Source organism: Bos mutus, chromosome 6 (genome assembly GCF_027580195.1).
Source record: "Bos mutus isolate GX-2022 chromosome 6, NWIPB_WYAK_1.1, whole genome shotgun sequence".
Lineage (NCBI taxonomy): Eukaryota > Metazoa > Chordata > Mammalia > Artiodactyla > Bovidae > Bos > Bos mutus.
In genome coordinates, this window is record NC_091622.1 from 4,698,761 (window position 1) to 4,770,849 (window position 72,089).

Consider the following 72,089-nt stretch of genomic DNA (forward strand, 5'->3'; position numbering starts at 1 on the left):
GTCATACTCCCCATCCACAGTATTCTCCAGACAAGAATACTGGAGTGAGTTGCCATTCCCTCCTTCAAGGAATCTTACCAACCCAGTGATTGAACCTGCATCTCATATGTCTCCTGCATTGGCAAATGGGTTCTTTACCACTAGCACTACCTGGGAAGCCCAGTCTCTTGTTAGTAATTTTTAAATTGGGAATGCTAAATGAGTGATATTGAAGAAATTAGATGTACTTTGGGGGAAAACTGATTTATATTTTATTTCATATAATTTTCAAAATGAATTCCAGGTAGGTAGGTTCGATGCACAATACTGGATGCTTGAGGCTGGTACACTGGGACTACTAAGAGGGATGGTACAGGGAGGGAGGAGGGAGGAGGGTTCAGGATGGGGAACACGTGTATACCTGTGGCAGATTCATGTTGATATATGGCAAAACCAATCCAATATTGTAAAGTTAAAAAAAAAAAAAAAAAAAGAAACAAAAAATAAATAAAATAAATAGTAGTCCATGCAGAACACTACTTTTTAATATAATTTTAGATTGGAAGAATGTTTCTAAACAATTCTCAGCAGTCACAAGAAAAAGTTGAATGATTCTATTGTATACAAGTTTAAAACTTTTTTGATAAATGGTATAGTAAAATTAAAATATAAACAACAAAGTTGGGAAAATATTTTCAACATATAGTTTGCATGACAGATAAATGATAGATTTTCATAACATATGAAGAGCTCTTACAAATCCAAAGAAAATGAACAGTTTCCAAAGAATTATAAAAAATGCAAATTAAGTATAAACCTAAAAATACACAAGAAAAAAAATGTAACATTTTAAAACCAAACTTTTGGGGTTTTAAAGTGCAATTTTTTAATACACCAAAATTCATTTTGGAATTATTTTAATACACTCATAGCCTATGGATGAAATTAAAAGAAAGCAACATGTAGTATCTTTCAATATTGAGAATATGCATAAATTTTGGCCTAACTATTCAACTTCTAGGAAGGTATTTTAAACAAAGTATAACCCATGCACACAGAACTGCAAGCTTATGTCTGGCATTTACTCTTGGAAACACACTGGTATGTGAGCAGTCCCAGTGGCCTGTGACAGTAAGAATCACCAGACCCCAATCTGGTTCTTCCCTGAAGGTACGGATTCATTTTGCTCCAAATCAAAACTTTATTTATATCATTATAGAGGATGTCATCACAACAAAAGAAGGACTCCCAGCCATGACAATGTTTGGAATTTGAAGGATAAATTTGGTTAAGATTATGAAATGTCTTAGTTTTAAAGTAAAACTCAGTCAGTTCAGTTCAGTTCAGTCACTCAGTCATGTCTGACTCTTTGCGACCCCATGAATCTCAGCACGCCAGGCCTCCCTGTCCATCACCAACTCCCGGGGCTCACTCAGATTCATGTCCATCGAGTCAGTAATGCCATCCAGCTGTCTCATCCTCTGTCGTCTCCTCCTCCTCCTGCCCCCAATCCCTCCCAGCATCAGAGTCTTTTCCAATGAGTTAACTCTTCGCAGGAGGTGGCCAAAGTACTGGAGTTTCAGCTTTAGCATCATTCCTTCCAAAGAAATACCAGGGCTGATCTCCTTCAGAATGGACTGGTTGGATCTCCTTGCAGTCCAAGGGACTGTCAAGAGTCTTCTCCAACACCACAGTTCAAAAGCATCAATTCTTTGGTGCTCAGCCTTCTTCACAGTCCAACTCTCACATCCATACATGACTATAGGAAAAACCATGGCCTTGACTAGACGGACCTTTGTTGGCAAAGTAATGTCTCTGCTTTTCAATATGCTATCTAGGTTGGTCATAACTTTCCTTCCAAGGAGTAAGCGTCTTTTAATTTCATGGCTGCAGTCACCATCTGCAGTGATTTTGGAGTCCAGAAAAATAAAGTCTGAAACTGTTTCCACTGTTTCCCCATCTGTTTCCCATGAAGTGATGGGACTGGATGTCATGATCTTCGTTTTCTGAATGTTGAGCTTTAAGCCAACTTTTTCACTCTCCACTTTCACTTTAATGATAACAAATTAATTGTATAAACTATTGCCGGGGTATTTATCAGTGGGTTGGAGATGAGGAAAACTGCAAATTCTACTGTAAATGTCCTACTAACATATACTAATAATGCAAATTGGAGAAGTGGCTTAATTTATTCATATGTAATGAAATAACACCTGTTTTATATATCAGAAAATTAGATATCAGAAAGTTCTAGATGCTCTTAAAGTTTCAAAAACCTTAACAAAACAAGAAATTAAAAATACCCAATTTTGTTACCACGAAATAAAATATTGTTTTTTAGACTGTTTTATCAAATTGCCTTATAATTATTGATCATTGAAATATTTGCCATTGGTTATTTAAGTCATAACCATTTTATCTTATTCAACCATTAAGTTCCAATGAGAAAAAAATATTCATTTTCTCAATATATAAATATGGAAACAAATGCCTGAAGAAGAAAGTGCTTATCCAGTTATTATCCTTCAAAACTCCAATACACTGACTTTAGAAAAATAGCCTGATTCAGTAGCTAAGGTTCAAAATTCTGACTCTACCTGCCATCAATGTGAATATATGTTGTCTGAAGTTTACCTAACCTCTTTCAAAACTAATTTTTTTAAAAATGTGAGTTAATTGCTGTGCATGCTGTTGGCCTTTGTAAAATAATCATGATTTCTTTCCAGTACATGTGGCAACAGATTTTGGGAAAATTAGGCTTAAGTCATAGTTTATGAAACATTTTTTTTTTGATCACTCATAGATGCAATAATTTAGAAATTTTATTTGATTTAACAATCATAAAATAATTTAAATTGACACAAATCTGACACAAAGTTATTGAATTTGAATTATAAGGGATGACTTTCAAAACTCTGTACAAACATCTTCCCAGGTAATTCTGATCATCAGCAACCGAGGAGCAATACTATCAGACATTTCAACAAATGCAAAGAGGCAAGTTTAAAATAATCATTAAATAAAATTCAACAAAATTCAAATGGCAAGGATAAACTATGAGAAATAGTGCACTTTTATTTGGATCATCTAAAGTCACCTCACTTTAGCCATATGTCTATATCTTATTTTTTTAAATAGAATATATTTATATCCATATGTTGAGTAAATAAATGTTATTCTTGGCAATTATTGACAACATCTTATTCAGACAGTAGATCTAGTATCATTATTACAAACTCCTAAAGAGCTAATATCATTTGTATTTGGTCAAAAATATTCCTTGCTGAATAAATCTATATTTTTCATTACAAGTTGCCTTGCTGTTTGCTTCATTTTGCTCAGAACTCCGTATATCATTCATGATATATCACAAACACACACACACAGAACCATACAATGTGCTCCATTAATTTTAGTTGTTTCCTCAGTGAAAACTCCAATCACTGTATCCAAATATCCTTTTTCTAAAACAAGACCATGAAATGATGAATGGAGTCTGATGTTACTAGAATTTATTCCTAGCTGTGTCTTCTCCTTATCTCAGGTTGCTGTGTAACCTAAGAATCAGAGTTCTATAAAGGTTCTCTTGAGGTGTTTTTGTTCATGCTTCTTACTCCAGGTTAAATTGTGTATCCAAATACCAAGTAAAGTGCATAATTGACCATCTATATGTGGGGAGGGCTTCCCAGGAGACATAAGAGATGTGGACTTGATACCTGGGTTGGGAAGATCCCCTGGAGGAGGGAATGGCAACCCACTCCAGTATTTCTGCCTGGAAAATCCTGTGTAAAAAACAGCCTGATGGGCTACAATCCATAAGGTTGTAAAGAGTCAGACATGACTAAAGTAAATTAGCACAGCACACCACGTATGTGAGGAAGTGGATTTGTACATTTGTGAATGTGACTCTGAAATGGAATCTGAACAAAAGGTACTAATTGTTTTTAAATCAACTTTAACACATTAAAGAGACTTTTAATTGTATAGATGAATTGCTACTGGACTTACTGACTTGGTAGATATAAAGTAAATTTGATGCAGTCGTTTGAAATCATCAGATACATTAGTCCACTCTATCACCAGGGCACCTAGAGCAGAAAGTGGCTTAAATGATATGATTTTAAGGGTACCAACATCTTTTGTGCCTCATAGCATCTCCCCCATCTAAACAGTTGTTTAGGGTCAATCTCCTCCCCTTATTAACAGGTTAAATTCAAAGAAGGTTCTAACTTTCTATATTCAATTCCTGTCTCCACACCTCTTCCTAGTAGAGTTACCAATAGCAAGTTATGTAACCTCCCCATGTCTCTCAACTATCTGTAATTTTCTAACAATAATAAAATGAAACACCTTCTAGGACTGTTGTGATAAGGTGAGATCATATATATATATATATATATATATATATATATATATATACATAAAATACATAGAATCAATGCCTGACCCATTTTAAATACTCTGTGTTGTCTAATTAATATTATTAGAAATCACTATGAAAATGTGTGTTCAAGATGACAGTAGAAAGACCCTGGACTCATTTCCTCCCACAGACCCACCAAAGTTACAACTGTTTATAGGGTAACTACTGATTAGAATGACATAAAGACCAGCATAAAAGATCTTCTACTACTAAATAAAGTAAGAAAGTTGAACACAAAGTCTAATCAAGACCCATGCCCCAGTTGGGTGACCTACAACAGAGATTCTCCCCAAGAAGTAGTGTCCAAATACTACATCAGGATCTGCCAATCAATGAACTCTGCATCTAGAATATGAATCCTGACAATGTTTGATTTTGAAGGTCAGTGAGACTTGAATATGGGAGAGCTAGAGAGCCTCATGCAGAGACTCTGCTCTTATATATGCCTGGTGGCTCAGAGGTTAAAGCATCTGCCTGCAATGTGGGAGACCTGGGTTCGATCCCTGGGTCGGCAAGATTCCCTGGAGAAGGAAATGGCAACCCACTCCAGTATTCTTGCCTGGAGAATCCAATGGATGGAGGAGCCTGGTGGGCTACAGTCCATGGGGTCGCAAAGAGTCAGACACAACTGAGTGACTTCACTTCAGAGAGCTTGATGCAAAGACTCTGCTCTTAAAGGGTGCACCAAAAAATCCCAAACCCCAATAGCAAGAACAGAAGCATTAATTTAAAAGGAACCTGACATACACCCATCTCTTCTAGGGCTTCCAAAAGTGAAACAGACACAAACTTTGGAGAATAGGTGTTAAAATTTCTGGAGGAGGAGAACAAGATGGCGGAGGAGCCGGTGGATGTGGAGTACACCTCTCTCCATGGATACATCAGGAATACTTCAGACACAGAAGTGCATGCAGAATACCAGCTGAGAGTGGACTAGAGTACCTGACCAGTGGAAAATAATATATAGAACCACATAAAACTTGGCAGGATGAAGGAACTAGGGGGAAACAGGAGTATTAGTAGGCCTGGACCTGCCCTCAGTGGGTGGGGAAACTGAAGCAGAGGTCCAGTCCCCACATTGGGGCAATTGTCTGACTCAGAGGAGAAACATTTAAGGCTGAAACAGCTGATGTGTGACAGCCTAAATGGAAAGAGAATCAGACAGTTCTTGCCACAGCCATACATACCCCAGATAGGGATGCACATACCCTAGAAGGTGCTGTGGCTGGGAGCTGGAGTTTAGACATTGTGGAGCAATCCCAGGGAGACGACTGCTGTTGACTGAAGAGAGATTGATCAAGGGGATGTGAGGGAGGAGATTGGGGTGGGAAATGCCTGTGGCAGAAAGCCAGGCAGCCATGGAAGCAAGGCAATACTGCTGAGTCACACATAGGAGGTGGAGCCATCATCATAACCTCTCTCTCCCCACACACCAGAATTGGCAGCTGAACAATAGAGAGGCTGGCCCATCAAACTATAGAGCAGGATCCCATCTAGGATGCCCCTTTAAGTGCCTGACTCGCCAATCTACAGAATAGGACCTCAGCCAAGGGGGATCCTCTATGTGTCTGACTGAACAACAGAGAAGGACCCCAAGCAGGGAGCCCTTTAAGTGCCTAAATGGATCAAAGAGGGATTCTGATCTCCAGCTACAAAAAGGTCAATAAAAGACTCTGATAGGGCTTTAACTTCTGCAGTGGAGGCGGTCTGTGTCCCTGCACACTTGGTGCCACCAGGGTCCCCACAAGCCAGGCAGCTGTGACACCTTCATGCTCAACCCTCACTGGGGCAGAGCTGCCAGGCCAGGCCAAAAAAAAAAAAAAAGACTCACGTCTATACATGTGGGGTTGCTTCGGTCGTGTCCAGCTCTTTGTGACCCTATAGACTGTGGCCTACCGGGCTTCTTTGTCCAGGCAAGAATACTGGAAGTGTATTGGCCAATACTGGTTGCAATACCCTTCTAGAGCACTATATTTCCTACTGCCCTACCACCTACTTGTTGATGCCTGAACCCCTTTGTCTGAAGCTGTTGCACCACCTACACACTTGGCCCTCACTAGGGCAGACCCAAGTCTTTCAGGGCAGCCTCAGGAGCAAACCCCAGTGAATGACCCACATGCAGAGGTGGAAATAAAACCACAATTGAAACCTGGGGACAATGAGTCTAAGGAAGAAGATCCAAAACCTTCCCACAAGCTGTACAAGCTGCAAATTAAATCCACACGGTCAACTAAGCACTCTGTGTCTATGGACTATATAAAAGGTCATTGAGAGCTCCCACAAAAGAAAACACACTAGATCTGATAGCTGAGGACATTGGAGGCAATAACACACCAGAGTAGGGCCAGGTTAGAATCTGAGCTGCCCCTATAGCAGGTCCAGAGACCAGCACAGTGTTGGAGAGCATCCTAGGGAGGTTAGGTGGACTGTGACTCCAAGCAAAGGAAAGGACTCTGACAGCAGTTACTCAAGAAAAACTATTATTATTATGATTGGACTTGTGCTGTAGATTCCTTTTTTTGTGTGTTTTCCACCCTCTGTTGTAGTTGCCAATTTTATTGGCAATATGAAATCTAATTAAGTTTTTGAGTTTTGTTTTTTTTTTTTTTTTTCTTTCTCAGTCACATTTTTTATTGTTGTTCTAAGCCTCTACTTCTACATTGGCTTTTGCAGTTCTGTGGAGTTTTCTTTCTTTTTCTTTTTATTTTTTTCTTCTTCCTTTTCTATTTTTTAAAAATTTTAATTCTTAAACCTATTATTATTTTTTACATTTTTTTAAATTTGTTTGCTTTTTTTCTACTGCTCTTTTCCCATTGTATTTAATCTTTAATGTATATAAATATTCTTTATCTATCTCTATTTAACTATTCATATCTATGCTTTCTTTCTTTTCTTTCCTCTCAACATATTCGTTAGTTTTGCTTTCACTGCTTTATTCCCCAATTGGCACCTTGCTTTAGTTTTGTTTTCCAGTTTGTGCTTTAGTTTGTGCTTTAGTTAGTTTTGTTCTTCACTAGTAGATAAAATTTTTGGTTTCCTTTGTTCACTAGGGCAATCTATTATACTTTATTTTTGTTGGGCTGTTTTTTGCTTATGGGTGTATATGTGTATGTATATATTCCATTATTTTAGTTATTATTTGCTTGATTTTGTAACTGCCATTTGTCTGGGGTTCATCTTTGGTTTCTCATTTTTGGTTATTTGTTATAATCTCACTTAATGCCATAACAAACCACTTGTGGAATCTTCATTCCTGACCAGAGATCAAGCTCGGACACTTTGGAGTGGGAGCACTGACTCCAAGACCCTAGACTACCAGAGAACTAACCCTAAGAAATATCAAATAATGAGAACTCACACAAATAAAACCACTTGAATACAAGATCTGCCGTCATCCAACTACCAGTAGCACCTTGTGTGGAACTTCCCATCAAAGCAACAACAACAACAAAATACAAACACAATCATCAGCAGACAGGATTACCACCTCACTCAGCCTTTCCTATCAGAGGAAAAACAAACAAAGAAAGGAAAACTCAGGACAAATCTCACCCTATATGAAGCTTGCACAAACCACTGAATCAAGCTTAGGAGGGCAGAAACTAAAAGGAAGAAAGAATTCAACCTTGAAGCCTGGAAAATGGAGACCTCAAACAGAATAAGTTAAAAAAAAAAAAAAATGAAAAGGCAGAGAAATACTACACAGATGAAGGAACAAACTAGAAACACAGAAGTTCACATAAATGATGGGAAATAGTAAACTACCTGAAAAAGAATTCAGAAAAATGATAGTAAAGATGATTAAAAAAAAAAAAAAAAAAAAAAAACTTGAAAACAGAACAGAGAAAATGCAAAAATCAACTAACAAAGACCTAGAAAAATTAAAAATTAAACATATAGAGACAACTCAATTGCTGAAGTTAAAAATACTCTAGAAGGAATCAATAGCAGAATATCTGAAGCAGAATAACAAATCAGGGAGCTGGAAGATAAAATGGTGAAAATAACTTCTGAAGAGCAGAGTAAAATAAAAAGGATGAAAAGAACAGAGGATAGCCTCAGAGACCTCTTGAACAATATCAAACACAGCAACACTCTAATTACAAGGGCCCAAAAGGTATAAGAAAATTTTTGAAGAGATTATAATTGGAAATTTCCCCAACATGGAAAAGGAAATAGTCAATCAAGTCCCAGAGGTGCAGAGTCCCATACAGGATAATCCCAAGGAGAAACACACTAAGACACATACTAATCAAACTAACAAAGACTAAACACAAAGAAAAAACATTAAAAGCAGCAAGTAACATACAAGGGAAACCCCATATTCTTAACAGCTGATCTTTCAGCAGAAACTCTGCAGGCCAGAACGGAACATATTTAAAGTACTGAAAGATATTTAAATATATTTAAAGAATATATTTAAAGTACTGAAAGGGAAAAATCTACAACAAAGATTACTCTACCAGGCAAGGATCTCATTAAAAAATGGTGGTAAAATCAAAAGGTATTCAGACAAGCAAAAGTTAAGAAAATTCACTACCACCAAATCAACTTTACAGCAAATGCTAAAGAGACTTCTATAGTCAAGAAATGCAAGAGAAGAAAAAGATCTACCAAGTCAAACCCCAAAGAAGAAAATGATGATAGCAACATATATATCAGTAATTACTTCACATGTAAGCTGATTAAATGCTCCAATCAAAAGAATCAGACTGGCTGAATGGATACAAAAGCAAGACACATATATATGCTGTCTACAAAAAATGCACTTCAGACCTAAAGACACATATAGACTGAAAGTGAAAGGATGGAAAAATACATTCCATGCAAATGGGAAGCAAAAGAAAGCTAGGATAGCAGTCCTCGTATCAGAGAAAATAGACCTTAAAATAAAGAAGATTACAAGAGATAAGGAAGGACACTACATAATGATCAAGGGATTAATCCAAGAGGAAGACATGACAATTGTAAATATCTATGCATCCAACTTAGAAACATGTCAAAATATAAGATGAACACTAACAGACATAAAAGGAGAAAATGACAGCAACACAATAATAGTAGGAGACTAACAGTTCACTGACACCAATGGACAGACCATCAAAATGGAAAATTAATGAGAATCACAAGTCTTAAATGATACATTAGATGAGATGGATCTCATTGATATCTTCAGAACATTCCATCCAAAGGCAGAAGAATACATCTTCTTCTCAAGTAGCATATGTAGCATTCTCCAGGATAGAGCACATCTTGTGTCACAAATCAAACTTCAGTAAATTTAAGACAATTGAAATCATATCAAGCATCTTCTTTGATCACAACTCTATGAGACTAGATATCAATTACAAAAAAGAAAGAAAGAACTGTAAAAAAAATACAAGCACATGGAGATTAAACAATATGTTTCTAAATAACCAATAAGTTACTGAAGAAATCAAAAGGTAAATTAAAAAAATCTAGAAACAAATGACAATTAAAATACGACAATTAAAATACAACATTTCAAAACCAATGAGATGCAGCAAAAGCAGTTCTAAGAAGGAAATGTATAGCAATACAATCTTACCTCAAGAAACAAGAAAAACATTGAATCACAAACTAACTTTACACCTAAAACAACTGGAAAAAGATGAACAAAAAACAAACAAACAAACCAAAAAGTAGCAGAAGGAAGAATAATCATAAAGATCAGAACAGAAATAAATGAAAAAAAAAAAAAACTATAGTAAAGATTAATAAAACTAAAAGCTAGTTGTTTGAGAAGATAAACAAAACTGTGAAACTATTAGCCAGACTCATCAACAAAAAAGAGAGAGGAATCAAATCAACAAAATTAGAAATGAAAAAGGAGAGGTGGCATCAGACAATGCAGAAATACAAAGGATTATAAGAGACTATTATGAATAACTATACGGCAATAAAATGGATAACCTAGAAGAAATGGTCAGATTCTTAGAAAAGTTCAATCTTCCAAGGCTGAACCAGGAAGAAATAGAAATTATGAACAACCCAATCACAAGCACTGAAATTGAAGCTGTGATTAAAAAAAAAAAAAAAAAAAAAAAAAAATCTCCCCCAAAACAAAATCCCAGGACCAGAAGTCTTCACAGGAGAATTCTATCAAACATTTAGAGAAGAGGTAATGCCTATCCTTTTAAAACTCTTTCAAAAAATTGCAGAGGAAGGAACACTTCCAAACTCATTCAACAAGGCCACCATCACCCTGATACCAAAACCAGACAAAGACAACATACAAAAAGAAAACTACAGGCCAATATCACTGATGAATATAGATGCAAAATTCCTCCACAAAATTTGAGCAATCAGAATTCAGCAATTCATCAAAAAGCTCATACACCATGATCAAGTTTGGTTTATTCCAGGGGTGCATGGATTCTTCAATATATGCAAATCAATGAATGTGATTGATACACCATATTAACAAATTGAAAGATAAAAACCATATAATCATTTCAATAGATGCAGAAACAGCCTTTGACAAAATTCAGCACCCATTTATGATTAAAACTTTTCCAAAAATGGGCATAGAAGGAACCTACCTCAACATAGTAAAGGCCATATATGATAAGCCTGCAGCAAACATTCTCAATGGTGAAAAACTGAAAGCATTCCCCCTAAAATCAGGAACAAGATAAGGATGTCCACTTTCACCACTATTATTCAATATAGTTCTGGAAGTCCTAGCTACAGTAATCAGAGAAGAAAAAGAAATAAAAGGAATCCAGATTGGAGAAGAAGAAATAAAGCTCTCACTGTTTGCAGATGACATGATACTGTACATAGAAAATCCTAAAGATAGTATTAGAAAATTACTAGAGCTAATCAGTGAATTTAGCAAAGTTGCAGGATACAAACTCAATACACAGAAATTACACTTGCATTTCTATATACTAAGAATGAAAAATCAGAAAGAGAAATTAAAGAATCAATCTCATTCACCATTGAAACAAAAAGAATAAAATATATGGGAATAAACTTATGGAGGAGCCTGGTGGGCTACAGTCCATGGGGTCGCAAAGAGTTGGACATGACTGAGCAACTTCACTGTCACTTTAACTTTCACTTTCAAGGAGAAAAAAGAACTATACACAGAAAATTATAAGACACTAATGAAAGAAATCAAAGATTACATAAACAGATGGAGAGATATTCCATGTTCCTGGGTAGGAAGAATCAATATTATGAAAATGACTACACTACCAAATGCAATCTACAGATTCAATGAGATCCCTATCAAATTACCAATAGCGTTTTTCACAGACCTAGAACAAAAATTTCACAATTCATATGGAAACACAAAAGATCCTGAAGAGCCAAAGCAGTCTTTAGAAAAGAATGGAGCTGGAGGAATCAGTCTTCCTGACTTCAGACTATACTACAAAACTATAGTCATCAAGACAGTATGATACTGGCACAAAAACAGTAATATAGACCACTGGAACAAGATAGAAAGCCAAGAAATTAACCCATGCACCTATGGGTACCTTGTTTTTGACAAAGGAAATGCAAATATACAAATGGGGCAAAGACAGCCTCTTTAATAAATGGTTTTAGGAAAATTGGACAGCTACATGTAAAAGAATGAAATTAGAACACTTTCTAACATCATACACAAAGATAAACTCAAAATGGATTAAAAACCTCAATGTAATACCAGAAAATATAAAACTTGGAGGAAAACATAGGAAGAAAACTTGGTGACATAAAGCAAAGCAAAATCCCCTATAAGCCACCTTCTAGAATAATGGAAGTATAAACAAAAGTAAACAAGTGGGACCTGATTAAACTAAAAGGCTTTTGCACAGGCAATGAAAGTACTAGTTCAGTTCAGTTCAGTCACTCAGTAGTGTCGACTCTTTACTACCATGGACTGCAACACACCAGGCCTCCCCATGCATCATCAACTCCTGGAGTTTACTCATGCCCACTGAGTCACTGATGCCATCCAACCATCTCATCCTCTGTTGTCCCCTTCTCCTCCTGCCTTCATTCTTTCCCAGCATCAGGGTCTTTTCCAATGAGTTGATTCTTTGCATCAGGTGGCCAAAATATTGGAGTTTCAGCATCAGTCTTTCCAATGAATGTTCAGGACTGATTTCCTTTAGAATATATAACTTGGGTCTCCTTGCAGTCCAAGGGACTCTCAAGAGTCTTCTCCAACATCGCAGTTGAAAAGCATCAATTCTTCCATGCTTAGCTTTCTTTATAGTCCAACTCTCACATCCATACATGACTACTGGAAAAACCATTACTTTGACTTGATGGCAAAGTAATGTTTCTGCCTTTTAATATGTTATCTAGGTTGGTCATAGCTTTTCTTCCAAGGAACAAGCATCTTTTAATTTCATGGCTGCAGTCACCATCTGCAGTCATTTTGGAAAGTATAAGCAACAATGAAAATATAAGCAAGGTGAAAAGACAACCCTCAGAATGGGAGAAAATAATAGCAAGTGTAACAACTGACAAAGGATTAATTTCAAAAATATGCAAGCAGCTCATACAACTCAATACAAGAAAAACAAACAACCCAATCAAAAAGTGAGAAAAGCGAAGACATAATAATGGCTAACAAACACATGAAAAGCAAGTCAATACAAGAAAAACAAACAACCCAATCAAAAAGTGGGAAAAGCGAAGACATAATAATGGCTAACAAACACATGAAAAGATTCTCAGCATTGCTCCTTATTAGAGAAATGCAAATCAAAACTACAGTGAGATATCAGCTCATACCAGTGAGAATGGCCATCATCAAAAAGTCTACAAACAACAAATGCTGGAGAGGGTGTGGAGAAAAGGGAATGCTTTTGCACTGTTGGTGGGAATATAAATTGATACAGCCATTATGGAAGACAGTATGGAGCTTCCTTTAAAAACTAGGAATAAAGCCTCCATATGTCCCATTAATCCCACTCCTAGGCATATATTTTAAGGAAATCAAAATTGAAAAAGACACATGTTCTCTAATGTTCATTGCAGCACTATTTACAATAGCTAGAACATGGAAGCAGCCTAGATATCCATCAAAAGATGAATGGATATGGAAGTTTTGGTACATATATTCAATGGAATATTACTCAGCCATAAAAAGGAATCCACCTGAGTTTGTTTTAATGAAGTGGATGGACTTAGAACCTATTATAAAGAGTGACGTTAGTCTGAAAGAGAGAGATAAATATCATATTCTAAGCATATATAAAGAATCTAGAAACATCGTACTGAAGAATTTACTTACAGGGCAACAGTGGAGAAACAGACATAGAAAATAGACTTACGGACATGGGGAGAGCAGAGGAGAGGGTGAGATGTATTGAAAGAGTAACATGGAAACTTACATTACCATATATAAAATAATTAGCCAACAGGAATTTTCTGTATGGCTCAGGAAACACAAACAGGGGCCCTGAATCAACCTAGAGGAGTGGGATGGGGAGGAAGATGGGAGGGAGCTTCAAAAAGGAGGGGACATATGTACACCTATGGCTGATTCATGTTGGGGTTTGACAGAAAACAACAAAATTTTGAAAATCAATTATCCTTCAATTTAAAATAATTAAATTGAAAAAATAAATAAAAGGAACCTGAGTCAGCCCTTTTTACTGATCCTGGAGAGCCTTCAGGAAGTCAAGAGGCAAATGGGATTCTCCTTAGAGAATACATGCTGGCAGTCACCATTTTGGGGAATTCATTCTATCACAAAGACTCTGGTGTCAGCAAGCGCTAATTTGAATTCTTCTTGTCATGCTATTAGTACATGGACCTACTTGCCCATCAGGTAGCTGGTACCAGCTCCAGGGACCACAGGTCAATCATTTAGCTATACAATGACACTACCCACCAGCAGGCCAGCACCAACCTGGACTTATTTGTCCCTAGAGACAACCATGGAGAGATGGTTCCATTTAAAACTGGGACATCATCAGGCCCTGGACCCTCAGGCTACATAGACAGCCATACCAGGACCCCATTCCTCTCACCAAGAGGATGAAAACATCCTCCAGGTCCCCTGGGCTGTGCATGCCAGTGCATACCAGTGTACTAAGAGTAGTTGGCCCTGTTGCAACAGAAAAGTGCACACAGCCTACATAAGCAGCACCTGAAGAGTATTTTGCCTCTGATGACAAAAGGAGAGTGTGCTGCTGGGTAATATGTGATGTCTCCTACAAAAGATCATTTTGGCAAGATTAAGAAATGCAGCTGACTTATGTAATATTAAGAAATAAACACAAAGAACTAAGCAGAGTAAGATGATTGGAGAATGTGGTCTGAACAATGAAATAAGACAAATCTCAGAATAAGAACAAAATGAACTGGAGATAACTAATCTAAATAAAAAGTTCAAGGTAATGATCATAAACATTCTCAACAAACCCAAGAAAATTGCATGAACAGAGTGAGAATTTCAGTGCAAAGTTAGAAAATATAAAGAACAAAACAGAGCCAAATAATTGAATAATCTAAATGATGGATACACTATAAAGGATTAACAATAGATTAGATTATCCAGAAGAATGGATGAGCAAACTAAAAGGCAGAGTAGTGGAAATCACCCAAGCTGAATAGAAAAAATAATAAAAAAAAAAAAAAGTCATTTAAGAAACTTTTGAGACAACGTCAAGAAAAATAAAATTTTATTTTAAGTATCACAAAGGGAAAATAGAGAGAGAAAGCTTCAGATAACTTATCTGACAATAATATTTAAAAACTTCCATAACTAGAAAAAGGAAATAGACATCGAAGTCTAGCAAGCAAAGAGTCCCAAACAAAAGGAACCCAAAGAATTAAAGTGGCATAAATTAAATACAAATACAGTAAGAACAGAATGTGAAAAACAACTGTTTATATACTGGGGAACTCCCATAAGATTATGAGAAGATTTTTCAGCAGAAACTTTGCTGATCAAAGGGGAGTGGTATAATACACTCAAAGTGATGAAAAGAAAACACCTTTAATCAAGACTACTCAACAGTCAAGACTTTCATTCAGATTTGAAGGAGAGACAAGAAGTTTTATAGAGAAGCAAAAGCTAAAAGAGTTCATTACCACTAAAATAACTTTTCAAGAAATGTTAAAAGGAATTCTCTAAGCGGAAAACAACTAGAAATGTAGAAATTACAAAAAGAAAATAATAACTCTGGTAAAGGCATATATAAACAAGAGAAGATCAACCACTTGTAGAAAGCTAGAAGAAAGGTTAAAAGACAAAAACAGTAGAAGTGTCTCTGTCCACAATAAGTTGCCATGTTGCACAAAACAAAAAAGATTAATTATTAAGTCAAAACATTTAACATGGTAAAATACACTATATCAACAAATCTAGAATAGAATTTATGTAATCATCTCAGAAAATGTCACATCCATTTATGATAAAAACTCTCAACAAAACTATAGAGAGAACATAACATAATATATATAATAAAAGCCATAATATAATATATATATTATATATAATATATATAATAAAAACCATTAATTACAAATCCATAATCATATCATAATCATATGCAGTGATGAAGATAAAATATTTCTTCTAAGATCAGAAACAAGATATGAATGGCTACTTTTACTCTCTTATTCAACAAAGAATTGGCAATCATGAGCACAACAATCTGATAAGAAAAAAATAAATAAATAAGAGGAATCTAAATTGGGAAGGAGGAAATTAAACTGTGATTGTTTTCAGATGACATTATACTATTTAGAAAGAATCCTAAAGACATGACCGATTTTTTTATTAATCAATAAAATCAATAAAGTTATAGGATAGAAAATCAATACATATAAATTTCTTGCATTTCTATACACTAACAACTATTGAAAGATAAATTAAGAAAGTAATTCAATTTACAATTACATTAAATAAAAAATAGAAATAAATATATGCAAAGCCATGAAAGATCTGTACTTGAAAAATTATGACTTTGATGAAAGAAACTGAATATGACACAAGCAAATGGAAAGATACACCATGCTCATGGATTGAAATAACAAATATTGCTAAGATAGTCATTCTACCCAAGGCAATCTATAGATTTAATGAAATGTCTAAGGGGTTTTTCACATAACTAGAGTAAATAATTATAAATTTGTATGAAATATGAAAGATCCCCAATAGCCAAAAAAGAATCTTGAGAAGGAACACAAAATGGAAGTATCACATTCCCTGGCTTGAGACTGTACTCCAGAGCCACAGTTGAGAAAACATTATAGTATTGGCACAAAAATAGACACAAATTAATGGAAGAAAACAGAGAACCCAGAAATTAACCAACACTTATTTATTTGTCAATTAATCTGTTACAGAGGGGCAAGAATATAAAGTAGGGAAAAGTTAGCTGTGTCGATAAATCGTGTTGGGAAAACTGAAAAGCCCCTGTAGAAGAATCCAATTGTTCAGTTTCTCAGGCATATACACAAATAAACTCAAGATGAATTAAAGACAAATGTTAAGACATGAAATCATAAAACCTCTATACTCTTTGGTCTTTGCAATATTTTTTGAATATTTTTATTCAGGTAAAAATACATGTATCAGAATATATTAAACTAAAAAAAGGAAAGAAACAAAGGAAAATAATTACTTTTGCATAGTGAAAAAACCTATCAAATATGTGAAAAAGCAGCCTACTGAATGGGAGAATATACTTGCAAATGGTATATCTGATAATAAGTTAATATTCAAAATATACAAACAACACATACCACTCAAAATCAAACAAGCAACCTGATTAAAATGTGAGCATAGGACCCCAATACACATTTTTCTAAGAAGATATACAGAAGACAATAGACAACTGAAAAGATGCTCAATATCACTAATAATCAAGGAAATGAAAATTAAAGTTATGAACAGGTGTCCCCTCAGACCTTTCAAAATGGCTTTATCGGAAAGACAACAAATAACAAGTGTTATCAAGAACTTTTTGTGGGAACATAAATCGGTGCAGTCACTGTGGAAAACAAGATGGAGCTTCCTCCAAAAATTAAAAATAGAACCACTATATGCTCTAGCAATTCCACTTCTGGGCATTTTTCTGAAGAATACAAAAGCACTGATTCTAAAAGATATATACACCCCTATCTATGGTCATTTTATCAATATTTATAACAGCCAAGTTATGGAAACAACCTTAGTCCCATCAAAGCATAAATAAGTAAAGAAGATGTGATATACATAACTAGTGGAACATTACTAGGCATAAGAAAGAGTGAAATCTTTAATTGCAATAACATAGATGGACTTAGTGAAATAAGTCAGAGGAAGAAAAACATCATATAATTTCACCTTCATGTGGATACTTGCTTTTTAACAAAACAGATGAACAAAACAACACAACTGTAACATGCTCATAGAGTCAGTGACCAAAGAAGCAGTTCTCAGAAGAGAGGAAGGCTGAGGGTAAGTAGGAAGGATTAAGAGGCACAAACTCCCAATTATAAAATAAAGGTATCAGAACATAGCTTAGAGACAGATATTCATGAGACTTATTATGGTGATCATTTTTTAATATATAAAACTAATGAATTACTACATTCTATATCTAAAACTAATATAATGTAAGTGAGCTTTATTTCAAATAATAAAGAAAATAAAATGAAAAAAATTAAAAAGATAAACAGCTTACTGTGAAAATGCTTAACTGCAATGAGTCTCTAAAATTTTCTACCATTAGTACCATACTGATAGTAGGTGCTAATCTTTTTTTCCTGGAACCATTATTGGGTGTGACGCAGAAGAGACAACATTCACTGCAGCATCATGGAAACAAACATCATACTCCACACATTCTATTATTTTCACATATATCATTTAGAGTCTTGGGTTTGTGGAAAAGGAATAAACTTTCCTCTACCCTTCTTGCTGTTCTAAGAACTGAATTGACATGTGACAGATTAATAGGAGAAAATCAGATCTAACTGTTGCATGTATGGGATTCCATAGAATATGGGGCCCAAGATAAAAATAGACAAAGTGTACATGCCATCTGAGAGATGCAGAAGGCAAGTAGGGTTTGGGTCTTCAAAGGAATGAATGTTACTTTGCTGAAAAACAAAAAGAGCAAATATTTGGTAAATAAATGTTTGCTAAACCATTTAGGGACAGTGAGACATGGAGGGGACTCTAATCATATAGGCTTTTCTCCACACTTAATTCATATTACACTGTAGTTATCAGGGACTACATTTCTTCCTCCTAGAAAAGGCCTTTTATCTAAATTATCTTTAGGCCATTAAAGGAGGTAATAAAAGATTCTTCCTGAACTTTTTGTTTCTGAAAAATAACCAGCTCCAAATAATTCTCAAGCCAAAGAGACACATTTTGTGGTGACATGTTTTGTTCTGCTACAATTTAAGTTCCTTTGATTCAAATACTAACTTTCTGTCAAACCAAGTCAAAATGATGACCTTTTTCATAGCACCTCACCTGAGTGTTACAACCCAAGATTATCCCTCCTTCAGAAAACAATGTGTGTGTGTGTGTGTGTGTGTGTAAGCAGTTTCAGGTGTGTCCAACTCTGTGCAACTCTGTGGACTGTAACCTGCCAGGCTCCTCTGTCCACAGCATTCTCCAGGCAAGAATACTGGAGTGGGTTGCCATTTCCTCCTCCAGGGGATCTTCTCGACCCAAGGATTGAACCTGCCTCTCTTATGTTTCCTGCATTGGCAGGCTGGTTTTTTACCTCTAACACCAGCTGGTAAGCCAATAACGGTGAAAGCAATAACAGTGGCTAATACATCATTCTGTGGCATCAGGGACTCTTCTATGTATTTTAGATGTGTTAATTTATTTACTCCTCACAACATCCTGGGCTTCCTTGGTAGCTCAGCTGGTAAAGAATCAGCCTGAAATGCAGGAGATCCTGGTTCGATTCCTGGGTTGGGAAGTTCCCCTGGAGAAAGAATAGGCTACTCACTCCAGTGTTTTGGGGCTTCCCTGGTAGCTCAGTTGGTAAAGAATCCACCTGCAATGTAAGAGACCTGGGTTTGATCCCTGGGTTGAGAAGATCCTCTGGAGGAAGGCATGACAACCAGTTCCTGTATTCTGGCCTGGGGAAGCCTCATGGATAGAGAAGCCTGGCAGGCTATAGTTCATGGGATCCCAAAGAGTGGGACATGACTGAGTGACTAAGCACAGCGCAGCACAGTACAACATTCTGTTATTTCCATTTTCCATGGACAGGAAAACTGAAACCTGGGGTCACATAGCACATGATGGAACCAGGATTGAAACCAAGATCTAGAGCTCCAGACTCTGGTTATTAACTTCTGTTCTCCTTCTGATCCTTCTGGGACTTACTGACTTTGGGAATTTATTTTTGTGATGCTACTTTAATTTTCCCACAGAATCCCTCCTATGACTAGTAAAGAGCCCTGCACTGTCTGTCCTCCACCTGGTCAGTGGAGGAAAGGCCTCATTATTTCCCTGATCCCAAGGCCTCCCACAGTATCTTGGCTCCTGCCTCTAATGTGGGAAAAGCCTCCATGTCACTGGCTGCTTCCATTCCGACCTTCCCTATACATTGTGGAGCTCTGTCAAGACAGTAGTATTAGTAGCAGATATTCCTGCCCTTGTGTGGAAGAACAAATACATTTCCTTCTACTTTTCTAGGTTCCTTGCTAAAACCCCCATGTAATAAAAGACAAGATTGAAAGGGAAAAAAATACAAACAAATAAACAAAAGTTTAATGACTTGTATATCTCTTGTTTATATGAGAGACCCAGGAAAAATGAGTAGTCCCTAGAAATGACTCAAGTCATTAACTTAAGTCACCTTAAAAATATCTCATGCTAAAGGCAAAATATGTTGGGAGAGGGTAGAGTTATGAGAAATGACCTTTGGAAAAGAACAGTGAACAAGAGTAAGGTTGTTATGCAGATTTAAGTCCCTGACTTCTGCACTGATAGGTTTCTAGAGATTTGGTCATCCTCCTCTTTCTGGTACAAAGAGGAAGATACCTTTACCAATGGAGATTTTTCTTACACATATAAATGTTTATTTATAATAATATAATGTTGATTAAGACAATCAACAATATAAATGTTGATTAAGAACAGAAACTTCTACTCAGCCTGCAGTTTTTGAGGTGACAGATTATACTCTTCACCATCACTGCAGCCCCTCTTCTTCCTCCCACCCCAAGAGTTCAAATTCAGGGACTGAAGGAAAGTACCTGTGAGTCATGCCACACTGTGCTACCTTGGCCCTAACATTGAACTGCCCCAAATCTGGGCAAAGCCTCATCTGTTCAAGGCCATAGAGGACCAATCTGGGAAGCAGACAGCCCTCCTCATCCCATGGCATTCAGTCTGCCCGTGTTATTGAGTTCAAGCTCAATCTGCTCACCTCACAACAGGCTGATAGTCTGGAGACAAGGTGCGGAGGCAAGGTATATGACTTTATTCAGAAAGACAGATGACTGAGAACATAGAAGATTAATGTCTCAAAATAACCATTTTGTTGGGGTCTGGATGCCAGGATTTTTGTTTATTTGTTTGGTTTTTAATAGAACAGAGAGAGGGAGGAGTTGAGAAAGTAAAGTAAAAAGGCCATTATCATGCAAATCACTCCTAGAATGGCCAACCTTGAGAAGGGGTGTGTTAATCTCTTCTTTCCTTCAGTCATTCACATGTGGGTAGAGTCATTATTTCCCTGTTAGCTGGACAAAGACATTTTAGTGTAACAATCAAGAAAAGGAATAGGTTTTCCTGAGAGAGGCCACGATGTATTACTGTAACAAGAAAAGCAACAAAAAACAAAGTTTAAAGTAAAAAAGCATATCCAACATAGTCAGAATTCCCTGCAACACTCTCAGGTGTCCAGGCTTATGGCCCCGTAGCCTATCTATGTCACTGCCCACAGGGTTCCACCTTGTCCACCACATGCTTCCTCCTGCTTGCTGAGATGCCCTGTGTGATGTTATACCTGCTTCCCATCAAGTTTGGTTTGGGGTCTCCTTCCCTCCCATGTGCTCATGCCTCAGGGCATTGGGGGAAGTCAAATTTTGAATGTGATTTTTAAAGAACGGTAAATAAAAACCCATTTTTATTAAAAAAAAAAAGTGCTTATGTTGATATATGGCAAAACCAATACAATACTGTAAAGTTAAAAAATAAAATAAAAAATAATAAATAAATAAGACAAAACTTAAAAAAAAAAAGAAAAAATTGTGCTCCCCTGATAGCTTATGGTGAATGAAGTCAGATTTATGACCTCCAAAGAAGATTTAGCTTCAGGACCAGGGACTAGGTTTGATCACTCAAGAGATTTTGTGAAGCAGAGCTTTATTAAAGTATAAAAAGGGACAGAGAAAACTTCTGACATAGCCATCAGAAGAGGGGCAGAGAGAGTTCTGACCCCTTATAGTCTTAGGAAGGCCTTATATACTTTTAATGGACCCATTCCCACAACATAGATCTTAAGTTAAAAAGTTTAGAACTAACAGTAGAAAGGTCTTACCAGACTGACTCCCACACATATATATTAAAATAGCAAGATTAGTCAGAAAGTTCTTGTTAAGAAGGAGAAACTTGTCCTTGAGCAAGATACATTGTTGTTATATAATCTTGTTATATATATATATATATATATATATATATATATGTACAGAGTTTAAGATGAGTTGCTTTGTTGTGTAATCATTAGGTCTGGCCTTAAAGAAAATAAAGACTTGTTTGACTTACATGACTAAGACTAAGGAATGTAAGCAAAACAATGTCTGTCATTTTCTCCTCGTTGAGAACCCCGGACCCCTTTCTCCTTAAGGGCCCTAGACTCCTTCCTCATTGAGGGCCCTGGGCTCCTTATGAACCCTCCACAGAATTAACTCTCTGACTCCCACCCCCTCCCCCAAAAAAAGGCGTTAGTAAATATTTTATTGCTAATTAATTTCCTTATAAGTTTATGTATTTACTCTACAATTAGATTATAAGATCATTGAAGGAAAGCACCACACTTTATAATTTTTACATTTTCTAGTGTGATAGTTCCAAAATTTTTCTACAGGAAGGAATTAGCAATATCTTCTGTTGAGAGGGAAGTTGGGGTGAACTGCCAGATTTCTCTTGAAAATTCATTCTCAAAGCAAACATTTTCATGTAGATTGCATGTTTATTTGGGGGCACTTTTAGTGGTAGAGAGGCTGATAGTATTTTGAGTTGATAAAGACTCTCAATTACCCTCTGGCCCCAGTACTGTACAATAGTACTATGAAAATGGGAGGCACTTAATGAATATTTGATATATAATTGTATTAATATGAAACGACTCAAATGACAAGAAATGCCCGGTATCTTCATAGGTATTAAAGAGGACAATATCCTCCTGAAAAAAATGGACAGCCTGTCTCCACCTCAAACTTGATAACAATTGCCTCTCCTGCTCCAGTTCCTATCAAGAAAGTTCCACTATACAAGTCCAGTGATCTATGGCCATGCAGAACCAGTCCCAGACAGGTGGAAATCTTAAAAAGGAAGTCTATTCTTAGGAATTAGAATCAAAATTTTATAACACAATGAAGTCTAAGACCATATCTTTTTCCTCCATAAAACTTGCAAAAAGGAGTCAGAATTTAATTAAAATGTCATTATTCATGAATTCTATTTGTCTACTTTTTTTCCCCCAAATTCTAAATTATCTTTTAGTTTTCAGTTTGAAAGTAATCTCAGATGGCCTTGGCATGCAGCAGCTTAAAGCAGGATCTCAGCTACCCCACCAGGGGCTAGTGACAAAGCAATGGCTTGTTTGCTTTGGAGAAATACATTTCAACAAATAAATAGAAAATAAAGAAAAAAGTAAAGTGTTTATTAGGAGGAAATAAGTACCTGTGAATAGATATATATGGGTGGGCTCAGGGAAAGAGTTACACCTTTGTGGTAGTTTAAATCACTTATATAGATCACTTCTAGTGGTCACTCATGTTGCTTTGCCTGGCTCTGAATTCATATTTATTTTAATTCAGGGTCCTCCCTTGTGTGCACACACATTTCTTAGACAAGATGGATTCCAGTGCAGAGACCTATGGGAAGGTTGACACAATATATTATGAGGTGATGTCCCTTCCTTTTTTGAGCCCTAAAGAAGCTTTCTGTGCTTGTGTAGTTGAGAGGTCTCTTTAACCTCAATAATGTGGTCTCTTTATCTTTTATCTATTCATAAAAATGCAGTGTGAGGGAGAGGAAGAAAAGAAGAAGAGGAGGTGAAGAAGGAGGCAGCTAAGGAGGAGAAGGAAGGGGAGGAAGAGGAGAAGATGGAAAGAATTAGAGGGAAAGACATTGTTCAAAAAAAATTTTGTAATTACTTAAACTATCCCTGAGGGAGGAAAAATAGTTCTTCCTTTACCCTTCTGGGTTTTTGGTTGAGATACCCTTGTAATAAAAAAATTGGTCAATAGAGAAAAGCAAACTTGCTTAACATGTTATTGATGGTGTTGTTCAGTGATCAGTCATGTCCGACTCTTTGTGAACCCGTGGACTATAGCACACCCAGCTTCCCTGTCCTTCACTGTCTCATGGAGTTTGCTCAAACTCATGTCTATTAAGTCAATGCTGCCATCCAACCCTCTCATCCTCTGTCACCCACTTCTCTTGCCCTCAGTCTTTCCCAGAATCAGGGTCTTTTCCAATGAGGAAAAGCTCTTCCCATCAAGTGGCCAAAGTACTGGCGCATCAGCTGCAGGATCAGTCCTTCCAATATATATTCAAGACTGATTTCCTTTAGGATTGGATGGTTTGATCTCCTTGCAGGCCAAGGGACTTTCAAGAGTTTTCTCCAGCATTACTGTTCAAAAGCATTGATTCTTTGGCACTCAGCCTTCCTTATGGTCCAACTCTCATATCCATATGTGACTACTGGAAAAACCATAGCTTTGACTCTATAGACCTTTGTCAGCAAAGTGATGTCTCTGCTTTTTAACATTCTGTGCTTGTCATAGCTTTTCTTCAAGAAGCAGCTGTCTTTTAATTTCATAGCTTCAGTCACCCTCCACAGTGATTTTAGAGCCCAAGAAAATAAAATCAGCTATTGTTTCCACTTTTTCCCCATCTATTTGCTACAGAGTGATGGGCCCAGAATCCATGATCTTTGTTTTGTGAATGTTGAGTTTTAAGCCAGATTTTTCACTCTCCTCTTTCACCTTCATCAAGAGACTCTTTAGTTCCTATTCATTTTCTGCCATTAGAGTTGTATCATCTGCATATCTAAGGTTGTTGCTATTTTTCCTGATAATCTTGTTTCCAGCTTGTTATTTATCCAGGCCAGAATTTCACATGATGTACTCTGCATAAAAGTTAAGTAAGCAAGGTGACAGTATATAGCCTTGATATATTCCTTTCCCAATTTGGAATTACTCTGCTGTTCATTGTCCAGTTCTAAGTGTTGAGTCTTGACCTATACATAGGTTTTTCAGGAGGCAGGTAAGGTGGTCTGATATTCCCATCTCTTTATGAAATTTCCACAGTTTGTTGTGATCCACACAGTCAAAACTTTTAGCATAGTCAATGAAAAAGGACTAGATATTTTTCTAAAATTCTTTTCTTTTTCTATGATTCAATAAATGTTGTCAATTTGATTTCTGGTTCCTCTGCTTTTCTAAAGCCATCTTGTACATATACATTTGGAATTTCTCAGTTATCTTATTGTATTGTTGAAGCCTATCTTGAAGGATTTTGAGCATTGCCTTGCTAGCATGTGAAATGAACAAATTTGTGTGGTAGTTTGAACATTCTTTGTCATGGGCCTTCTTTGGGGTTGGAATTAAAATCCAGTCTTAGGGCCATTGTTGAGTTTTCCAAATTTGCTGGCATATTGAGTGCAACCCTTTAACAGCATAATCTTTTATGATTTATAATAGCTCAGCTGGAATTCCATCACCTCCACTAGCTTTGCTTGATCCAACCAGTCCATCCTAAATAAAGGAAATCATTTCTGAATGTTCATTGGAAGGACTGATACTGCAGCTGAAACTCCAATATTTTGACCACCTGATGCAAAGAGCTGACTCATTTGAAAAGACCCTGATGCTGGGAAAGATTGAAGGCAGGAGGAGAAGGGGACAACAGGGGATGAGATGGTTGGATGGCATCATACTCAATGGACATGAGTTTGAGTAGACTCTGGGAGTTGGCAATGGACAGGGAAGCCTGGTGTGCCACAGTCCTTTGGGTCACAAAGAGTTGGACATGACTGAGTGACTGAGCTGAACTGGATGTGAGGGAATATCACAACAGAAGTGGATCCTATGAAAGGACAGAAATTTGAAGTACAGTATTTGAAATCAAGCAGACTGGCTTTTCGTCCTGATTTTACTATTTACCATCTATGAAAATGAAGTTAAATCATTTAACTATTCTCAGTTTTAGTTTTCTTTTCTGTTAAACAGAGAGACTAACTCCTCCATATCTCAGTAAATTAAATAATGCACACAAAATGCTCAATATAGGGTGTAGGAAATTAGAAATCAGAGACTAGCAGTTGTTATGACTATTAGGGTTTCCAAGGCTGATGCTGCTAAGAAAATAATAATAATAACTGAGTAAATTAAAAAACTAATTAGCTCTATTCAACGATATATTAATTTTTCAGCATCTCATCTAGTAGTGCTCAGAGGAGCTGCCTTTTGTAGGCAGAAGAAAGTGGGGCAAGTAAGTTATCCTAGCAAAGAGTGGATTGTCTCAGGAAAAGTCACCTTCTTTTGGGGGAAAGTGGGGTCTGTCAGTTATATTACCTCACTAGTCCTGAGCAGGTAACTCCAAATAGACTGGTTAAAGGTCACATTCATGAGAGAAGCTGAAACTACAGTTAGGTTAGGTATGACGTTTTGGTTTGCTGACATGGTAATGATTACAAAGAACTCCATTTGGGGCCTGTTGTTTCCTTTCTAATACTGTTAATTATGGCACTGAAGAAGGTACAACCTAGAAAGTTGAAACTGACATTCTGCTGTTGAATGTGCTGCTCTAAGGCAAACAGTCAAACACCGGTTATTATTGTGACAGAATTAAACAATATTCATTCTGTCTGTAATAGCTTTGTTGTTGTTACTCAGTTGATAATTTGTGTCTGATTCCTTGTGACCCTATGGACTGCAGCACACCAGTCTTTCCTGTCCTTCACTGTCTTCCAGAGCTTGCTCAAACTCATGTCCCTTTAGTCAGTGATGCCATCCAAACATCTCATCCTCTGCTGTCCCCTTCTCTTCCTGGCTTCAATCTTTCCCAGCATAAGGGTCTTTTCCAATGAATCAGTTTTTCACATCAGGTGGCTAAAATATTGGAGCTTCAGCTTCAGCATCAGTCCTTCTAATGTATATTCAGCATTAATTTTCTTTAGGATTGGCTTGTTTGATCTTCTTGAAGGAAAAAGTAGAAACAGTAAAAAAGTTTGTTTTCCTGGGCTCCAACATCACTGCATATAAGGACTGCAGCCATGAAATTAAAAGACATTTGCTCCTTGGAAGACAAGCTATGACAAACCTAGACAGCATATTAAAAAACAGAGACATTACATTGTAGACAAAGTTCCATATAGTCCAAGCTATGGTTTTCCCAGTAGTCATGTATGGATGTGAGAGTTGGACCATAAGAAATCTGAATACCGAAGAGTTTATGCTTTTGAACTATGGTATTGGAGAAGATTCTCGAGAGTCCCTTGGACTACCAAAGACATGCAGATAACCCCTTCCAGGAAGTGGAGCTTAATTTCCCAACCTTTGAATGTGAACTTTTGAATGGATCTAGTAACTTACTTTCAAGACTATTGTATGTAAAGGGGTAATGGTACATTTACAATTGAGAAACCTGGTAAAAAAAATTTTCTCCTCATTAATACCATCTCTCCCTGAAAAAGCTATTTTTTTAGGAGTGTTATTACATATCACATAATCTTGAATGCTTCTCTTTGTATTTAGAGCAAAATTTCGATTTCTTGCCATGCTTTCTAGACCTTACTTGTATCTGCTTCATAACAGATGTCTGTTCTCCCTCTCACTGTGATCTGACACAACAAGCATTTGAACTGAGAAGGACCCTGTGGGACTTCTCAACATGGAAGTTTTTCTGTGTCCTCCTTTTTTAATTTGTAAGAAATAGACACCAGCCTTCATGACCTTTCCTGAGTTCCAAAGGACAGATTCAAATAGTCACTAATCAAGGGAGAAGCAGCCAAGAAACCACTTGAGACAAGATTAAAGGGGCCAGAGAAGATCATCAAATCTAGGAGACCAACCACCTGAGACAAAAGTAAGGGAGCTCAGGCCATGCTAACACCCTAATCTCTCAGCAACCCCATCCTTGAATTGTTGCTATAAAATTCTTCAAATTCTCCCTGGTTGGGACACATAGTTTTTGAAGTTAGTGCCCACTGTGTCCCTTTTTGCCTTGCAAAGCAATAAAGCTATTTTTTTCTACTTCACCCGAAACTCTGTCTCCAAGATTTGCTTTGGCACTGGTACAGAGAGGCAGAGTTTAAGCACTGCATCCTCAATAGAACTCAACTGATCCAAGATGTTCCTGCCCTGAATTCTTTACCTATGTTATCTCTGATTTTGCCTCCATGCCTCTGCTCAATAGTTGCCCCTTCACAAATACCTTTCCTGACCATGCTATGTAAAGCCCCTCCATTTGGTCACTTTGTCACTTACCTTGCTTATTTTCTTCATAGAACCAACCATGGAATTTTCTTTATTTTGTGCTTGTTTGCTGTCTCTATCCCATCAGTAGAAAGGTGGTTTAGTGTTTTTATAAGTCCCATATTTCAATTCCTAGAGCCTTGTAGGAACCAAAATATGATTCACTGACATACGATTCACTGATATATGACAGATGAAAGAGTAGGGTTGTCTAACACATCCAGGACTTTTATGTGTTTTAATGATAACAAATAAGTTCAACTTTTTAATGAGAACTGCTGCTGCTGCTGCTGCTGCTAAGTTGTGTCAGTCATGTCCCACTCTGTGTGACCCCATAGATGGCAGCCCAACAGGCTCCTCTGTCCCTGGGATTCTCCAGGCAAGAATACTGGAGTGGGTTGCCATTTCCTTCTCCAATGCATGAAAGTGAAAAGTGAAAGTGAGTCGCTCAGTCGTGTCCTACTCAGCGACCCCATGGACTGTAGCCTACCAGGCTCCTCTGTCCACGGGAGTCTCCAGGCAAGAGTACTGGAGTGGGCTGTCATTTCCTTCTTAATGAGAACTGCTGCTGATAAGTTGTGTCAGTCATATCCGACTCTGTGTGACCCCATAGGTGGCAGCCCAACAGGCTCCCCTGTCCCTGGGATTCTCCAGGCAAGAATACTGGAGTGGGTTGCCATTTCCTTCTCCAATATATGAAAGTGAAAAGTGAAAGTGAAATCGCTCAGTCATGTCCAACTCAGCGACCCCATGGACTGAAGCCTACCCTGCTCCTCCATTCATGGGATTTTCCAGGCAAGAGTACTGGAGTGGATTCCCATTGCCTTCTCCGTAATGAGAACTAGACAAACCCCCGAAAAATCTAACATCTATTCCTATTTTTTTATAATCACCAGTCTTTTCCAGCTGTATGTATTTATATCTCCAGCCTTCACACCAAGCATAATTTGTTCTGGACCCAGATTACAACATATTAGAAGATAAACTGTGGAATTAATCATTCTGCCAAGACTGGAACCACCTATGGAAGTTTTATAATCACTCTCTTCCCTAGGTCCAAAGTTTTTCTTTAACCCTTATTGTATTGTCTTACCTCAAGTAAAAAATCCTCATTCGGATTATAGTCCTTTGTGACTTTGACGTAACTTACCACAAGTCTAACTATCAGAAATCCTCTGTGTGAGATACATATTCCTATACTGGCTCAGAGGGTAAAGCTTCTGCCTGCAACGCAGGAGACCTGGGTTCGATCCCTGGATCAGGAAGATCCCCCTGGAGAAGGAAATGGCAACCCACTCCAGTACTCTTGCCTGGAAAATCCCATGGACTGGTAGACTACAGTCCATGGGATCACAGAGTCAGACACGACTGAGCGACTTCACTATACTATACTATACCTCTGTGATTTTTTTTTTTTTTCTTGTTTCCTACACCTTGGTTATGCCATCCCCCTCACTTCAAGTATGGCCCACCCTATTTTCTAGCAGCACACAAAGCACCGAGTTTAGAGTCCCTTGGCCCCTGTAGAAATAGGTACTTATAGCCTCTTTTGACACAGAAAATTGAATATTATACATTAAGCCTGGATTTTCTTCTTTTTCCACCATCTTCTGCAGTTGAGGTCAGGTTACTCCTCAGGAAAAAGCCCACTCACATCAAAAACCCCACTTATTGCATGATGCAAATAAACTCTTAAGTGGCCAGCCATAGCAGAATTTATTCCAATTTTTGAGATATGTTAAAAATAACAACTACATCATTCTATACGAAGTATAGAAAAGAGCACTAAAAATTAGTAGACTGTACAATATTCAGCTTCAATTTGAGAACCATTGGCATAGTTTGATACAATTGCAATTAATCATGACATTTCCACAAAATATATTGAACTGTTTAATCATTTTGAAGGAAATCTTATGTTAAGAAACTACATAACTAAAGAAAATATTTGTAAAGTTCTTAATTTAAAGAATTGATTAACACTCTTCACAGAATTCAAGATAGTAGGATCTATGGAATATTTATTTTCTTTTATTTGTTTGGATTCAGCTCCCAGTAAAACCTAAAAGTAAATAATTCCTTCTTATTAGTAGAGACTCATAAAAAATAAGTTTAGCAATATTATATCATAATGGTCATGTGTCTACAATGGTCATATTGTAACTATCAGAATGCATCAGGAAACACGTTTTAAAAATATTAATGCAGAGATTGGTTCAAGTTGGCAGAATAGAAGGACGTGTTCTTCTTCTCCTGCCAGAGCACCAAAATTGCAACTAGCTATTGAACAATCATCAGCATGACATAGACACTGGAGCCACCATAAAAAGATACCACACATCCAAGGACAAAGGAAAACCCTCAATAAAATGGTAGAAAAGGCATGGCCACAATAGAATCAAATCCTATAGCTGCTGCGTGGGAGACCCACAAACTGGAACTCAATAATACCAAAGACGTTCTTGTACTATTGTAAAGGTTCTAGGCCCCATATCAGACTCCCAAGCAAGGGATCTGGCCAAGGTACTGGAAATCCCCAGGGAATATGACTTTGAAGGCCAGCAGGATTTGATTACAGGACCTCCACAAGACTGGGGAAACAGAGACTCCACTCTTAGAGGGTGCAAACAAAACCTTGCACACACCAGGACTGAAGGGAAGGGAACAGTGACCCTACAAGAGACTGAGTGAGACCTATCTGTGAGTGTTTGAGGGTCTCCTGCAGAGGTGTGTGTTGGCAGTGGCAGCAGCAGTCCTGGGAGATGTGTCCAAGTTGCCATGGAGATCACCAATAGCACTATCTGAGAGCCTGTAGACTCCAGGACTAGGTCATCTCAGGCCAAACAACTAACAGGGAGGAACACAGCCACACCAATCAGCATAAAATAGAATTAAAGCTTTACGGAGCACATCCCAGTGTGTTCTCTTGGCAAAACTCTTGAAAGACTTTGTCCTGCTTCATTTTGTACTTGAGAATGCCAAATTGCCTATTACTTCAGGCATCTCTTGACTTCTTACTTTGCATCCCAGTCCTTATGATGAAAAGGACATCTTTTATTTTGATGTTAGTTCTAGGTCTTGCAGGTCATCATAGAACCATTCAACTTCAGCTTCTTCAGCATTAATGGTTGGTTTATAGACTTGGATTACTGTGACATTGAATTGTTTGCCTTAGAAACGAACAGAGATCATTCTGTCATTTTTGAGATTGTACTTAAGTACTGCATTTTGCATTCTTTTGTTGATTATGAGGGCTACTCCATTTCTTCTAAGGGATTCTTGCCCACAGTAGTAGATGTAATAGTCATAGAGTTTTGCCAAGAGAATGCACTGGTTATAAAAAACACCCTCTTCCAACAACACAAGAGAAGACTCTACACATGGACATCACCAGGTGGTCAATACTAAATTCAGATTGATTATATTTTTTGCAGCCAAAGATAGAGAAGCTCTATACAGTCAGCAAAAACAAGACTGGTAGCTTACTATGGCTCATATCATGAACTCCTTATTGCAAAATTCACACTTAAATTGAAGAAAGTAAGGAAAACCACTAGACCATTCAGGTATGACCTAAATTAAATCCCTTATAATTATACTGTGTAAGTGCAAATAGATTCAAGGGATTAAGTCTGATAAACAAAGTACCTGAAGAACTATGGATGGAGGTTCATGATAGGAGGCAGTTCACAGGAGGCAGTGATTAAGATCATCCCCAAGAAAAAGAAATGCAGAAATGGAAAAATATTTGTCTGAGGAGGCCTTATAAATAATTAAGAAAAGAAGAGAAGCTAAAGGCAAAAGAGAAAAGGAAAAATATACTAATCTGAATGCAGAGTTCCAAAGAATAACAAAGAGACATAAGAAAGGGTTCCTAAGTGATCAGTGCAAAGAAATAGAGGAAAATAATAGAATAGGAAAGACTAGAGATCTCTTCAAGTAAATTAGAGATACCAAGGGAACATTTCATGCAGAGATGGGTACAATAAAGTACAGAAACAGTATGGATGTAAGAGAAGCAAAAAATATTAAGAAGAGGTGCCATGAACACACAGAAGAAATATACAAAAGAGATCTTCATGAGCAAGACAACCACGATGGTGTGATCACTCACCTAGAGCCAGACATCCTGGAATGTGAAGTCAAGTGGGCCTTAGGAAGCATCACTATGAACAAAGCTAGGGGAGGTTTTGGAATATCAGCTGAGCTATTTCAAATCCTAAAAGATAATGCTCTTAAAGTGCTGCACTTAATATACAAGCAAATTTGGAAAACTCAAGAGTAGCCACAGGACTGGAAAAGGTCAGTTTTCATTGCAATCCCAAAAAAGCAATGCCAAAGAATATTCAAACTACCACACAATTGCACTCATCTCACATGCTAGCAAAGTGAAAGTGAAGCTGCTTAGTCGTGTCCAACTCTTTGGGACCCCATGGACTGTAGCCTGTCAGGCTCCTCCATCCATGGGATTTTCCAGGCAAGAGTGCTGGAGTGGATTGCCATTTCTTTCTCCAGGTGATCTTCCCAACCTAGGAATCGAACCCAGGTCTCCAGCATTGCAGCCAGACACTTTACTGTCTGAGCCACCAGGGAAGCCCACATGCCAGCAAGATAATGCTCAAAATTCTCCAAGCTAGGCTTCAACAGTAAGTGAATTGAGAGCTTCCAGATGTTCAAGCTGGATTTAGAAAAAGCAGAGGAACCAGAGATCAAATTACCAACATCTGTTGGATCATTGAAAAAGCAAGAGAATTCAAGAAAAATATCTGCTTCTGGTTTATTGACTATGCCAAGCATTTGACTGTGTGGATCACAACAAACTGTAAAATCCTTCAAGAGATGGGAATACCAGACCACCTTACCTGTCTCTTGTATGCAGGTCAAGAAGCAACAGTTAGAACTGGACATGGAACAACTGACTGGTTCCAAATTGGCAAAGGTGTATGTCAACGCTGTGTATTGTCTCTCTGCTTATTGTACTTATATACAGAGTCGATCAGGCAAAATGCCATGCTGGATGAAGCACAACCTGGAATCAAGATTGCCAGGAGAAATAACAATAACTTCAGATATGCAGATGACACCACCGCTATGGCAGAAAGTGAAGAACTAAAGAACCTCTTGATAAGGATGAAAGAGGAGAGTGAAAAAGCTGGCATAAAACTCAGTATTCAAAAAACAAAGATCATGGATCCAGTCCCATCACTTCATGGCAAATGGATGGGGAAACAATGGAAACGGTGACAGACTTTATTTCATTGGGTTCCAAAATCACTGCAGATGGTGACTGCAGCCATGAAATTTCTCCTTGGAAGAAAAGCTATGACAAATCTAGACAGCGTATTAAAAAGCAAAGACATTACTTTGTCGACAAAGGTCCATCTAGTCAAAGCTATGGTTTTTCCAGTAGTGATGTATGGATGTGAGAGTTGGACCATGAAAAAGCTGAGCACTGAATAGTTGATGCTTTTGAACTGTGGTGTTGGAGAAGACACGTGACAGTCCCTTGAACTACAAGGACATCAAACCAGTCAATCTTAAAGGAAATCATTCCTGAATATTCTTTGGAAGGACTGATGCTGAAGCTGACTCTAATACTTTGGTCACCTGATGTGAAGAACTGACTCATTAGGAAAAAACCCTGATGCTTGGAATAATTAAAGGCAGGAGGAGAAGGGGATGACAGGATGAGGTAACATCACCCATTTGATGGACATAAGTGTGAAAAAGCTCTGAGTGTTGATGATGGATTAGGGAAGCCTGGTGTGTTGCAGACCATGGGGTCGCAGATAGTTGAATGTGACTGAGTGGCTGAACTGAACTGAACTGAGCACACCCCTGCCCACCAGAACAAGACCCAGGTTCCCCCACAGCCAGTCCCTCCCATCAGGAAGCTTGCACAAGCCTCTTATCCTCAGCTACCAGAGGAAAGACAAAAGAAACAAGAACTACAATCCCAGCACCTGACAGAACTAATATAACAATCACAGAAAGCTAACTAAAATGAAAACAAACAAACAAACAAGATTATATTCCAGGTGAAGGAACAAGATAAATCCCAAGAAAGGCAATTAAATGAAATGGAGATAACAACCTCCCAGAAATGTCCCAATGTGGGTGTAAAGTCATCTGCTGTAGAACCAGGGAGAGTTGACATTGCAGATGAAGGTAATCTGCTGGAGAATGTTGCTTTTAGCTGAGGGGATAAGGCCAACACACATTATGGAGGACTTCTACTTTACTGAAAGTCCATTGATTTAAATGTTAAACTTATCTAAAAACACCTTCAGAGAAATACTCAGAATAATGTTTGTCCAAATATCTGGGCATCTCATGGTCCAACCAAGTTAACACATAAAATTAGCCATTCAACCTTGGGCAAACACTTTGTTGAGGTACCTATTATATGGAAAAGGAAAGCTACCTAGGAGTAAAATATGAGATAGGTTAGTTACTCTTTTTGTATATGTTAAAAACAAAATTCAGCTGAGAAAATTTGAAGAGAAAATTGGCTTTATTCAAGTGTTCATGTCAGGCAGTAACCCATGTAACAAATAGAAAGGAGCTCCAAAGAACTGCAGAAAAGGAAAGGTTTTAAAAGGCAGAAAAGAGACAGAGAAGTCATAAACAAGGACTGTTTCAGGCAGAATCACTTTCCTTTGGGAGAAGGCAGGGGCCTATCAGGTGAGTCATCTGACTAGTGCTAGTCAGGAAATTCCAGACTGACTGGTTAAGGCTGCATTTCTAGGAGACACTGAAACTGTAATCAGATTAGGTAGAGGTCAAGGGCGGCGGCTGAGAGGAGCTACCCCACTTCCAAAGTCAAGGCGGCAGCCAAGTGCAACAATGACATGTCCAAGGAGTGGTGGCTGCATGGGCGCAGGAGGGCTGAGAGGAGATACTCCACATTCAAGGTCAGGAGGGGAACCTGGTCCAAGGTAAAGAGCAGTGGCTGTGCTTTGCTGGAGCAGCCGTAACGAGATAACCCAAGTCCAAAGTAAGACAAACGCAAGTAAGACGGTAGGTGTTGCGAGAGGCATCAGAGGGCAGACACACTGAAACCATAATCACAGAAAACTAGTCAATCTGATCGCACAGACTTGTCTAACTCAGTGAAACTAAGCCATGCCATGTGGGGCCAACCAAGATGTACGGGTCATGGTGGAGAGGTTTGACAGAATGTGGTCCACTGGAGAAGTGAATGGTAAAACACTTTGGTATTCTTGCCTTGAGAACCCCATGGACAGTATGAAAAGGCAAAATGATAGGGTACTGAAAGACGAACTTCCCAGGTCGGTAGGTGCCCAATATGTATTGGAGATCAGTGAGAAATAACTCCAGAAAGAATGAAGGGATGGAGACAAAGCAAAAACAATACCCAGTTGTGGATGTGACTGGTGATAGAAGTAAAGTGCATTGCTGTAAAGAGCAATGTTGTATCAGAACAGATCAGATCAGATCAGTCGCTCAGTCATGTCCGACTTTTTGCGACCCCATGAATTGCAGCACGCCAGGCCTCCTGTCCATCACCAACTCCTGGAGTTCACTCAGATTCATGTCCATCGAGACAGTGATGCTATCCAGCCATCTCATCCTCTGTCGTCCCCCTTCTCCTCCTGCCCCAATCCCTCCCAGCATCAGAGTCTTTTCCAATGAGTCAACTCTTCGCATGAGCTGGCCAAAGTACTGGAGTTTCAGCTTCAGCATCATTCCTTCCAAAGAAATCCCAGGGCTGATCTCCTTCAGAATGGACTGGTTGGATCTCCTTGCAGTCCAAGGGACTCTCAAGAGTCTACTCCAACACCACAGTTCAAAAGCATCAATTCTTCAATGCTCAGCTTTCTTCACAGTCCAACTTTCACATCCACACATGACGACTGAAAAAATCGTAGCCTTGACTAGATGAAACTTTGTTGGCACAGTAATATCTCGGCTTTTTAATATGGTATCTGGGTTGGTCATAATTTTCCTTCCAAGGAGTAAGCATCTTTTAACTTTTTGGCTGCAATTACCATCTGCAGTGATTTTGGAGCCCAGAAAAATAAAGTCTGACACTGTTTCCACTGTTTCCCCATCTATGTACCATGAATTGATGGGACAGGATGCCATGATCTTCGTTTTCTGAATGTTGAGCTTTAAGCCAACTTTTCACTCTCCACTTTCACTTTCATCAAGAGGCTTTTAAGTTCCTCTTCACTTTCTTCCATAAGGGTGGTGTCATCTGCATATCTGAGGTTATTGATATTTCTCCCGGAAATCTTGATTGCAGCTTGTGTTTCTTCCAGTCCAGCGTTTCTCCTAATGTACTCTGCGTATAAGTCAAATAAACAGGGTGACAAGATACAACCTTGACGTACTCCTTTTCCTATTTGGAACCAGTCTGTTGTTCCATGTCCAGTTCTAACTGTTGCTTCCTGACCTGCATACAGATTTCTCAAGATGCAGCTCAGGTGGTCTGGTATTCCCATCTCTTTCAGAATTTTCCACAGTTTATTGTGATCCACAGAGTCAAAGGCTTTGGCATAGTCAATAAAGCAGAAATCGATGTTTTTCTGGAACTCTCTTGCCTTTTCCATGATCCAGCAGATGTTGGCAATTTGACCTCTGGTTCCTCTGCCTTTTCTAAAACCAGCTTGAACATCACGAAGTTCACAGTTCACGTATTCCTGAAGCCTGGCTTGGAGAATTTTGAGCATTACTTTACTAGCGTGTGAGATGAGTGCAATTGTGTGGTAGTTTGAGCATTCTTTGGCATTGTCTTGCTTTGGGATTGGAATGAAAATTGACATTTTCCAGTTCTGTGGCCACTGCTGAGTTTTCCAAATTTGCTGGCATATTGAGTGTAGCACTTTCACAGCATCATCTTTCAGGATTTGAAAGAGCTCAACTGGAATTCCATCACCTCCACTAGCTTTGTTCGTAGTGATGCTTTCTAAGGCCCATTTGACTTCACATTCCAGTATGTCTGGCTCTAGGCCAGTGATCACACCATCGTGATTATTTGAGTCGTGAAGATCTTTTTGTACAGTTCTTCTGTGTATTCTTGCCATCTCTTCTTAATATCTTCTGCTTCTGTTAGGTCTATACCATTTCTGTCCTTTATCGAGCCCATCAAAAGATGTCGTTTTCATTATAGGGGACTGGAATGCAAAAGTAGGAAGTCAAGAAACACCTGGAGTAACAGGCAAATTTGACCTTGTAATATGGAATGAAGCAGGGCAAAGACTAATAGAATTTTGCCAAGAGAACGCACTATTCATAGCCAACACCCTCTTCCAACAACACAAGAGAAGACTCTACACATGGACATCACCAGATGGTGAACACCAAAATCTGACTGATTATATTCTTTGCAGCCAAAGTAGAGAAGCTCTATAGAATCAGCAAAAACAAGACCGGGAGCTGACTGCAGCTCATATCATGAACTCCTTATTGCCAAATTCAGATTTAAAATGAAGAGACTAGGAAAAATCTGTAGATCTTCAGTTATGACCTAAATGAAATTCCTTATAATTATACAGTGGAAGTGAGAAATAGATTTCAGGGACTAGTGCCGGGGTCCAGCCCCGGCTGATCCAGGATATTTGAAGGACAGACGGCTTCGGCGACCTATTTATTTATTTATTTATCAAAGATATAAAGAGTAATAGAACGAGGATAGCTCAGTAGGAAAATTCAGTGGAGAAAAGAAGCTCAGTATCTTGGTTTACACGGAAAATCAATATAACCTGTGACACCAGGTTAGCTCTGACCACAGAGGCCGCAGGCACCCTCTCGAATAGCAGAAGGTGCCCCACCTTAGACACCTTCTCGAGTGGGTCTTAGAAGCCCAGGCAAATAAATGGTCGCAGAGGATATCCGCGCTCCAGATGGAGACTCAGCTGGAAATTGAGGAGAAAAATGACATGGGGAGACCAAGTGTTGGTGAGCAAGGCCCGTAGCTTTATTTTCAACAGGGCCTTATATACCCTAATTTACACATAGAGGATAATAGGGGTTGCAAAGTCAGCAGTCTTTGATCCTTATCAAAAACCAGGGTTTATTTCCTGCAAATTTATCATACTGGCCAGAAGGCCTATTAACATTTTATGACTCTTGACAAGGACTTATCAACAAAGACTTATTTTCTCTAAGAGTAATTATTTAAAGGTTTGGCGCCATCTTTCGAAGATAAAATTGCATTCCTATAGGGCGGATGTGTAATGGGTTTACAACAAAGGAAAGAATTTATTACCTTAAGGGTCTAAAGTTACTAACACCAAGGTCACTACTTGTTTTCTCTACATACCAACTATTAATTAATATATATTCAAGGATACAATTCAGGGGATGTGAAAACTTTGCAACAAGCATTGGCTCATCAATGAAATATTTTACTAGTCTTATTCTGACAGTTTCTAACTCTCTGAGAGGCTCTTAGCTATTTGAATATCTTAAGCTTCCCGTGCCTCTCGAGGCTGGGAGATTGTAAACAATCATATGCATAGCTGTAGGAGTCCGGGTAAATTTGTCAGGCGAGTTAGAGAGCCATCTGAGGGGTTTGGATTTAAACACTCCTACTTGCCCAGGAACTTTATTAATTGGAGCTGTAAGTTAACTCTTTGACAGAGAGAGTGAGATGGTGGTGGGGACAGCCCCCAGTAAAGTCAGAGGTGAGAGCACAAAGCAATAAAGTAGGCAGACTCTGGTTTTTTGGGGGGTAGATGCTCGAGAATATCCAGGGGGACTCCTGAGGCTCGATCTGGCCTTTGTGTATGCCTAGCCTCCTTCCTCATGACCTTTGTCATGAGTGGAATGTCTCTCGCCAGCTCCTGGCAGACTAGATCTGATAGACAGAGTGCCTGATGAACTATGGACAGAGATTCATGACATTGTACAGGAGACAGAAATCAAGACCATCCCCATGAAAAAGAAATGCAAAAAAGCAAAATGGCTGTCTGGGAAGGCCTTACAAATAGCTGTGAAAAGAAGAGAAGTGAAAATCAAAAGAGAAAAGGGAATATATAAGCATCTGAATGCAGAGTTCCAAAGAATAGTAGGAGAGATAGATAAAGCCTTCTTCAACAATCATCTGCTTCTGGTTTATTGACTATGCCAAGCATTTGACTGTGTGGATCACAACAAACTGTAGAATCCTTCAAGAGATGGGAATACCAGACCACCTTACCTGTCTCTTGTATGCAGGTCAAGAAGCAACAGTTAGAACTGGACATGGAACAACTGACTGGTTCCAAATTGGCAAAGGTGTATGTCAACGCTGTGTATTGTCTCTCTGCTTATTGTACTTATATACAGAGTCGATCAGGCAAAATGCCATGCTGGATGAAGCACAACCTGGAATCAAGATTGCCAGGAGAAATAACAATAACTTCAGATATGCAGATGACACCACGTTATGGCAGAAAGTGAAGAGCTAAAGAACCTCTTGATAAGGATGAAAGAGGAGAGTGAAAAAGCTGGCATAAAACTCAGTATTCAAAAATCAAAGATCATGGATCCAGTCCCATCACTTCATGGCAAATGGATGGGGAAACAATGGAAACGGTGACAGACTTTATTTCATTGGGTTCCAAAATCACTGCAGATGGTGACTGCAGCCATGAAATTTCTCCTTGGAAGAAAAGCTATGACAAATCTAGACAGCGTATTAAAAAGCAAAGACATTACTTTGTCGACAAAGGTCCATCTAGTCAAAGCTATGTTTTTTCCAGTAGTGATGTATGGATGTGAGAGTTGGACCATGAAAAAGCTGAGCACTGAATAGTTGATGCTTTTGAACTGTGGTGTTGGAGAAGACACGTGACAGTCCCTTGAACTACAAGGACATCAAACCAGTCAATCTTAAAGGAAATCATTCCTGAATATTCTTTGGAAGGACTGATGCTGAAGCTGACTCTAATACTTTGGTCACCTGATGTGAAGAACTGACTCATTAGAAAAAAACCCTGATGCTTGGAATAATTAAAGGCAGGAGGAGAAGGGGATGACAGGATGAGGTAACATCACCCATTTGATGGACATAAGTGTGAAAAAGCTCTGAGTGTTGATGATGGATTAGGGAAGCCTGGTGTGTTGCAGACCATGGGGTCGCAGATAGTTGAATGTGACTGAGTGGCTGAACTGAACTGAACTGAGCACACCCCTGCCCACCAGAACAAGACCCAGGTTCCCCCACAGCCAGTCCCTCCCATCAGGAAGCTTGCACAAGCCTCTTATCCTCAGCTACCAGAGGAAAGACAAAAGAAACAAGAACTACAATCCCAGCACCTGACAGAACTAATATAACAATCACAGAAAGCTAACTAAAATGAAAACAAACAAACAAACAAGATTATATTCCAGGTGAAGGAACAAGATAAATCCCAAGAAAGGCAATTAAATGAAATGGAGATAACAACCTCCCAGAAATGTCCCAATGTGGGTGTAAAGTCATCTGCTGTAGAACCAGGGAGAGTTGACATTGCAGATGAAGGTAATCTGCTGGAGAATGTTGCTTTTAGCTGAGGGGATAAGGCCAACACACATTATGGAGGACTTCTACTTTACTGAAAGTCCATTGATTTAAATGTTAAACTTATCTAAAAACACCTTCAGAGAAATACTCAGAATAATGTTTGTCCAAATATCTGGGCATCTCATGGTCCAACCAAGTTAACACATAAAATTAGCCATTCAACCTTGGGCAAACACTTTGTTGAGGTACCTATTATATGGAAAAGGAAAGCTACCTAGAGTAAAATATGAGATAGGTTAGTTACTCTTTTTGTATATGTTAAAACAAAATTCAACTGAGAAAATTTGAAGAGAAAATTGGCTTTATTCAAGTGTTCATGTCAGGCAGTAACCCATGTAACAAATAGAAAGGAGCTCCAAAGAACTGCAGAAAAGGAAAGGTTTTAAAAGGCAGAAAAGAGACAGAGAAGTCATAAACAAGGACTGTTTCAGGCAGAATCACTTTCCTTTGGGAGAAGGCAGGGGCCTATCAGGTGAGTCATCTGACTAGTGCTAGTCAGGAAATTCCAGACTGACTGGTTAAGGCTGCATTTCTAGGAGACACTGAAACTGTAATCAGATTAGGTAGAGGTCAAGGGCGGCGGCTGAGAGGAGCTACCCCACTTCCAAAATCAAGGCGGCAGCCAAGTGCAACAATGACATGTCCAAGGAGTGGTGGCTGCATGGGCGCAGGAGGGCTGAGAGGAGATACTCCACATTCAAGGTCAGGAGGGGCAACCTGGTCCAAGGTAAGGAGCAGCGGCTGTGCTTTGCTGGAGCAGCTGTGACGAGATAACCCAAGTCCAAAGTAAGACAAACGCAAGTAAGACGGTAGGTGTTGCGAGAGACATCAGAGGGCAGACACACTGAAACCATAATCACAGAAAACTAGCCAATCTGATTGCACAGACTTGTCTAACTCAGTGAAACTAAGCCATGCCGTGTGGGGCCAACCAAGATGTACGGGTCATGGTGGAGAGGTTTGACAGAATGTGGTCCACTGGAGAAGTGAATGGTAAAACACTTTGGTATTCTTGCCTTGAGAACCCCATGGACAGTATGAAAAGGCAAAATGATAGGGTACTGAAAGACGAACTTCCCAGGTCGGTAGGTGCCCAATATGTATTGGAGATCAGTGAGAAATAACTCCAGAAAGAATGAAGGGATGGAGACAAAGCAAAAACAATACCCAGTTGTGGATGTGACTGGTGATAGAAGTAAAGTGCATTGCTGTAAAGAGCAATGTTGTATCAGAACAGATCAGATCAGATCAGTCGCTCAGTCATGTCCGACTTTTTGCGACCCCATGAATTGCAGCACGCCAGGCCTCCCTGTCCATCACCAACTCCCGGAGTTCACTCAGATTCATGTCCATCGAGACAGCGATGCTATCCAGCCATCTCATCCTCTGTCGTCCCCTTCTCCTCCTGCCCCCAATTCCTCCCAGCATCAGAGTCTTTTCCAATGAGTCAACTCTTCGCATGAGCTGGCCAAAGTACTGGAGTTTCAGCTTTAGCATCATTCCTTTCAAAGAAATCCCAGGGCTGATCTCCTTCAGAATGGACTGGTTGGATCTCCTTGCAGTCCAAGGGACTCTCAAGAGTCTACTCCAACACCACAGTTCAAAAGCATCAATTCTTCAATGCTCAGCTTTCTTCACAATCCAACTTTCACATCCACACATGACGACTGAAAAAATCGTAGCCTTGACTAGACGAAACTTTGTTGGCACAGTAATATCTAGGCTTTTTAATATGGTATCTAGGTTGGTCATAATTTTCCTTCCAAGGAGTAAGCATCTTTTAACTTTGTGGCTGCAATTACCATCTGCAGTGATTTTGGAGCCCAGAAAAATAAAGTCTGACACTGTTTCCACTGTTTTCCCATCTATGTACCATGAAATGATGGGACAGGATGCCATAATCTTCGTTTTCTGAATGTTGAGCTTTAAGCCAAATTTTCACTCTCCACTTTCACTTTCATCAAGAGGCTTTTTAGTTCCTCTTCACTTTCTTCCATAAGGGTGGTGTCATCTGCATATCTGAGGTTATTGATATTTCTCCCGGAAATCTTGATTGCAGCTTGTGTTTCTTCCAGTCCAGCGTTTCTCCTAATGTACTCTGCGTATAAGTTAAATAAACAGGGTGACAAGATACAACCTTGACGTACTCCTTTTCCTATTTGGAAACAGTCTGTTGTTCCATGTCCAGGTCTAACTGTTGCTTCCTGACCTGCATACAGATTTCTCAAGATGCAGCTCAGGTGGTCTGGTATTCCCATCTCTTTCAGAATTTTCCACAGTTTATTGTGATCCACACAGTCAAAGGCTTTGGCATAGTCAATAAAGCAGAAATCGATGTTTTTCTGGAACTCTCTTGCCTTTTCCATGATCCAGCAATTGTTGGCAATTTGACCTCTGGTTCCTCTGCCTTTTCTAAAACCAGCTTGAACATCAGGAAGTTCACGGTTCACGTATTCCTGAAGCCTGGCTTGGAGAATTTTGAGCATTACTTTACTAGCGTGTGAGATGAGTGCAATTGTGTGGTAGTTTGAGCATTCTTTGGCATTGTCTTGCTTTGGGATTGGAATGAAAATTGACATTTTCCAGTTCTGTGGCCACTGCTGAGTTTTCCAAATTTGCTGGCATATTGAGTGTAGCACTTTCACAGCATCATCTTTCAGGATTTGAAAGAGCTCAACTGGAATTCCATCACCTCCACTAGCTTTGTTCGTAGTGATGCTTTCTAAGGCCCATTTGACTTCATATTCCAGTATGTCTGGCTCTAGGCCAGTGATCACACCATCGTGATTATTTGGGTAGTGAAGATCTTTTAGTACAGTTCTTCTGTGTATTCTTGGCATCTCTTCTTAATATCTTCTGCTTCTGTTAGGTCTATACCATTTCTGTCCTTTATCGAGCCCATCAAAAGATGTCGTTTTCATTATAGGGGACTGGAATGCAAAAGTAGGAAGTCAAGAAACACCTGGAGTAACAGGCAAATTTGACCTTGTAATACGGAATGAAGCAGGGCAAAGACTAATAGAATTTTGCCAAGAGAACGCACTATTCATAGCCAACACCCTCTTCCAACAACACAAGAGAAGACTCTACACATGGACATCACCAGATGGTGAACACCAAAATCTGACTGATTATATTCTTTGCAGCCAAAGTAGAGAAGCTCTATAGAATCAGCAAAAACAAGACCGGGAGCTGACTGCAGCTCATATCATGAACTCCTTATTGCCAAATTCAGATTTAAAATGAAGAGACTAGGAAAAACCAGTAGATCTTCAGTTATGACCTAAATGAAATTCCTTATAATTATACAGTGGAAGTGAGAAATAGATTTCAGGGACTAGTGCCGGGGTCCAGCCCCGGCTGATCCAGGATATTCGAAGGACAGACGGCTTCGGCGACCTATTTATTTATTTATTTATCAAAGATATAAAGAGTAATAGAACGAGGATAGCTCAGTAGGAAAATTCAGTGGAGAAAAGAAGCTCAGTATCTTGGTTTACACGGAAAATCAATATAACCTGTGACACCAGGTTAGCTCTGACCACAGAGGCCGCAGGCGCCCTCTCGAATAGCAGAAGGTGCCCCACCTTAGACACCTTCTCGAGTGGGTCTTAGAAGCCCAGGCAAATAAATGGTCACAGAGGATATCTGCACTCCAGATGGAGACTCAGCTGGAAATTGAGGAGAAAAATGACATGGGGAGACCAAGTGTTGGTGAGCAAGGCCCGTAGCTTTATTTTCAACAGGGCCTTATATACCCTAATTTACACATAGAGGATAATAGGGGTTGCAAAGTCAGCAGTCTTTGATCCTTATCAAAAACCAGGGTTTATTTCCTGCAAATTTATCATACTGGCCAGAAGGCCTATTAACATTTTATGACTCTTGACAAGGACTTATCAACAAAGACTTATTTTCTCTAAGAGTAATTATTTAAAGGTTTGGCGCCATCTTTCAAGATAAAATTGCATTCCTATAGGCGGATGTGTAATGGGTTTACAACAAAGGAAAGAATTTATTACCTTAAGGGTCTAAAGTTACTAACACCAAGGTCACTACTTGTTTTCTACATACCAACTATTAATTAATACATATTCAAGGATACAATTCAGGGGATGTGAAAACTTTGCAACAAGCATTGGCTCATCAATGAAATATTTTACTAGTCTTATTCTGACAGTTTCTAACTCTCTGAGAGGCTCTTAGCTATTTGAATATCTTAAGCTTCCCGTGCCTCTCGAGGCTGGGAGATTGTAAACAATCATATGCATAGCTGTAGGAGTCCGGGTAAATTTGTCAGGCGAGTTAGAGAGCCATCTGAGGGGTTTGGATTTAAACACTCCTACTTGCCCAGGAACTTTATTAATTGGAGCTGTAAGTTAACTCTTTGACAGAGAGAGTGAGATGGTGGTGGGGACAGCCCCCAGTAAAGTCAGAGGTGAGAGCACAAAGCAATAAAGTAGGCAGACTCTGGTTTTTGGGGGTAGATGCTCGAGAATATCCAGGGGACTCCTGAGGCTCGATCTGGCCTTTTGTGTATGCCTAGCCTCCTTCCTCATGACCTTTGTCATGAGTGGAATGTCTCTCGCCAGCTCCTGGCAGACTAGATCTGATAGACAGAGTGCCTGATGAACTATGGACAGAGATTCATGACATTGTACAGGAGACAGAAATCAAGACCATCCCCATGAAAAAGAAATGCAAAAAAGCAAAATGGCTGTCTGGGAAGGCCTTACAAATAGCTGTGAAAAGAAGAGAAGTGAAAATCAAAAGAGAAAAGGGAATATATAAGCATCTGAATGCAGAGTTCCAAAGAATAGTAAGGAGAGATAAGAAAGCCTTCTTCAACAATCAATGCAAAGAAATAGAGGAAAACAATAGAATGGGAAAGACTAAATATCTCTTCAAGGAAATCAGAGATACCAAGGGAACATTTCATGCAAAGATGGGCCCGATAAAGGACGGAAATGGTATGGACCTACAGAAGCAGAAGATATTAAGAAGAGGTGGCAAGAATACACAGAAGAACAGTACAAAAAAGATCTTCATGACCCAGATAATCACGATGGTGTGATCACTGGCCTAGAGCCAGACATCCTGGAATGTGAAGTCAAGTAGGCTTTAGAAATCATCATTATGAACAAAGCTAGTGGAGGTGATAGAATTCCAGTTGAGCTATTTCAAATCCTCAAAGTTGATGCTGTGAAAGGGGTGCACTCAACATGTCAACAAATGTGGAAAACACAGCAGTGGCCACAGGACTGGAAAAGGTCAGTTTTCATTCCAATCCCAAAGAAAGGCAATGCCAAAGAATGCTCAAACTATTACACAATTGCACTCATCTCACATGGTAGTAAAGTAATGCTCAAAATTCTCCAAGACAGGCTTCACCAATATGAGAACTGTGAACTTCTTGATGTTCAAGCTGGTTTTAGAAAAGTCAGAGGAATAAGAGATCAAATTGCCAACATCTGCTGGATCATCAAAAAAGCAAGAGAGTTCCAGAAAACATCTATTTCTGCTTTATTGACTATGCCAAAGCCTTTGAATGTGTGGATCACAATAAACTGTGGAAAATTCTGAAAGAGATGGGAATAAGAGACCACCTGACCTGCCTCTTGAGAAACCTATATGCAAGTCAGGAAGCAAGAGTTAGAACTGGACATGGAACAACAGACTGGTTCCAAATAGGAAAAGGAGTAGGTCAAGGTTGTATCTTGTCACCCTGTTTATTTAACTTATACGCAGAGTACATAATGAGAAACGCTGGATTGGAGGAAACACAAGCTGGAATCAAGATTTCCGGGAGAAATATCAATAACCTCAGATATGCAGATGACACCACCCTTATGGAAGAAAGTGAAGAGGAACTAAAAAGCCTCTTGATGAAAGTGAAAGTGGAGGGTGAAAAAGTTGGCTTAAAGCTCAACATTCAGAAAACAAAGATTATGGCATCAGGTCCCATCACTTCATGGGAAATAGATGGGGAAACAGTGGAAACAGTGTCAGACTTTATTTTTTTGGGCTCCAAAATCACTGCAGATGGTAATTGTAGCCAAGAAATTAAAAGATGCTTACTCCTTGGAGGGAAAATTATGACCAACCTAGATAGCATATTAAAAAGCTGAGATATTACCGTGCCAACAAAGGTTCATCTAGTCAAGGCTATGGTTTTTCCAGTCGTCATGTGTGGATGTGAAAGTTGGACTGTGAAGAAAGCTGAGCATTGAAGAATTGATGCTTTTGAACTGTGGTGTTGGAGTAGACTCTTGAGAGTCCCTTGCAGTGCAAGGAGATCCAACCAGTCCTTCCTAAAAGAGATCAGTCCTGGGTGTTCAGTGGAATGACTGATGTTGAGGCTGAAACTCCAATACTTTGGCAACCTCATGTGAAGAGTTGACTCATTGGAAAATACCCTGATGCTGGGAGGGATTGGGGGCAGGAGTAGAAAGGGACGACAGAGAATGAGATGGCTGGGTGGTATCACCGACTTGATGGATGTGAATTTGAGTGAACTCTGAAAGTTCATGACGGACAGGGAGGCCTGGCATGCTGTGATTCTTGAGGTCGCAAAGAGTTGGACACGACTGAGCGACTGAAGTGAACTGAACTGATTCAGTCTTGGTTTGCTGATATAGGACCTAGGACTAGGGACTCCATTTAGGACCTTTTTCTCTTTTAATACATATTTTGGATCTCCATAGTTATTAAATAGCTCTGTAAGGAAGCAGAGAAATATCAGTAACCTCAGATATGCAGATGACACCACGCTTATGGCAGAAAGTGAAGAGGAACTAAAAAGCCTCTTGATGAAAGTGAAAGAGGAGAGTGAAAAAGTTGGCTTAAAGCTCAACGTTCAGAAAATGAAGATCATGCCATCTGGTCCCATCACTTCATGGGAAATAGATGGGGAAACAGTGGAAACACTAGCAGGCTTCATTTTTGGGGTCTCTAAAATTACTGTAGATGGTGATTGCAGCCATGAAATTAAAAGACGCTTACTCCTTGGAAGGTAAGTTATGACCAACCTAGACAGCATATTAAAAAGCAGAAACATTACTTTGCCAACAAAGGTCCATCTAGTCAAAGCTATGGTTTTTCCAGTAGTCATGTATGGATATGAGAATTAGACTGTGAAGAAAGCTGAGCACCGAAGAACTGATGCTTTTGAACTGTGGTGTTAGAGAAGACTCTTGAGAGTCCCTTGGACTGCAAGGAGATCCAACCAGTCCATTCTGAAGGAGATCAGCCCTGGGATTTCTTTGGAAGGAATGATGCTGAAACTGAAACTGCAGTACTTTGGCCAGCTCATGCGAAGAGTTGACTCATTGGAAAAGACTCTGATGCTGGGAGGGATTGGGGGCAGGAGGAGAAGGGGACGACAGAGGATGAGATGGTTGGATGGCATCACTGATTCGATGCATATGAGTTTGAGTGAACTCTGGGTGTTGGTGATGGACAGGGAGGCCTGGCGTGCTACAATTCATGGGGTCGCAAAGAGTCGGCCACGACTGATTGACTGAACTAAACTGGAAGCAGAGTAGATGGGATTTAGTGAGCAGATTATGTCCTGTTACAGAATAAGCGTATCTTGACTGAATAAGTAACAGGAACTTTCAAGAGCTTTCTGCTGATATTCAACCAAGAATGATCTTTTAAATAGACAGTCCCATAAGTCTTAACTATTCTTTTCAAGTCCAGTGAAAGTTTTAAGGGAAAGATAGTGTTAATAGAATAACAAAAGTTTAGAAGAAAATAACTATCTAAATTTTGTAGGTGACACAAGCAGGCTTCCCTTTCTTCACCTTTTCATTATCACTGCTCTTAAATTGGGTGTATCACACGACAGGCCTTTGTTAATATCTAGTGGTCAATCAGAGAGCTCGTTTGGTAAGTTTTTGGAAGAAACATCTTTCTGCTTCCTATCACCAATTTTGTGGCACCAAAAAGCATGCTAATTAAAATGTGCTTATTTTAGGAGTCAGATCACCAGAGGTGTTAAACTAATAAAATTCTGATTATTATTGAAAATTTCACCATTAATAAAAAGTCCTATATCTGAAGGGAAGAGAAAAGCAAAAGAAGACAAGAAAACTGACTTATCTCTGATGAACAAAGGATGATATGATTAGGGAGAGAGAAGACTAGAAGGAAGAGTCATTCCCCAAAATGTCAGCAATTTTATCCCCCCAACTAACATAGTCTTTCATTCTTAACATGCTGTTTGAACAGTTCACAGCTAAAACTTGTTTAATCTCAAAATAGTGCATTTCTCACATTAAGCAAATTGATGATGCATTAAATTAATGGCACAGAATAGGAGAAAAAATCCAGTGTTCCCAGGGTCAGATTGACAAGGTCAGTCTGAAAGTGCAGTCTCTGGTCTCATGAACACATCTCCACTGACCACGGATGGTCACATATTTAGGATAATATCTGCTTGCACTATGATCATGCAGATCTACTTATGTATTATAGAACAATGGATGTCTTTCCTTATTCCAGTATTTGGATAACATTTACAACTTAAAGAAAAGTGCGTGGGTCTTGTAAGATTTATGGGCAAGAGGACAATTAAAAATCAACTTACTGCTTCTACATATTCCAGTATTTATCATGAAAGTAAAATATGATAGGAACAACTAAAACTAAATTGTTAAATAAGAATAGGGCATTCTTACAAACCTGTTTTTAGTTCCATGTAATTGAGAAGCATAATACTTTCAGGATTGACTCGGCTAGTTATTTCTCTTTCAGAGGAAAGTCTAATCTGCCTAGAGGTCCGAACTTAGAGTCCAGAGAAGAGCTGTCATTGTTTTTATACTGAGTTTATCTCCTCCACCTACCCCCATTCTATCTAAAAATGAATAAACCTAAATCACATTATACAGATGTGTATACATATAAATCAAGATCACAAAAGCCTGGGTCAAAGCCAAAAGAAATAGTTAGGTTTGTAAACTTTATATTAAGCCTGAAGTGACAGGAATAAAAAAGTAGTGGGTAAGGCTCCAAGGAGGTGAAGACCTGGAAAGGAATTAGGGGCTACCTGCAAATTATCCAAATAATTCTGACCTCTGAAAGAGTGGCCACTACACAAGCTGCAGCTTATCGAAATCACAAAGTCACCATTTGGAGAAGTCAATCATCTGTCCTTACACCAAGGAAACAGCAACATTTCACTAATTTAAATACCAAATCTAGTATTCTTAGTTTGAGTACACTCAATTAAGACTCCTTGTTGTTTAAAACGTTGTATTATACATCTGTGTCTCTTTAATTTAAAAAATAAAAATGAAAAGGTGTATTAAAAGAGTGAGAGGAAATCTCGCCAACCATGCAAAAAAAGGAAAAATCAACTCTTTTGATGCCTATGTGAGCAGGAAAGAGGATCTACCTTAGGATCGGGGATTCAGAATTTCCAGGAGAGGATGAGCAGCAACAATACTTCATGGATTCCATGCCTTGCTTTATTATAGAATTTCCCTCTGTTGATCTTTGGCTAATGCTGCTATAGGAGGCCTGAGTATTCCCACTGATGGCCCAAAGGTCACCAAAGACCTAACTTAGAGGAAGAGCTTCCTGCCCACTGGTGGGTGTGAGTGAACAACTCCTGGAAGAAGGTCTCTGGGAATTCATAGAGATGCAGAGCTGTTCTGCAATCCTCAAGGCACCCGTGCACAGGACATGGCAAAAGGAACAGACTAGGCCTTCTGGATTGTGCTGTGTCCTCTACAGGGACTAGCAGAGGATGCTAACTTTTGCTAATTTATTTCGAGGCATGAAGCAAATCTTGGTTGCCAATATTTGGATCCTGAATCATAAAACAAACAAAGAAAACTTATGGCACATTAAAAGTAGCCAAAAATTCTGTCAGTTTTTATCAGAGAATGTCCTCCTCTGAATCTGAGTGCAGCCTGTGACCACTTGACCAATAAAACACAAGAGATGTGATGCTGGGTCACATTTATGAGCCCAGTCATTTAGTGATCTGTTCCATTTGTTTTGTGGAATACTCCTTTTTACTGAGCATGGGCTTCCCTGGTGGCTCAGAGGTTAAAGCGCCTGCCTCCAATGCGGGAAACCTGGGTTCGATCCCTGGGTCTGGAAGATCCCCTGAAGAAGGAAATGGCAACCCACTCCCGTATTCTTGCCTGGAGAATCCCATGGATGGAGGAGCTTGATAGGCTACAGTCCACAGGGCCACAAAGAGTCGGACACGACTGAGTGACTTCACTTTCACTTTTCAAGCAGACTATAGTGAGAACCATAAGGAAAGCAAAATAGACCCCTGGCCAACAGTTCAGCAGAGCACCCAGCCAGTAGCTGGCACCCACTTTGGCTGCCACATGAGTGAGCCATCATGAAAGAAGATCCATCAACCCAGTCAAGCTGTACTATACACAAAACATAAAGCAGAGTCATAGTAATTGTTGTAGCCACACATTCTGGGAAACAAATTCACTCAGAAGGACAAAGCAGATAGTGGAGTGCAGTTTATTACACTGGCAGGCCCAAGGCAGAGTCCCCTCTTAGCCAAGGACCCTGACCAGTTTTTCTAAAAACCTTATATACCTTAAGTGTACATGCCCAAATCCACCTCTCCAAATTCCCTGAATCTAGTCTGAACAAAGGAAAAGAAAGATACAATCAAAGTTAACCCATGATTCATATGCCTTAAGCCTAGGTAGTTAACAGTGGACAATTATCAATAGGTCTGTGGTCATACCACAATAAGCATAATAGAATTTATGATTCTATTTGGTTACACAGATAATTAGGGTATTCTTTTAGGCAACAGAGACTCTAGGTATGAGCCCTGGGGCTCTTCCTTCCAGGGAGCCTGGTTTTCCAGTTAGTATGTCGTTTCCATAGATATGGAGCATATAGCTCAAAGTCCACAGTCCGGCTCAAGATGGAGTCCTGCTTTCAAGATGGAGCCTGTTCTGTCTGTTTCCTCCTTCATTCCCCTCTCTTGATGCTCTTAACTCATAGTATGAGCATCATTCATAGGGATATATTGCACCCTGACTCTCTGACCTCCAATTTGGGAGAAAGACATCAATCTTTGGGTTACAAAGTTCATAATACATTGTAAAATAAAGGGTCCACAAAGAAGAGCTATCAAGGGAACTATAACAATGGTAAATGTAGTTTTGCACCAGTTACCCTTCACCCAAGATAGGACTGAAGTCCAAAAAGGAAGATTGTCATCAGACATAACTTTTACCTGACCTTTCATGTCATCTAGGGTGGCTGATATATAACCAGATAAATCAGGAATATATACACAACATTCAACTTTAATTATAGCACAGGTCCCTCTTTGTACTGAAACTATGGTTAGTCTCAAGATGATACCAGCAAGTCCTGTAGCAGCAGTTGAATATAGAGCATCATCTCTTTTTCTTCTTTAAGATGATCTTGGTTTCACAGGGATCAGTTCAGTTCAGTTCAGTCTCTCATTTGTGTCCAACTCTTTGCAACCCCATGAATCGCAGCACGCCAGGCCTCCCTGCCCATCACCAACTCCTGGAGTTCACTCAGACTCACGTCCATCGAGTCAGTGATGCCATCCTGCCATTTCATCCTCTGTCGTCCCCTACTCCTTTTGGATAATCCACTCGGCATCCTCCGGGTCTGCGTGGTATGCTCTCTTCTCCCTCATGTGGTGGATCCAGGGAGTGACACCTGCAACTTTAACTGCAGTAGGGCTGGCTAGAACAACAGTATATGCACCCTTCCAATGGGCGATGGCACCCCACTCCAGTACTCTTGCCTGGAAAATTCCATGGATGGAGAAGCCTGGTGGGCTACAGTCATGGGGTCACGAAGAGTAGGACAAGACTGAGCAACTTCACTTTCACTTTTCACTTTCATGCATTGGAGAAGGAAATGGCAACCTACTCCAGTGTTCTTGCCTGGAGAATTCCAGGGATGTGGGAGCCTGGTGGGCTGACGTCTATGGGGTCGCACAGAGTCAGACACGACTGAAATGACTTAGCAGCAGCAGTAGCGTTAGCTCAGGTAGCTCCACCAATATGACAGATTTAATAGGGGCTTCACTTGTCACCCCCAAACCCTCGGCTACTTGTTTAGTGGTCTTATCTGCCAGTCTGTTCTCTGAGCTGGGGGTATCCTCTTTTTGACGTCCTCAGCAGTGTATGACTGCAACCCTTTCTGGTTCCTAGGCAGCATCTAATAGGGTCTTAATTTCTTTCTTATTTTTAATATCTTTTTCACTAGCTGTCAAAGGCCTCTCTCCTTATACAGAGCCCTTTAGTGTGGCAAAAGCATACCTGGAGTCTGTGTAAATGTCTGTCTTCTTACCTTTTGACAGCTGGAGGGCCTGGATTAGAGCATATAGTTCGGGCTGTTGAGTGGACCAGTGTGATGGGAGAGAGCTAGCCTCAACGATGTTTTTTTCCATGACTACTGCATATCCCAAGTCATTGTCCTTGTTTCACCAGGCTGGTGCCATTGGTGTACAGGAGCAAATCTGGGTCCGGGATTGGCTGGTCTCTCAAGTCAGGTCTGCTGGCATATTTCCTTGCAATCATGTGAGGGTCCATCTTCTCCCACAAGAAACAGAGTGGCCAGATTCAGGGCCTGACAACGCTCAGTAGTAACATGGGGGTTCTCACAGAACAGTTCCTGGTATTGAGTAATCTGGGATGTTGACAGCCACTTATGGGGGTCCCCTTGCAGGAGAGTGTTGACCTCATGCGGGACTTTTATGAACAAATTTTTGCCCAAAGTCAGCTTGGTTGCCTCCTGGACCAGTGAGGCAACTGCAACAACTGCCCATAAGCATCCCAGCCACCCAGTGGCAAGATTGTCCAGCTGATTAGAGATAAGTCACTGGTCTGTCCCATGTCCCCATAATCTGGGACAACACTCCCATAGCCACCTTGTCCTTTTCAGTAGTGGTGGCAGCTGTGACCAGCACCCTAAGCGAGGCCAAGAGGAGCTACCCCACTTCCGAGGTCAGGGGCAGAAGCTGGGATGACCCCATGCCCGAAGGGCAGCGACCAAGAGGAGTTACCCCACGTCCGAGGTCAGAGGCAGCAGCAGAGAGTGCTAGGCTGTGACGGCGCAGGAACGGCCGAGAGGAGCTACCCAAGTCCAAGGTCAGGGGCGGCGGCCAAGAGAAGATACCCCACAAATGAGGTCAGGGGCAGCGGCCAGGAGGAGCCACCCCACCCCCCAATGCCCGAGGCCAGGGGCGGCGGACGGAAGGACCAACCCCACGTCCAAGGAGCAGTGGCTGCATGGCCGCAGGAGGGCCTAGAGGAGCTATACCACGTTGAAGGTCAGGAAGGGCAGTGGTGAGGAGATACCCCACGCCCAAGGTAAGAGAAAACCATGTAAGATGGTAGGTGTTGCAAGAGGGCATCAGAGGGCAGACACACTGAAACCATAATCACAGAAAACTAGTCAATCTAATCACACTAGGACCACAGCCTTGTCTAACTCAATGAAACTAAGCCATGCCTGTGGGGCAACCCAAGACGGGCAGCTCATGGTGGAGAAATCTGACAGAATGTGGTCCACTGGAGAAGGGAATAGCAAACCACTTCAGTATTCTTGCCTTGAGAACCCCATAAACAGTATGAAAAGGCAAAATGATAGGATACTGAGAGAGGAACTCCCAAGGTCGGTAGGGGTCCAATATGCTACTGGAGATCAGTGAAGAAATAACTCCAGAAAGAATGAAGGGATGAAACCAAAGCAAAAACAATACCCAGCTGTGGATGCGACTGGTGATAGAAGCAACGTCCGATGCTGTAAAGAGCAATATTGCATAGGAACCTGGAATGTCAGGTCCATGAATCAAGGCAAATTGGAAGTGGTCAAACAAGAGATGGCAAGAGTGAACGTAGACATTCTAGGAATCAGTGAACTAAAATGGACTGGAATGGGTGAATTTAACTCAGATGACGATTATATCTACTACTGTGGGCAGGAATCCCTCAGAAGAAATGGAGTAGCCATCATGGTCAACAAAAGAGTCCGAAATGCAGTACTTGGATGCAATCTCAAAAACGACAGAATGATCTCTGTTCGTTTCAAAGGCAAACCATTCAATATCACAGTAATCCAAGTCTATGCCCCAACCAATAACGCTAAAGAAGCTGAAGTTGAACAGTTCTATGAAGACCTACAAGACATTTTAGAACTAACACTCAAAAAAGATGTCCTTTTCATTTTAGGGGACTGGAATGCAAAAGTAGGAAGCCAAGAAACACCTGGAGTAACAGGCAAATTTGGCCTTGGAATACGGAATGAAGCAGGGCAAAGACTGATAGAGTTTTGCCAAGAAAATGCACTGGTCATAACAAACACCCTCTGCCAACAACACAAGAGAAGACTCTATGCATAGACATCACCAGATGGTCAACACGGAAATCAGATTGATTATATTCTTTGCAGCCAAAGATGGAGAAGCTCTATACAGTCAACAAAAACAAGACCAGGAGCTGACTGTGGCTCATATCATTAACTCCTTATTGCCAAATTCAGACTTAAATTGAAGAAAGTAGGAAAACCACTAGACCATTCAGGTATGACCTAAATCAAATCCCTTATGATTATACAGTGGAAGTGAGAAATAGATTTAAGGGCCTAGATCTGATAGACAGAGTGCCTGATGAACTATGGAATGAGGTTTGTGACATTGTACAGGAGACAGGGATCAAGACGATCCCCATGGAAAAGAAATGCAAAAAAGCAAAATGGCTGTCTGAGGAGGCCTTACAAATAGCTGTGAAAAGAAGAGAAGTGAAAAGCAAAGGAGAAAAGGCAAGATATAAGCATCTGAATGCAGAGTTCCAAAGAATAGCAAGAAGAGATAAGAAAGCCTTCCTCAGTGATCAATGTAAAGAAATACAGGAAAACAACAGAATGGGAAAGACTAGAGATCTCTTCAAGAAAATCAGAGATACCAAGGGAACATTTCATGAAAAGATGGGCTCAATAAAGGACAGAAATGGTATGGACCTCACAGAAGCAGAAGATATGAAGAAGAGGTGGCAAGAATACACAGAAGAACTGTACAAAAAGATCTTCCACGACCCAGATAATCACGATGGTGTGATCACTGACCTAGAGCCAGACATCCTGGAATGTGAAGTCAAGTGGGCCTTAGAAAGCATCACTACGAACAAAGCTAGTGGTGATAGAATTCCAGTTGAGCTATTTCAAATCCTGAAAGATGATGCTGTGAAAGTGCTACAATCAATATGCCAGCAAATTTGGAAAACTCAGCAGTGGCTACAGGACTGGAAAAGGTCAGTTTGCATTCCAATCCCAAAGAAAGGCAATGCCAAATATTTCTCAAACTACCTCACAATTGCACTCATCTCACATGCTAGTAAAGTAATGATCAAAATTCTCCAAGCCAGGCTTCAGCAATTCGTGAACCGTGAACTTCCTGATGTTCAAGCTGGTTTTAGAAAAGGCAGAGGAACCAGAGATCAAATTGCCAACATCTGCTAGATCATGGAAAAAGCAAGAGAGTTCCAGAAAAACATCTATTTCTGCTTTATTGACTATGCCAAAGCCTTTGACTGTGTGGATCACAATAAACTGTGGAAAATTTTGAAAGAGATGGGAATACCAGACCACCTGACCTGCCTCTTGAGAAACCTGTATGCAGGTCAGGAAGCAACAGTTAGAACTGGACATGGAACAACAGACTGGTTCCAAATAGGAAAAGGAGTAAGTCAAGGCTGTATATTGTCACCCTGCTTATTTAACTTATATGCAGAGTACATAATGAGAAATGCTGGATTGGAGGAAACACAAGCTGGAATCAAGATTTCCGGGAGAAATATCAATAACCTCAGACATGCAGATGACACCACCCTTATGGCAGAAGGTGAAGAGGAACTTAAAAGCCTCTTGATGAAAGTGAAAGTGGAGAGTGAAAAAGTTGGCTTAAAGCTCAACATTCAGAAAACAAAGATTATGGCATCCTGTCCCATCACTTCATGGGAAATAGATGGGGAAACAGTGGAAACAATGTCATACTTTATTTTTCTGGGCTCCAAAATCACTGCAGATGGTGACTGAAGCCATGAAATTAAAAGATGCTTACTCCTTGGAAGGAAAGTTATGACCAACCTAGATAGCATATTTAAAAGCAGAGACATTACTTTGCCAACAAAGGTCCGTCTAGCCAAGGCTATCGTTTTTCCTGTGGTTATGTATGGATATGAGAGTTGGACTGTGAAGAAGGCTGAGTGACAAAGAATTGATGTTTTTGAACTGTGTTGTTGGAGAAGACTCTTGAGAGTCCCTTGGACTGCAAGGAGATCCAACCAGTCCATTCTGAAGGAGATCAGCCCTGGGATTTCTTTGGAAAGAATGATGTTGAAGCTGAAACTCCAGTACTTTGGCCAGCTCATGCAAAGAGTTGCCTCATTGGAAAAGACTCTGATGCTGGGAGGGATTGGGGGCAGGAGGAGAAGGGACGACAGAAGATGAGATGGCTGGATGGCATCACTGACTCAATGGACATGAGTCTGAGTGAACTTCGGGAGTTGGTGATGGACAGGGAGGCCTGGCGTGCTGGAATTCATGGGGTCACAAAGAGTCTGACAGGACTGAGCGACTGAACTGACCTGAACTGAACTGAAAGAGTAAATGGCTTAGCAAGGTCTGGCAGGCCCAATGCGGGTGCTGACGTAATTGTACTGAGTTTGAGTTCTATTACCAGTGAGACTTGTTTTGCAAGCCTGGCGGGGGTGGGGAGTGAGTGGGGGGTGGGCTTGTCTTCCGCCCTGACCTCAGGGAATTGTTGAGTTAACTCTCTCTCTTGACTGTTTAACTGGTCCAGTTTCCTTGCCAGGAGATCTTGCAACCTCCATTCATCTTGAGAGGTTACTGAGAGGAAGAGTAAATAGGTGGTTGAGCCCATTCGAACAGTGGGTCTTTCGTGGGGGGAAAGGTCACTTGTGCACCCAATTTAGACAGAAAATCTCTTCCTAACAAAGGTACTAGGCATTCAGGGATGTATAAAAATTCATGAGTCACTTGGTGTCCCCCCATCTGACATTTTCAGGGTAGGCTAGAGACACAAAGACTGCATTTATCACTATCTGAGATCCAGCAGCCTCTGGCTGGGTCTATTGGCGTATAAATTCTATAGGCGTCGCACAGTCTTCTGCAGAACTCAGAGGGTGATTCACTTTCCCTTTGAATCACTTCCGAGGGTTTTGCGATACTCGTAGCTTTTCAGGCCCCCTTCTTGAGACCTTGTAAAATAGTCACCTGATATCTCTCCAGGTGGCCCCCTCCCTTCCTCTGTGTTACAGTCCCAATTGGGCCTCTTATTGGAGGTGGCTAGTTCTGCCCATCACTGTGGGTTTGCAGTACCCTCAGGTGCCATTTCTCTTAACCATTTTCTGGCCTCAGTTAGGATCCTGTGCCTTTCCTCAGTGCTGAAAAGGGAGACTAGTAGTTGGATTATGTCATCCTATGCAGGGTGGTGAGTTTGAAAAATAGTCTCCATTAGCCTAATCATGGCTTGTGGCTCCCCTGAGTACCGTGGAGCATGTCTCTGCCAGTTTAATATATCCGTAGAGGAAAATGGCTCATAATAATAGGCTACAGAGGGCTGATGATAGTGCCCCATGAGTCCTGAACTGGAGGCTGTTGTAGCTTTCTGAGGGGCATCCGTAGTGGGGTTCTTTCCCCCTGTTCCTTGGAGAAGCACAGCCTCTGTCTAATTGCTGTTTTCTTCCCACTTCCCATCAGTACTCACCAGGAGAGGTGGATACAGTCTAGGAGGTCCAGCTGAGGTGGAATTCTGGGGGCATTGACCAGAGGTCTCCATAGCTGGGATCAGAGCCTGCCAAAACTGTGTCTCTATGAACTCCGGGAGAGCTGGTGGAAGAGCAGTGGCTGCTGCAGGAACTTCACCTGGCCCTGGATCGGGCATTAAGGCAGCCTCCGGTCCTGGTGGAGCACAGGGAGACAGGCACATCATTATCCAGTATGGGGGAGGAGTCAGGTCATCCCCATCCAAATCCTGTAGAATTTCCTTTTTTATCATCAGTCAATTTTTGTGCCATTAGTATTTTTCCTTTTTCCTTCTGGATACAGAACCTTGTCCAAGTAGGCGGGTCTTGAGCTAACCCTAGCCATGAGTCAATATATGGATATTGATCCAGGTGTCCTGGCTCTTCTGTGACTACTATATAGACTGCTTCCACTATTTTTAAGTTCATGTTGTTCTCTGGTGGCCATCCTACTCCCACAGGGGGCCATTCAACCTCACAGAGTATGTGGTGGCGGTTAGGTTTCATCTTCATCCCATAGTCTCCTCCAAATCCCTTTTCTAAATTTTTAATCATGCACTCCAATTGCCTTAGATTCACTACCCTCCATCTTGCTTACCTTCTCGGACCTTCTTTTACGTTTCCTTTTCATTCTGTCTACAAAGTTCTCAGTATATTTCCACTCAATGACACTTAAATTGCCATTCTGCCTCCTTTCTAATTGGGATGAGATGAGCCTTACCTGCCAGATCCCAGAGGGAGAAGGGGGACTGGCGTGTTTTCACCTGCTGGTCAGCACAGCTGAACCAGAACACCACGTGACCAAGACTGTTTCTCCCTTAACTTTTAAAGTCCATTTTCCTTGGTGGGCCTGATCAGGTGCAGATGAAAATACAGATGGGTTAAATAGCCCACGTCCCAGGCCGTCTCCGGAAAAGCCAATTTTTACTCACTTATGTATCCCCCTCCTTCTAATCTGACAATTCCGAGGAGGTCAAGAATTTCATAGCAGATGGGACACCTCCTTGGGGAGGGCAGAATACGAACACACAAAAGCCAAGTGTCTTCTCCTAAAAATCCCCTGGCAATTGCTTGGTAATAATTTTCCCCAAGATGGCATGGACACCACCTCCTAAATGACCTTCACAAATTTCCTTCCTAAGCCCTAACACGCTCATCAACCTGTGTATTAAGCAATCATTGCCACCTGCCTATTCCAGGCTCCTGTGGGTCTGTGGTCCTTTTAATCCCTCCCAAGGGGATGATCAGGCCCCCTCTTCCCCCCTACTGGGTGGGTTCCTCTTCACCTGAGCACTCAGGTCCCTTGTTGCCATCCACTACCTGCTAACGTGAAAGGTCAGGGCATTGAGAAGCAGAATCCTTCCAGAAGGGTGAGACGCCTTCCCCACTCTAGAAGATTCGAGCCTCAAGGCCTCGGAGTAGTCCCAAATGGGACTTGTCTCCTCAAAGTGAGGAGTTTCCTGGCCAACACACCAAATGTTGTCGCCATGCATTCCAGGAAACAAACTCACTCAGAAGAACAATGAAGACAGTGGAGTGCAGTTTATTACACTGGCGGGCCCAAGGCAGAGTCTCCTCTGAGCCAAGGACCCTGACCAGTTTTTCTGAAAACCTTATATACCCTAAATGTACATGCCCAAACCCACCTCCCCAGATTCCTGAAACTAGTCTGAACAAAGGAAAAGAAAGATACAATCAAAGTTAACCTGTGATTCATATGCCTTAAGCCTAGGTGGTTAACAGTGGACAATTATCAATAGGCCTGTGGTCATACCCCAATAAGCATAATAGAATTTATGATTCTATTTGGTTACACAAATAATTAGGGTATTCTTTTAGGCAACAGAGACTCTAGGTATGAGCCCTGGAGCTCTTCCTTCCAGGGAGCCTGGTTTTCCAGTTGGTATGTCGTTTCCATAGATACTGGGCATATAGCTCAAAGTCCACAGTCCAGCTCAAGATGGAGCCCTGCTTTCAAGATGGAGCCTGTTCTGTTTCCTCCTTCATAATAAGTAAGGAAATCAAATACATACTAACTTGGCTATTTTGGAAAGAGGAGTGATGTAAGCATGCCATCAAAAGAGGTTAAAAACATCTGTATACACAATAAATATTGTCCAAAGTCATAATAAAGAAAAATGTAACATTTATCATGTGAAGAGGAGGCAACATTATTTGATAATAAAAAATGTTCTCCTCCCTGAAATGGCTGAAAACTACTATCTTGTTAGAAAAATATATTTTAATGGATACAGTTAATTATATATAAAATGAAGTATTATGGCATTTAAACATGTACACAAATGTATATGTTATATACCACACATGTTATTTTGCATCTTCAAATGCAACAGATGTTTGCAAAGTAAACTCTGAAAGAAAACAATTATGCTTAGCTTCTTCTCAGCTTCTTTGAGCAGGAAGACTTCAGGAAGCCTAAAAGACTTCATTGAAAATCACAGCATCAGGACCACATAGGGTTTTACAGATCAAAGTAACACAGATAATGTTAAATCTAAACATAAAGCCTTTTTATTCTTGAATAAGTCTATTGGATTTTGTCAGATAATTTGTGTATGATTTTTCTACTTCTCTGTTTTAATTATTAGAGGTATTTGCATGAAAACAGGATCCTTATGTCTAAGAGTCATATGTTCCTGCTGTTTCTCTCTCACTTGAAGACATTATCCAGCATCAGATAAACAGCAACAGAAGGAGATAAACTCTTAAAAGACAAAGATCTTGTTTTCATGCAAATGATTCTAGTAGTGTTTTTGCAGTCAAATATGAGATGGATGGTATGTAAATAACGTTGTCTGTAAGATATTTTTCTGTGTATTCTAGGCTATTTTTCCCCAAAGTGCTTGCTATACAAAGAAAACAGTATCCAGTGAAAATGACAGTTTGCTTATCAAATGCCAAGAATTATTAGCAGAAAATGCAGATATAACTGAAATGGAGAGAGGCAGATCAAATGTCACTTTAAATAAAGTTCACATCATGTTTAAACAACACTTTCAAAAGCCAAATAACTCTATTGTGATTTTGGAAAATTCTTTAACAAAAATGTGTTATTTTTCTCATGCCTTTATTTTCCCAGATTTAAAGGCTTTTGTTTGCTCCTCAATAATATTCTCTCAAATGCATTGAAAGAATGTTTATTTCTTAGCACACTATCCATAGGACTACCTTCAGTGTACAGTGTCACAAACTAATAATGTGTAAATATTTAAGGACTATTGAGAAGGTTTTAAGGAAGAAATTTTCAGTTATAATTCAGATATCTGATTGTTTTACTCCAAATTACATGGTGTCATTGATATCAATTAACACATTCACATATGTGATCTTCTTTAGTTCTTCAAAAACCTTTCAAAGAAAACAAAGATATTACTAAGACCAGGTTTTAAAATAAAAACCATATTCATTGCTTGCTTACAAGTCATATAACTAGGCAATGTTAAATCTCATCCAGAATATTCAGGAATTCTAGTCTTCATACTCAATATTTACCCACAGTATTTTATATATATAATATCTATATATCTATATATAGGTATAAAGATCCTTGGAATATCTATAAGGAATTAATTAGCAAAGTAGCAAAATGTTAATAAAACACACTTTACTTTGAAAGTTTCTGAGTTATCACAAGATTGGATCAAGGGGAAAGAGGTTCTTTAGGAGTGAGTTCACTTGCTTTGCAAATGATAAGAACAGTTTGTACGGAAAGAGGCTCACAGAGAATGAGTCTTATGGTTGCTGAGGGGAAGGATGGGGGAAGGGAGAATTAGGCAGTTTGGGATCTACACGTACACACTGCTGTATGTTAAACTGGGTAACCCACAAGGACCTACTACATAGCACGGGAACTCTGCTCAAAGTTATGTAGAGCCTAGATGGGAGGGGAGTTTGAGGGAGAATGTATACATGTATATATATGAGTGAGTCCCTTTTCTGTGCACCTAAAACTATCACAAATTTGTTAACTGATTATACTTCAATATAAAATAGTTTAAAAAGTAAAATAGCATTATAAAATATAATGGTTTGTTGCTGGGGAGGAGATCTTGACATTATGGAAGAAATATCACTTAAAGATAGGTGATACTTATACTTGGTTTTTATATGTTCTAAAATACTTCAAGATATAAAATGGCCCAAAATGCTTCAAGATACAAAATGTAGAAGTTTGGTTTAGAAGGCAGATTATCATGATGGAAGAGCAGACATGAAGCCAATTCTGCCTGGTTTGCAGAACTGACTGGGTCCAAGATCGCAAATGCTGCTGAGCAACTAAGCCCATGTGCCACAACTATTAAAGCCTAGAGCCCGTGCTCTATGACTAGAGAGGGCACCACAAGAAGCCCTTGCACTGCAGTGATGAGTAGCCTCACTCCCCACAGCTAGAGAAAGGCTGCATGCAGCAGCAAAGACCCAATGCAATCATAAACAAATAAATAATTAAATATATATATTTAAGAATCTTAAAATAACCAAATGCTAAAGAGGCACACTTTTTTGGGACAAATACTTCTTCCCTTATGCCCTGCTTTTAAGAGTACCCCAGAAGTTTTTTAATTGGGAAGCTGAGCTTTCCTAGCTTACTGAACAAGTCTCTTAGCCCCGAGAACTGCTAAATTCAGTTAAACACGTGTGTCTAATTTCAGGAAGTTGTGATGCAGCTAAGGTCCCAAAGTTAGCCCTGTATTATTACAGAGAGAGACATTTAATAAAATTTACTTTTACATAAATAAAAGAAAAACAAAAGTTAATGGTTGGAGTAAATTAAAAACCAGTTTATGATTCTGGAGGCAGCCAGTAAAGCTTTCTACATATGAGGGTCAAAGTATCCTTTGCAATTGATTTATCTCATAATGCAATTGTGTGTTCAGGTAAGCTTTCTGTTTTGCCCACATATCTGCAGAAAGAAAACTGGAAAAATAAAACATTAAGAACCAGCAATGTTTCAAACCAAAACCATAAACATTAAATGCATTATTTAAGTCACATGTTATTAATTCTTATCCTGCATGAATCCAATTTTTTCCTCAGTTCTAGAAATTTTTACCAGTTCAGTCTTATGATCTTAAAATTATCAGAAACCTGTGTCTGCTAGAGTCCTTTTCATGAATTTCCTTGAAGATGAAACTTTTGCAAGAACATTTTTGCAAAAACATCAGAGTAAAATAACAACTGGAAATAGTGAAAGACTTAAAATGGCCATGATTAAAAATTTAGTGAGAGTTCATTACAATGCAGCTAACAGAAGTTACTTATTTCCATGACATACAACATTGTAAGAAACATGACTGATTAATATTATACCACGGCATATCAGAATTTTAGGAATTTCACACAATTTCTAAAACATTTATATAACTATACAAATACAAGATAAAGAAGACTTAGTATTACTTCTCATTTGCCAAGGCTTTCTATGTAACTTAACATATGAATAAGCCTGATTAGTTTAATAGTTCTCTTTAATAAAAAGAAAGAACAAATCTTCTTAGGTGTTACAAGGGCCCTTTGGAAAATCCCAAAGTCGATTTCAGGTCAAAAATACTTTATTTGCAGGGCTGGAAGAATCAGGCTCCCTGACATCAGACTATACTACAAAGCTATTCTCATCAGAACACTATGATACCAGCACAAAAGCAGAAATATAGATCAATGGAACAAGATAGAAAGCCCAGAAAAAATTCCACACACCTATGGTCAATTATGGAGAAGGCAATGGCACCCCACTCCAGTACTCTTGCCTGGAAAATCCCATGGACGGAGGAGCCTGGTAGGCTGCAGACCATGGGATCACTAGAGTCGGACACGACTAAGCGACTTCACTTTCACTTTTCACTTTCATGCATTGGAGAAGGAAATGGCAACCCACTCCAGTGTTCTTGCCTGGAGAATCCCAGGGACGGGGGAGCCTGGTGGGCTGCTGTCAGTGGGGTCGCACAGAGTCGGACATGACTAAAGCGATGCAGCAGCAGCATGGTCAATTAATCTGCAACTAATGAGGTAATATTACACAGTGGGGGAAGACAGTATCTTCAATAAATTGTGCTGAAAAATTGGACAGCTACAGGTTACAAAAAAAAAAAAAAGGAAGAAAGAAATTAGGACTTTTTAAATTCCATACAATAAGAAAAGCTCAAAATGGAATAAAGACCTAAATGTGTGACCAGACATCATAAAACTCTTAGAGGAAAACACACAGAAAACACTGCGACAAAATTTTCAGAAATATGTTTTTTGATCCATATCTCATAGTAAGGTAAAGAAAAGCAATAATTTAAAACTGGGACATATCAGTCATTCAGTCATGTCTGACTCTTTGTGAACCCATGGATTGCAGTACGCTAGGGTTCCCTATGCACTGGTCTACTGGTCCATAGTCCACTGGTTTGAATGGGACATATAATTAAATTCAAAAGCTTTTGCACAGCAAAATAAATAAATAAAATGAAAATAAACAAGGGAAAAACAAAAACAGATCAGGAGAAAACATTTGCAAATAATGTGATTGACAAGGGATTCAGTCAGTCAGTTCAGTCGTCAGTCATGTCCAACTCTTTGTTGCCCCATGGACTGCAACACGCCAGGCTTCCCTGTCCATCACCAACTCCCAGAGCTTGCTCAAACTTATGTCCACTGAGTTGGTGATGGCATCCAACCATCTCATCCTCTGTCGTTCCTTTCCTGCCTTCATCTTTTCCAGCATCAGGGTCTTTTCCAATGAGTCAATTATTTGCATCAGGTGGCCAAAGTATTGGAGTTTCAGCTTCAGCATCAGTCCCTCCAAAGAATATTCAGGACTGATTTCCTTTAGGATGGACTGGTTGGATCTGCTTGCAGTCCAAGGGACTCTCAAGACTCTTCTCCAACATCACAGTTCAAAAGCATCAATTCTTCAGTGTTTAGCCTTCTTTATAGTCCAACTCTCACATCCATACATGACTACTGGAAAAATCATAACTTTGACTAGATGGACCTTTGTTGGCAAAGTAATATCTCTGCTTTTTAATATGCTGTCTAGGTTGGCCATAGGGTCTCCTGCATTGCAGGTGGATTCTTTACCAACTAAGCTATCAGGGAAGCCCTTCCAAGGAACATGCATCTTTTAATTTCATGGCTGCAGTCACCATCTGCAGTGATTTTGGAGCCCCCCAAAATAAAGTCTCTCACTGTTTCCATTGTTTTCCCTTCTATTTGCCATGAAGTCATGGGATCAGATGTCATTATCTTAGTTTTTTGAATATTGAATTTTAAGCCAACCTTTCACTCTCCTCTTTCACTTTTTCAAGAGGCTCTTTAGTTCTTATTCACTTTCTGCCATAAGTGTGATGCCATCTGCGTATCTGAGGTTTTTGATATTTCTCCCAGCAATCTTGTTTCCAGCTTGTGCTTCATCTGCCCCAGTATTTCACATGTTGTACTCTGTATATAAGTTAAAAAAGCAGGGTGACAACATACAGCCTTGACTTGCTTCTTTCCCAATTTGGAACCAGTTCATTTTTCCATGTCTGGTTCTAACTGTTGCTTCTTGACCTGCATACAGATTTCTCAGGAGACAGGTAAGATTGTCTGGTATTTCCATCTCTTTAAGGAATTAGTACCCAAAATTTACAAATGGCTCATGTAGTTTAACATCATCAAAACAAACAACTCAATCAAAAAATAGGCAGAATAGCTAAATAAACATTTCTCCAAAGAAGACATACACATGGCCAAGAGGCACATAAAAAGATGCTCACTTCACTAATGATTAGAGAAAAATTAAATAAAAACTACCATGAGGTATAACCTCACACCTGTCAGAATAGTTATCAAAAAATCCATAAACAGTAAATGCTAGAGAGGGTGTGGATAGAAGGGAACCCTTCTCTACTGTTGATGGGAAAGTAAATTACTACCAAAAAAGATCACTTTCATTTTCCTCAGCCAATATGAAGAACAATAAGGAAGTTCCATAAAAAAAAACTAAAAATAGAGATACCATATGAGTTAGCAATTCTACTCCTGGTCATATATGGGAGAAAAACATGGTCTGAAAGGGTACATGCACTCCAATGTTCGTTGCAGCACTGTTTACAATGGCCAAGACAGGGAAGCAACCTAAATATCCATTGATAGAATGGATCAAAAAGATGTGGTACATATATACAATGGAATATTGCTCAGCCATAAAAAGAACAAAATAATACCATTGGCAGCCACATGGATGAACCTAAATATGGTCATATTGAGTGAAGTAAGTCTAACAGAGAAAGAAAAATAAGTGTGATGTCTAAAAAGAAATGATACAAATGAAGTTATTTATAAAACAGAAACAAATTCACAGATTTAGAGAACAAACCTATGGTTACAAATGTAGGTGGAAAGGTGTGCGAGGAAAAATTTAGGGAGTTTGACATGTATATATCACTATGTTTAAAATGGATAACCATCAAGAACCCATTGTATAGCACAACCTAAATGGGAAAAATTTTGGCAAAGAATAGATACATGTATATGCATAATTGAATCATTTGTCTTCTACTTGACACTACTGCAACATTTTTAATCAATTATACTCCAATTTTAAATGAAAAAAATTAAAAAAGATTTTAGTTACAATTTAATTTTCAGAAGTTTATTAAAAAATATCAAAAAGTTTAGACACTTGACTAAACAAGAATCAAGAATTCTTATGAAATAATATTGTTATCTATTCAGCCAATGTGACAATGAAAGATCTCAAAGACAAATACAGAAGACTATATAGTAAACTTAGTTTTTTAATAAGAATATTTAGTTTTCTTAACTAATCAAAGACATGATTAAGACAACATAATGCTTAGAAAAATTATTTTTGAAACATCCAATCATTTTCTTAAACAGCTTATGTAAAAGGTAAATAAAATCCTTTCACTGTCTTACTAGCGCAAACAAATCATAAAACAGATTTTGTCTATTTAGAGTTTGAAAGAAAATTGAGTTCCGGAGGAGGAGCTAAGATGGCGGAGGAGTAGGACGGGGAGAACACTTTCTCCCCCACAAATTCATCAAAAGAACATTTAAACGCTGAGTAAATTCCACAGAACAACTTCTGAATGCCGGCAGAGGACATCAGACACACAGAAAAGCAACCCAAATCTTCAAAAGGAGGTAGGGAAAAATATAAAAGACAAAAAAAGGGACAAAACAGGAAGGGAGTTCCGTCCCGGGAAGGGAGTCTTAAAAAGAGAGAAGTTTCCAAACACCAGGAAACCTTCTCACTGCCGAATCTGTGCCGAGCCTTGGAAGCGCAGAGGGCAACATAACAGGGAGGAAAAATAAATAATTAAAACCCGCACATTGCGAGCCCTACGGTAACTCCCCCAGCGGAGAAGCAGCACAGATGCCTGCATACGCCATTAGCAAGCAGGGGCTGGGCAGGGGGGCGGCGCGGGCTGCATCGCAAGAATCTGGCCTGAATACCCCGAGCACTATCTGAGCGAAATGATTTGGGCTAGCAAACCAGACTGTGGGATATCTACCACGCGAAAAGCCAGCCCTAACCTATGACACCGCCAGGCCCGCCCACAGAATAAAGGACTGAACAGAGATAGCCGGCGGCAGACCATCCCCCTCTGGTGATAGGCAGCCAGAGCCGGAAGGGGACAATCGCAGCCCCAGAGAGACATTATCTATAAAACTGTAAGCAGGCTTCTTTGCTAACTAAAACTTCTTGGGGGTCTGAACGGTCAACATATGCCTGAGAAGGTGTGCCGGTGCACAACTAGATAACCGAGCAGCGGGGAGGCAATAAGTCGCAGCAATCGCGCGTGCAAAACACCTCATCACCTGAGCTGCTCCGATCTGGGAAGGGCACAAAATGCAGGCCCAACTGAGAGTGTGCGCCTCTGAGGACTACCCGAGTGCCTGAACCTGAGCGGCTTGGACCTGGGAAGTACAAGCAGCCCAGGGCCGGCCCCGGATGGTTCGCGGCGGAGCAACCTAGAGCCTGAGCAGTGTGGGCAGAGAGGCTACACGCGCCGTGAACGGGTGGCTGAGGCACTGCGAGCACACGCCAGTGTTATTTGTTTGCAGCATCCCTCCCTACCTCCCCTCAGTGTGACTGAACAAGTGAGCCTATTAAAAAAAAAATTAAGTCCTCTATTATTCCTCTAATTTCCACTTTTATAATAATTACTTTTAAAAAAAAAAAAAAAAAAAAACCCTATTTTTTTCTTAAAGCAAACTTCATATATATATATATATTTTTTAATAATTTTGACTTTTTTTTTTCTTTTTCCTTCTTTTCTTTAACATTTATTTTTGAAATTCCAAACTCTACTCTAGATTTTTAATTTTAGCTTTTTAGTATTTGTTATCAATTTTGTACCTATAGTTTTTTTGTTTGTTTCTTTTTATATAATTTCTGTGACCCTTTTTTCCTTTTTTTTTTCTCTGTTTCTTTCTCTTCTTCTTTTAAATAACATTGTATATCTGAAATTCCAAACTCTATTCTAGATTTTTAATTTATGCTTTTTGGTATTTGTTATCAATTTTGTACCTGTATTTTTTTTTTTTTTATAATTTATGCGACCTTGTTTGTTCTTGTTTGTTTGTTTTGTTTTGTTTTTTCTCTCTCTTTCTTTTTCTTCTTCTGTTTTTAACATTGTATTTTTGAAATTCCAAACTCTACTCTAGATTTTTAACTTTTGCTTTTTGGTATTAGTTATCAATTTTGTACCTATATTTTCTTTATAATTTTTGCGACCCTGTTTGTTTTTGTTTGTTCGTTTTTTCTCTCTTTCTTTTCCTTCTTCTTTTCTTTAACATCATATTTTTGAAATTCCAAACTGTACTCTAGATTTTAAATTTTTGCTTTTATGTATTTGTTACCAATTTTGTACCTTTAAGAACCCAATCTTCAGTACCCCTTTTTCACTAGGGAGCGAGAATACTGGCTTAACTGCTCTCTCTCCCTTTGGACTCTCCTTTTTCTCCACTAGGTCGCCTGTGTCTCCTCCCTAACCCCTCTCAACTCTACCCAACTCTGTGAATTTCTGTGCGTTCCAGACAGTGGAGAACACTTAGGGAACTGATTACTGTCTGGATCTGTCTCCCTCCTTTTCATTCCCCCCATTTATCCTCCTGGCCACCTCTGCCACCTTCTTCCTTCTTCTCTTCTCTGTATAACTCTGTGAACAACTCTGAGCAGTCCAGTTATGGAGTGCACAAAAGGAAGAGATTACTGAATAGCCCACTCTCTCCTCTATTGATTCCACCTCATCTCATTCGGGTCACCTCTAACTCCCTCCTCACTCTTCTCTTCTCCATAAAACGCTGTAAACCTCTCTGGGCGAAACAAGTTTCAGGGCAAGACATACCAAGCAAATTCTCCAGCAACAAGGAACACAGCCCTGAGCTCCAAGATACAGGCAGCCCAAAGTCACCCCAAAACCATAGACATCCCATAACTCATTACTGGACATTTCACTGCACTCCAGAGAGAAGAAATACAGCTCCACTCACCAGAACACCGACACAAGCTTCCCTAACCAGGAAACCTTGACAAGCCACCTGTACAAACCCACACAGAGCGAGGAAACACCACAATAAAGAGAACTCCACAAACTGCCAGAATACAGAAAGGACACCCCAAACTCAGCAATTTAAACAAGATGAAGAGACAGAGGAATACCCAGCAGATAAAGGAACAGGATAAATGCCCACCAAACCAAACAAAAGAGGAAGAGATAGGGAATCTACCTGATAAAGAATTCCGAATAATGATAGTGAAATTGATCCAAAATCTTGAAATAAAAATGGAATCAAAGATAAATAGCTTGGAGACAAAGATTGAGAAGATGCAAGAAAGGTTTAACAAGGACCTAGAAGAAATAAAAGAGAGTCAATATAAAATGAATAATGCAATAAATGAAATTAAAAACACTCTGGAGGCAACAAATAGAATAACAGAGGCAGAAGATAGGACTAGTGAATTAGAAGATAGAATGGTAGAAATAAATTAATCACAGAGGATAAAAGAAAAACAAATTAAAAGAAATGACGACAATCTCAGAGACCTCCAGGACAATATTAAACGCTACAACATTCAAATCATAGGGGTCCCAGAAGAAGAAGACAAAAAGAAAGACCATGAGAAAATACTTGAGGAGATAATAGTTGAAAACTTCCCTAAAATGGGAAAGGAAATAATCACCCAAGTCCAAGAAACCCAGAGAGTCCCAAACAGGATAAACACAAGGCAAAACACCCCAAGACACATATTAATCAAATTAACAAAGATCAAACACAAAGAACAAATATTAAAAGTAGCAAGGGAAAAACAACAAATAACACACAAGGGAATTCCCATTAGGATAACAGCTGATCTTTCAATAGAGACTCTTCAAGCCAGGAGGGAATGGCAAGACATACTTAAAGTGATGAAAGAAAATAACCTACAGCCCAGATTATTGTACCCAGCAAGGATCTCATTCAAATATGAAGGAGAAATCAAAAGCTTCTCAGACAAGCAAAAGCTGAGAGAATTCAGCACCACCAAACCAGCTCTCCAACAAATACTAAAGGATATTCTCTAGACAGGAAACACAAAAATGGTGTATAAATTCAAACCCAAAACAATAAAGTAAATGGCAATGGGATCATATTTATCAGTAATTACCTTAAATGTAAATGGGTTGAATGCCCCAACCAATAGACAAAGACTGGCTGAATGGATACAAAAACAAGACCCCTACATATGTTGTCTACAAGAGACCCACCTCAAAACAGGGGACACATACAGACTGAAAGTGAAGGGCTGGAAAAAGATTTTCCATGCAAATAGGGACCAAAATAAAGCAGGAGTAGCAATACTCATATCAGATAAAATAGACTTTAAAACAAAGGCTGTGAAAAGAGACAAAGATGGTCACTACATAATGATCAAAAGATCAATCCAAGAAGAAGATATAACAATTATAAATATATATGCACCCAACATGGGAGCACCGCAATATGTAACATAAATGCTAACAAGTATGAAAGGAGAAATTAACAATAACACAATAATAGTGGGAGACTTTAATACCCCACTTACACCTATGGATAGATCAACTAAACAGAAAATTAACAAGGAAACACAAACGTTAAACGATACAACAGACCAGTTAGACCTAATTGATATCTATAGGACATTTCATCCCAAAACAATGAATTTCACCTTTTTCTCAAACGCACATGGAACCTTCTCCAGGATAGATCACATCCTGGGCCATAAATCTAGCCTTGGTAAATTCAAAAAAATAGAAATCATTCCAAGCATCTTTTCTGACCACAATGCAGTAAGATTAGATCTCAATTACAGGAGAAAAACTATCAAAAATTCCAACATATGGAGGATGAACAACACCCTGCTGAATAACCAACAAATCACAGAAGAAATCAAAAAAGAAATCAAAATTTGCATAGAAACTAATGAAAATGAAAACACAACAACTCAAAACCTGTGGGACACTTTAAAAGCAGTCCTAAGGGGAAAATTCATAGCAAAACAGGCATATCTCAAGAAACAAGAAAAAAATCAAATAAATAACCTAACCCTACACCTAAAGCAACTAGAAAAGGAAGAAATGAAGAACCCTAGGGTTAGTAGAAGGAAAGAAATCTTAAAAATTAGGGCAGAAATAAATGCAAAAGAAACAAAAGAGACCATAGCAAAAATTAACAAAGCCAAAAG